Here is a 63,511-nt window from a genome sequence, read left to right as displayed (position 1 = left end):
AGCGATTCGGACCGAGAAAGCGACGGTTACCCAATTAATTTGAGCGAGGATGAAAGATTTGTGGATGAGGAAAGTGAAAGTCAAGGATTAGAGGGCAGTGGAAGCGATTCAGATAGGGAAGATGCTGTGAGAGGCGGGTGGGACCTGATATGCAGCTGGGAATGACTAAAACAGTAAATTAACACAAGACATATATATACTCTATTAGCCACAACACAACCAGGCTTATATTTAATCTGCCACAAATTAATCACGCATAACAAACACCTCCCCCCTCCCGTCCATATAACCTGCCAATACAACTCAAACACCCGCACAACACACTCAATCCCACAGCCCAAAGTACCGTTCACTTCCGCAAAGTTCATACAGCATATATATTTCCCCAAAGTTACGTACGTGACATGCACATAGCGGCACGCACGGACGGGCAAGCGATCAAATGTTTGGAAGAAAGCTGCGTACTCACGGTAGCGCGTCTGCTATCCAACTCAAAGTCCTCCTGGTTGTGTTGCTGTAGCCAGCCACTAATACACAGATCCCACCTACAGCTTTCTTCTTTGCTGTCTTCATTGTTCATTAAACAAATTGCAAAAGATTCACCAACACAGATGTCCAGAATACTGTGGAATTTTGCGATGAAACCAGAGCTGTTTGTATTGGGACACAATGGTGTCCCAATACTTCCGCTCAATCCGTGACGTCACGCGCAAACATCATCATACCGAGACGTTTTCAGCCGGATATTTCCCGGGAAATTTAAAATTGCACTTTATAAGTTAACCCGGCCGTATTGGCATGTGTTGCAATGTTAAGATTTCATCATTGATATATAAACTATCAGACTGCGTGGTCAGTAGTAGTGGGTTTCAGTAGGCCTTTAATTGACCAACAGACTAACAGACCGTGGATGTGATAAAAAAAAAAAGTAGTATGTGCTTTGTATTACCTGGCCGTCGAGTGAAGACTACAGAAAACGGCGAATGCTTTTGGACTGGCAAAGCAGACTGTATCAGTTATTGTTCGCCATGTATGTTGCGGACTCAACGCCTAGGTCCAGAGTATATTTTGTTCGGGAGGGAACATATAGAAGGTGATACCAATAATAACAGAATAAGATTTTTTTGTAAATATCTCCGCCATGCCTCCGTGGTTTGATTTCAAATTTTTGGGAGTTATGCAGATCCGAAATACACAAAAAAGGGAGAAAAGTTGGTTTTGTATAATAGGTCCCCTTTAAATTCACTAGAAAAATTCCTTAGACTAAGAGTAAGAACTCACGCACTCACAAACTGTCCTTCCCATGCTACTTCAAGGATGCTCGCAAGCTACTTTTTCGATTTTGTTTAGTCTCCAAAGCTCACGTTGATGATTATTGCAAAAGACGCAGGCTTCTTATGTCCAAAAACAAATGTTACAGATGAGAAGAACAGAATAAAATATTTAAGGCGTCAAAGACAGGAATGTTTTAGATTCACATCCTCATGCCCAAAGTAAACCTTGAAATTCACCAAGCAACTCGGCCTTTCCAGCTGCAACACTTATACCCCAGAAATGGTCCCAACCATGACTGAACTTTGAACATACTGGACTTGTCTGCCCATATCCTATAAAGATGGATCAAGACTTCTCCATCGGGGCCCACTCTTCCAGAGGCTTGTTCGGGATATTAATTGTTTGTGATATGGACTGACTTATAGATGCTTTTGCAAAGTTGAGACTAACTTCTACCCGTGACCAGTTTTGAATAATTATTGACCTTTGACTGTTCAACAAAAGAACCAGGATATACACTACAACCACTGGACATGGACCGTTGAATATAAAGTCAGGTAAGTCACCAAAGCAAGGTTGAACTGACGATTTCTACGGGAAGAACATGAAGGCCACGTTTGAGCGCAAGAAAGCCAAATAGATACTTGGAGCTGGCTGTAGAGTAGAGGGATACTGGCTGGAAGACTGATATTTACGCAGCCAGGTATGACCCTTGTGTTATTTGTTGTATGTGTAATAAAACATGCAACAGTACTATTTTTCTTTTCTCTTTGCAGTAGGTTCAAGGGCAAATATGTTTTTGAGTTTGTTAATAAAAAATAAAATAAAAAAACAAGTGAAGATGTCCTCATACAGTATACAAAAGTATATACTGGTATACAATAGCCATACAGTATATTTATATAGAGCTGCATGCAAGGTAAAATAAATCACAATTAGATAAATATATATTTTACACTATAGATAATGGATATATTTTACATGATATAGTTGAAAACAACTGGCATTACTGTATTAGCAGGAAAAATAGATTAAACTAGCAGCAGTCTAAAAATGTTGTAACACATCACAGTTGTTGCAGGAAAGGAAAAGAGAAAGACAAGAAAAATCAGATATTTATGATTCAGCTGTGTCTGGGATCTGTTCTTTTCATCTTTCTCCCTTCCCCCCTCCCCTCATTTCTTCCCCATCTGATACGACGATTGTTCCCAATCTTTGGTCTTGTGATCCGAATCATTAGTGTGTGTGTGCACTACATGCTTATGTTGTTAATGTAATATTACATAATTTTTCTGAAGTTATGAAGTTGTGACCACCGCGACCCGAGAGGGACAAGCGGTAGAAAATGGATGGATGAATGGATGATGTTGTGAGCCGAATCATTAGACACAAGCTGTTTGCACTTTTTGGTGCGGAAATGCGCCTGCACTTTGTAGCCTACAGGCCAAATATTAATTTCACTATTGATCATTTCAAGTTATCAAAATAATATTGCCAGTGTCTGTTTTCATTAATAATGTATATAAAGACACTAGTATATGTATATATATATATATATATATATATATATATATATATATATATATATATATATATATATATATATATATATATATATATATATATATATATATGTATGTATGTATGTATGTATGTATGTATGTATGTATGTATATATATATATATATATATATATATATATATATATATATATATATATATATATATATATATATATATATATATATATATATATATATATATATATATATATATATATATATATATATATATATGGGTTATACTTGTATAACGCTTTTCTATCTTCAAGGTACTCAAAGCGCTTTGACACTATTTCCACAGTCACCCATTGACAAGGTTGTCGCACTTTGGGTGTATTGTCTGGTTATTAGCAGGCGCATGAGCGCAATCCGTTACTGTATCTGTCACCTTTGCACGTGAAACGTGTTTGCCATCGCTGATTGTGTTGGACTTAACAATTTTGTTGAATGTTCTTTGGGGGAATTCAGTTAATACTTCTTCTATATGGAACATGCTTGTGCTGCGTATGTCATAACTGAATTTATTGGAAAAAATAAGAACAAAATCATGAAAATCGATTATTTTCTTTCTTTCTCCGCATTTTCACTGGATCCGTTCGCAGCCAAGCGTGAAGCGACTTGGATGAGAATCAGCACCTCCAAGTCAGAGTCCATGGTTCTCGTCCCGGAAATGGGTGGCGTGCCATCTGCGGGTTGGGGAGGAGACCCTGCCCCATGTGGAGTAGTTCAAGTACCTCTGAGTCTTGTTCACGAGTGAGGGAGGAGTGGATCGATCGGTGCGGCGTCTTCAGTAATGCGGACGCTGTATTGATCCCTTGTGGTGAAGAAGGAGCTGAGCCGGAAGGCAAAGCTCTCAATTTACCGGTCGATCTACGTTCCCATCCTCGTCTGTGGTCATGAGCTTTGGGTTATGACTGAAAGGACAAGATCACAGGTACAAGCGGCCGAAATGAGTTTCCTCCGCCGGGTGGCGGGGCTCTCCCTTAGAGATAGGGTGAGAAGCTCTGTCGTCCGGGAGGAGCTCAAAGTAAAGCCGCTGCTCCTCCACATCGAGAGGAGCCAGATGAGGTGCCTTGTTTCGGGCACGTCCGACCGGTAGGAGGCCACGGAGAAGACCCAGGAACGACTGTGTCTCCCGCCTCGCCTGGGATCGCCTTGGGGACCTCCGGGAGGAGCTGGACGAAGTGGCTGGGGAGAGGGAAGTCTGGGTTTCCCTGCTTAGGCTGCTGCCCCCGCGACCCGACCTTGGATAAGCGGAAGAAGATGGATGGATGGATGCATTATTTTCTTTGCATCCTTATCCATTGGTCAAGCCCCCTTAACAAGGGACAGAACCATTACTGTACCAGCTGCAGTGTGATGCAGAGGCTTTGTGGGTCTGTCAACCACACGGCTTTTGAGATATGCAGAGAAGCTGAAGCAATGGAACAACTGGCAGAGGAGGCAGAAAAAGGCAGCTTTTAGTTCGGGCTGGGGAGGAAGGACACAAACAAACCGGAATAGCAGCTATCAGTGACAAGGAGATGGATTCCAGGATTAATGGAGTGAAACGTTGAGGAATGGTGGTTTGGCTGATGACCCTGCAGCTGACCTACGGACACAAGTAGAGGAGGTGCAACTGTAATGCACACATTTCTTTGTTTGGATATCAAACTGACTCAAATGCTGCAAATAGTGTTAAAGCTACCTGAATGCTATATACAAATAATATTGGCATGAATTTACACTTCTCGCTCACACACACTGATCATTATTTAAAAAAGAAAGAAGAAATCAGAAGGAAGGTTGCTATGAAGGTGGAGCATTGCTTTCCAAAAAGTCACTTAACAGAAGAGACATCAGGGTCAAATGTTTTATTAAATATATGAAAAGAAAGCATATCAGGACATTTCTTCATGTGCTGCATTTTTGTTCTAATCCGCAATGACTCTTTATCTTTTCATTAGTGCTGTGAAACTATTGCAATGTTTTGTCACAGGGTTGCTGTGGATTAATCACAATTAAATGTCATTCATTTTAACCCATGTTAGGCCCTAGTGGTGTTTCATTTTACATGAAGAGGAATATATAAATGCTCTTAACATGTTTCTTAAACACCTTTAATATCATGTTCAAGTTCATGTTAACAAAAACAAACATTTATCTAACATTAGTGTGGACACGTTACTCATTTTTGTGCTATTTTAAGATGGGAGTGCCTTAGTGAAAAGAAAACTCCCTGCAGTGTGTAGAATACACTCTTGCTTTAACTGTACTAATATTTAGCATTGAGAGGCAACATGCTGTTGAGGGTCATCCATATTGACTTGTTTACTTTTGCAGTCTGTTTTTGATTGATTGATTGAGACTTTTATTAGTAGGTTGCACAGTGAAGTACATATTCCGTACAATTGACCACTAAATGGTAACACCCGAATAAGTTTTTCAACTTGTTTAAGTCGGGGTCCACTTAAATTGATTCATGATACAGATATATACTATCATATATACTATCATCATAATACAGTCATGACACAAGATAATCACATTGAATTATTTACATTATTTACAATCAGGGGTGTGGAGGGGGGGGTAGGATATGGACAGCAAGTAGTGGACATAGAGAGAGAGAGAGAGAGAGAGAGAGAGAGAGAGAGAGAGAGAGAGAGAGAGAGAGAGAGAGAGAGAGAGAGAGAGAGAGAGAGAGAGAGAGAGAGAGGGATCAGAAGGCATAAGAAAAAGTATCTGCATTTGATTGTTTACATTTGATTATTAGCAATCCGGGGAGGGTGTTAGTTTAGGGTTGTAGCTGCCTGGAGGTGAACTTTTAATGCGGTTTTGAAGGAGGATAGAGATGCCCTTTCTTTTATACCTGTTGGGAGCGCATTCCACATTGATGTGGCATAGAAAGAGAATGAGTTAAGACCTTTGTTAGTTCGGAATCTGGGTTTAATGTGGTTAGTGGAGCTCCCCCTGGTGTTGTGGTTATGGCGGTCATTTACGTTAAGGAAGTAGTTTGACATGTACTTCGGTATCAGGGAGGTGTAGTGGATTTTATAGGCTCAGTGCAAGTTGTTTAACTCTGTCCTCCACCTTGAGCCAGCCCTCTTTAGAGAAGTGGGTAGGAGTGAGGTGGGATCTGGTGTGGAGGTCTAGAAGTAACCTGACTAGCTTGTTCTGAGATGTTTGGAGTTTAGATTTGAAGGTTTTGGAGGTGTTAGGGAACCAGGAGGTGCATGCCTAATTGAAAAAGGGTTGAACGAGAGTTCCCGCCAGAATCCTCATGGTGCTTTTGTTGACCAGAGAGGAGATTCTGTAGAGAAATCTCGCTCGTTGGTTAACCTTTCTGATTACCTTGGTTGCCATTTTATCACAGGAAAGGTTATCCTCTAGAATGGAACCTAGGTAGGTGACCTCATCTTTCCTGGTGATAACAATGTCACCCACTTTTATGGTGAAGTCATTGACTTTCTTAAGGTTGATGTGAGACCCAAACAGGATGGATTCTGTTTTACCCAAGTGTATGGATAGCTTGTTGTCAGCGAGCCAGGTGCAAGTTCTACAGAGCTCGGCACTCCCGGATTAACTTCCTGTTTCCATGACGGTAACACAACTCGGGCTAACAGACATTGTAGGAATTTTGAGTCATTATGCTTCTCAGATTGGTTAATTGCCTTACATTTTTAATCTAACTAAAAATGGTGAATTCATCTGCATTCAAATGGCCAACCCTACTTTTAAGTAGATTCAAGTTATCCAAGTAATTTCACATACTGTATTTAACAATGTGCAGCAGGCTAGATCTTTGTGTCCTGCACAGGAATTTCATATTCTACACATTTTTTTGCAAATGTGGCGACTCGTCCAGGGTGTACCCTGCCTTTCGCCCCAGGGATAGGATCCAGCACACCTGTGACCCCGAAAGGGATAAGCGGTAGCAAAAGGATGGATGGATGGAGCACATATTGCTTAATTGCAAATATGAAAATATATTAGCTATTTCGTACACTGCGCTGCTTGTTAATTTTTTACCTTATACATCACCACCCTTCTGTGTCCCTCTGTCCAACAACACACTAAAAGGGCTGAATAATACCCAGGGGGATGTGTTTATAATACAATAAAGGCATTTTAATCAACTCCAAGACCTATGACTCTCTTTTTAAGGATATCCATAACAGTAAAAATCTGTATGTGATGTCATTGTCAAAGAGAACAATGATGCATGAATAAAAACATAGAAGAGAAGACATGTTTTATCAGAAAACACGAGTAAATACACAAAATGAAAAATACTGTTTTAATACTGCACATAAACTGCTAATCAGGAGCAATTTAGGAAGGGAAGAACTGGGGGAGCTTTTATCCTCCTGAGAACCACTGTCCTGTTCAGCGGACATTTCTTTTTGGTCAGTGACTCTCCAGAAAAAAAAATAGCTGTTATGCAAAACATATCAATCAATCAATGTTTATTTATATAGCCCTAAATCACAAGTGTCTCAAAGGGCTGTACAAGCCACAACGACATCCTCGGTACAGAGCCCACATACGGGCAAGAAAAAACTCACCCCAGTGGGACGTCGGTGAATGACTATGAGAAACCTTGGAGAGGACCGCATATGTGGGTAACCCCCCCCCCCCCCCCTCTAGGGGAGACCGAAAGCAATGGATGTCGAGTGGGTCTGACATAACATTGTGAAAGTCCAGTCCACAGTGGATCCAACACATCAGCGGGAGTCCAGTCCACAGCGGGGCCAACAGGAAACCATCCTGAGCAGAGACGGGTCAGCAGCGCAGAGATGTCCCCAACCGATGCACAGGCTAGTGGTCCACCCGGGGTCCCGACTCTGGACAGCCAGCACTTCATCCATGGCCACCGGACCTATGCAACTCCCCCTCGCAAGGGACAGGGGAGAAGAGGAGAGAAGAAAAGAAACGGCAGATCAACTGGTCTAAAAAAAAGGGGGGTCTATTTAAAGGCTAGATTATACAAATGAGTTTTAAGATGGGACTTAAATGCTTCTACTGAGGTAGCATCTCTAACTGTTACCGGGAGGGCATTCCAGAGTACTGGAGCCCGAATAGAAAACGCTCTATAGCCCGCAGACTTTTTTTTGGCTCTGGGAATCACTAATAAGCCGGAGTTCTTTGAACGCAGATTTCTTGTCGGGACATATGGTACAATACAATCGGCGAGATAGGCTGGAGCTAAACCGTGTAGTATTTTATACGTAAGTAGTAAAACCTTAAAGTCGCATCTTAAGTGCACAGGAAGCCAGTGCAGGTGAGCCAGTATAGGTGTAATATGATCAAACTATCTTGTTTTTGTCAAAAGCCTTGCAGCCGCATTTTGTACCAACTGTAATCTTTTAATGCTAGACATAGGGAGACCCGAAAATAATACGTTACAGTAATCGAGACGAGACGTAACGAACGCATGAATAATGATCTCAGCGTCGCTAGTGGACAAGATGGAACGAATTTTAGCGATATTACGGAGATGAAAGAAGGCCGTTTTAGTAACACTCTTAATGTGTGACTCAAACGAGAGAGTTGGGTCGAAGATAATACCCAGATTCTTTACCGAGTCGCCTTGTGTAATTGTTTGGTTGTCAAATGTTAAGGTGGTATTATTAAATAGATGTTGGTGTCTAGCAGGACCGATAATTAGCATTTCCGTTTTCTTAGCGTTGAGTTGCAAAAAGTTAGCGGACATCCATTGTTTAATTTCATTAAGACACGCCTCCAGCTGACTACAATCCGGCGTGTTGGTCAGCTTTAGGGGCATGTAGAGTTGAGTGTCATCAGCATAACAGTGAAAGCTAACACCGTACTTGCGTATGATGTCACCCAGCGGCAGCATGTAAATACTAAAGAGTGCAGGGCCAAGAACCGAACCCTGGGGAACTCCGCACGTTACCTTGACATAGTCCGAGGTCACATTGTTATGGGAGACGCACTGCATCCTGTCAGTAAGATAAGAGTTAAACCAAGACAAGGCTAAGTCTGACATACCAATACGTGTTTTGATACGCTCTAATAAAATATTATGATCGACGGTATCGAAAGCGGCGCTAAGATCAAGAAGCAGCAACATAGATGACGCATCAGAATCCATCGTTAGCAATAGATCATTAGTCATTTTTGCGAGGGCTGTCTCCGTAGAGTGATTTGCCCTGAAACCGGATTGAAAAGGTTCACAGAGATTGTTAGTCACTAAGTGTTCATTTAGCTGCTGTGCAACAATTTTTTCGAGAATTTTGGAAATAAACGGAAGGTGGGAGACCGGTCGGTAGTTTACCATGAGGTCAGGATCGAGGTTAGGTCTTTTGAGCAGAGGATGAATAACCGCTTTTTTGAATGCTAGGGGAACAGTGAAAAGTGATAAGTTTATAATATTTAACACTGATGGACCTAATAATACAAACAGTTCCTTGATAAGTTTCCCAGGAAGTGGGTCAAGTAAACATGTTGTTTGTTTTATCCCACTTACACGCTGTAATAATTCCTCTAATGTTATTTCATCAAAAATTGAGACTATTTTGGAGGGCAGTGTCCGTCGTATATACAGTCGTATTTGTGTTAATAGAACCCAGTTGTAGCTGGGATGCGTTGTCTTTAATCTCCTTTCTAATGAGTTCAATTTTCTTATTAAAGAAATTCATAAAATCATCTGCCGAGTGGGTGGAGCTACTGGGAGGAGTCCCTTGTTGGGTTAGCGATGCTACTGTACTAAACAGAAATTTAGGATCGTTTTTGTTGAGGCGGATGAGATTTGAGTAGTATTTAGCTTTAGCTAAGGTAAGCATGCGTTTATAAGTTATTAAACTATCACTCCATGCTTGATGGAAAACCTCAAGTTTAGTCGCGCGCCATTTGCGTTCCAGTTTTCTACATGATAATTTATGAGCTCTAATTTCTTCTGTAAACCATGGGGTGCGCCTTTTAGGGGCCCTTTTTTGCTTTAGCGGTGCTATACTATCAATAATTTCGCGCAAGGCATCGTCAAAGTTGTCAGTGAGGTTATCAATAGAGCCGACATAATTTGGGAATGGTGCCATTACCGAAGGCAGTAGGTCAGCAAGAGTCATCGTTGTGGCAGCATTAATGTTGCGGCCGCTATAGCAGTTATTATTATCATTAGCTTGTTGACAATGAGTCAAAACTTCAAATTTTATAAGGTAATGATCGGACATTACTTTAGTATATGGAAGTATCATAACTTTGGAGGTGGTGACACCCCTGACAAGCACTAGATCTATTGTATTACCGTTGCGATGCGTGGGTTCATGTATTATTTATGTAAGACCACAGCTTTCAATTATGGTTTGGAGCGCCACGCACTGAGGGTCCGATGGGGTATTCATATGGATATTAAAGTCCCCCATTATGATTATATTGTCGCCGTGCGTCACTAGATCGGCAACGAACTCTGAGAATTCACTGATAAAGTCCGAATAGGGCCCAGGGGGGCGGTAGATAACAGCCAGGTCGAGAGGTAGCGGTGTGACAGACCTCATAGTAAGCACCTCAAACGATTTATATTTATTATTTAGGTTAGGGGTAAGGTTGAAATTTTCATTGTATATTAGTGCGACACCCCCTCCCCTTTTAAGAGGACGGGCAACATGCGCATTCGTATAGTTAGGAGGAGATGCCTCATTGAGCGCAAAAAATTCGTCTGGTTTGAGCCAGGTTTCGCTAAGACCAATGACGTTAAGATTGTTGTCTCTAATGACCTCATTAACTAATAACGCCTTGGGAGACAATGATCTTATGTTTAAAAAGCCCATATTATAGGTATTGGGCTGTTTTGACGAGTTTTTGTTAAGATTATCCGTAGTGGCAATATTAACAATGTTGCGTTTATTATGCGTAGTGCACTTTAAATAGTTTCGACCATATCTAGGAATTGATATGACGGGAATTTTCCGATTGTTTGCTTGGTGCTGCAATAGACTGGACATATCATAATTTGCCACCTCAGTAGAATGCATGTCCACCTCTGACACAGACACAACAGAAAAAACATTATGTGAATTGTGTATTATTCTAAGAGAATTGCTATGCGTACATGGATTATCCAGCCTGGCGCTGGCTAGTTCTAGCTTAACTGACTCCTCACCCGGACTAACAGACATTGTAATTGCCTGTGACCAGGCTTGCTCTAGTGTAGTCAGTCAAGTGAGACATAAACATAAATATCCAGAGGATGCTGGTTCTAAGGAGGATAAACCGTGTAGCACAACAGACACAATACACCCAGCCTACCAGAACCTTTCAGAGGAAAACAATAAGGACATACGTGCTGGTGAAAAAACACCTCATGACAGACCTGGGTTAAAATGTTTTTATTTTTATTTTTTTTTAAAAAGGGGACAATCTGCTGAAATATTAATAAACTGTCAGCCTGCGTTTCCTCGTTTGACCTAAAAGAGCTTCCATTCACAAGCTGGGCCACATTTGTCTTTACTTTCAACGAGATACAATCACTGCACGAACCACACAGACATCAAAGTGAAGAATGTTGTCAAAAAGTAGCAATACAAAATGTTCTTTAAGATAGACACATTCTGACAGGTAGACATCCAGTATGTACAGCAATAATATACTGAATAGACTGTAATAAACGTGTGTTTGACAAGTATTTTGGAGAGGTCATTTTGTTGTTTAGTGCCCCCCCGCCCCCTCTTACATTAACATATGTATTTTCTGGGTTTCTTTTGCAATCTTCGCCTTGTTATTTAGTCTAATTTTAGAAGGCAAACTGCAAGTACAATCAATTTAACATGCATCTATAAATTCAAACTTTGTACAGCAATTAACTGCTTTGGTCTTTGCTTTGACGTCTCTTTTTAAATAGAAAAAATACCAGATCATTTTAAAAGGGCCTGTCTGTGACTTTAAAAAAACAATTAAAATCCTTACACTTTTCAGTTGTGTATCAAAAAACAAAGGCATTTTTTAGGGCTTTCTTGGTCTTTAAGTTATATGAAACATAAAAAAATATTATTAATGCAGCTGGGATAGGCTCCAGCCACCCCCGTGATGTATGGATGGAAGTAAATGTGTGTTCAAACAATTGAGTGCCAGTGTATACTAACTTGAGGAGAAAAAATAATAAGGCAAGTGGAAAGAAACACAATTATTTTCTTCTTAATAGTCACTAAAAGTATTTTTTCCCCATCTTGGCCATGTCGTACTTTTTATTTGACTAACACCTCTGTTAATACTACATTGTCTGAATTAACCTCCATTATGGCATCTTTGTACATACTTGCGTGGCAGTTCAGCGGATGGAGCTGCTTTGTTACTCTCAGGCTTATAAAAGCAGATAAAAAGGGGGTGGGAACTTTATAACAGGACTGTAATGATCAAGTCTATTGGTTAGAGAACCAAAACGATGTGCTGCAAATATGTTGTACATTAAGCTAAGGAAGAAAATCCCACCCAGCAATACAGTTTGCACTTACAAAGGACCAGTGCTTGCATATTATATTGATAACCATGATCATTTTGGTCACAATAATTGAATGCTTAGTTTCCCCTTTAAATCACAATTGGGGGTAGGGTTGCATGATAGTCGATATAAATTATATGAATTTGAGCGCTTTTAATACTATCTTTTATATCGTGATAAGGCATGTTGATGTCACAATCTAGCTGTGTCCCGCGTCCTCGCTCACAGCTAATGTCCCTCAAAAGTGAAGCTTCTAAATGACTAATACTTGCCTCTGTGGCGGCAAACTGCAATTATTTCAAGAGAATTATCACTGGAGGACAAGGAATAGCTAAACATCCTACACTACACACTGTAATGGGATACAAAAAAGCATAGCAACCCGCTAGAGCTCCTGAATGTAAATAGGGATGGATTAATCGATACAAATATCGACAGTAGCGATAAAGAGTGTCGTATCAGTATATGGTCGATGCTACAGTGATTAGAAACTTATTTGGTCATTTTTGTTATTGTTGACAAACTCAGGAAATAACAGCCAATAATGGTTACTTTGACTCCATAAAAAATGGTGTACGTAATGAATGAAATAATTAAAATATTAATTGATATTGTTACACATCCTGGGTTTTTGTCAGATTACAGATTGTGATCAGAATCATTTAATGATCCTGAAAATTTTAAGTATGGACATCGGTTTGGCCAATTCATCCCCTATAACTACTTGGCATTTAAACAACTCCATACTCAAATTTGTAGTATCACCCAAAACTAATTTAAAGTAGCCAAACAACAGAAGAATAAGTGCTGATTATATCTTAACATGAGTGTACATATAAAAATGTTACAACAGTAAGTAAACAGATATTAACAGTAAATTAGCGAGTAGATTAATGTGTTATTGAGATAATAATATGTTATCACATACGTCAGCAGCTAAATTAGGAGTCTATGTAACTTGTTTTAAAATTATTCTATTACCATTTATATGCCAAATTATATATATTGTTATCGCAAGAGGCTGCTATATTACTGTATACTATATAGATTTTAAGCAATATTGTCCATTCCTAGACGGGGGTGACACATGCTACGTTTCTACTCGAAGAGTATGTGCCCTGGCGTTTTTGGATCTGAAATTTTAAGTGGCCAAAAGCGACATCCGCCATTTATGTTGACGCCGGCTTAAGCGAGTATTTTGTAGTAACAAAAACATGGTGGACCAAGACTTGATGTGTTGACAAGTTCTCAGACTCAATCCCCATGAATCTGTAAGTACCTGTCACAACTTTTGGTGATGGGAGACATAAAAATATTGTGTGCTGCACTAAACCCCAACTGTATTGCTTGGTGGAGGTGAGAGGATGTGAGGGGAAGAAGACGTTAAGAGATTGAGTTAGATGCAGTTGGGCACAGGGTAGTCCTCTCCATCAGTGGTGTGCTGTACTGTGTGGTCCTGTAAGGAGCCAAGGTCACTGAAGCGCTCGCCACACCACACGCACTGAAACTGTCCTCTGGAGTGCGTGCTCTGGTGTTTGGTCATGTGTTCGCGCTGTTTGAAGCACTTGTTGCAATGCTCGCACTTGTACGGCTTCTCGCCCGTGTGCACACGTACGTGTCGGTTGAGGTCTGACGAGTATTTGAACCGCTTCTCGCAGTCGGGACACCTCAGCGGCTTTTCTTGCGACGGGTCGCAGCGATGCTGGACGAATTCGGACGAGGAGAGGAAGCGACGGTCACAAAGGGAACACTTGAGGGGCTTGTCTTGGCAATGAGAGTTTTGATGCCGCTGTAACGTGGAACTCTTCTTGTAGCCCTTGTTGCAGACGTCGCACTTGTACGGCTTGTCAGGCGCAGGGTTGGGCGACTCTCCGCACTTGTGCCTGAGCAGCTCTCCTGATTGGCTGAACTCCTTCTGACATGAGGGACACTTGAACAGGTTGTCCATGCCGTGGATGTGCTGGTGGTAGAGGAGGTGTGACGGTTGCATGAAGCCCATGTCGCAGAGATTGCATTTAAACGGCCTGTCGCCCGGGTCGTTGTGCGTACGGCGGTGCCTGATTAGGGCGTACTGCTGTTTAAAGCTCATCTGACACTCGTCACAGTGAAAAGGACGCTCCTCTGAGTGCGTGCGCTCGTGTTGGCGCAGGTCTGACGGTCGCTTGAAGCCCTTTCCGCAAGTGGCGCAGCGGAAGGGGCGGGAACCCTGCGGGTGGCAGGGATGATGGAGGAGCTCCGATGATTCTTTGAAGTGCAACTCGCATAAGTTGCATTTGAATAAGTGCTCGCCGGAGTGCACGTACATATGACGCACCAAATGGGAGCGGTGCTTAAAGCTTTTCTCGCAGACCGCACACTTGAAAGGGCGCTCGTTGCTGTGTGTCCGCTGGTGGTGCTGCAGGTGCGAAGACTGGCTGAAGGCCTTGTCGCACGTGTCACATTTAAAAGGCTTCTCGCCCGTGTGCACCCGTTCGTGTCGTGTCAGTTCTGAGAGGTGCTTGAAGCCCTTCTGACATATGGAACATTTGTAAGGGCGGTCACGGGCTGAAGGAAAGGGTAGAATGGACGAGTGACTGCTAGTGGACACCCTATCGCTGCTGGGCTGCTGGGCATTGTTCGAGGAGGAGCTGGAAGTCATGCTGCCAGAAGAACCGGGCCGGTAAGTCTTCTCGCATATGGAACACTTCATCGGATGCTTGCTGTTGTGTGACGAGTGGTGATGGGCGAGAGATGTGAGCAGAGAGAAGCCCATCTTGCACAACCCGCAAACAAAGGGTTTCTGTTCCACTTGAACACACTGGTGCTCCAGTAAGTCTGTCGCCTGGTGGAAGATCTTCAAGCACTGGGTGCACTGGAACGACCTCTCCTGACTCACCATGCACTGGTGCTCATGGGGGTTGGCGAGGTGGGAGATGTCATGCCCACATGCCTCGCACTTGCGTACTCCCTCATTCCCATCCTGCTGGTCCTGGGCAGAGTGCTGCTGAACGTGCTGCGTGTGTTGCTGGTCCTGCTGCCCAAGCTGGGTCTGCTGCTGCTGCTGTTGTTGGTGAAGGGGTGTGGACTCTTGCTGCAGGACAATTCCATACACAGTACAGTTCTCAGCCGCCGGAGGGATGGTGTGGACCACCTGTGTTTGGGAGACAGCATGCTGCTGCCAGGCCTCTGTCACGCGGGCACGGGCGTATGGGTTCAGTTTGGCAGCAGGAGTGGCCCAGCTGCAGAGAGTAACAGAACAAGTAAGCAAGATTATTCCGCAAATGGATGTAAAGCATCAGTATTATGAGGGAAAAAAACAACTCACTCCATGGCTGCCAAAGACACTGAAGATTGGTCAAGATGATTACTGTAAAGAGGACTAAGTCAAGTCAGCTGTTGACAACTGGAAATACAAATCCTCCACTTTCACTTTTGAGCGGGATCTGTGTAGACAAGACATAAAAAATGTATAAGGGGGCGTTAACAGTCCCGTAATCTGTCTAGTGTGGACCGACATTAAATATATATATATATAATCAATGTAAACACAACGACAGGTTAGCAGCATTAGCCTTTCGGGAAACGGCAGCTAACGGTGGATCAGAGCAGTTTGTCGCCGACAAATCCGACAAAGATGTGTGTTTACATACCAGAGGCGTGTAAATGGACACTCTCCCGAGCAGTAGTTACTCTTCACAACAACAGTTCGTCTGCAAATGAAAACGCTTCTTGTTGAAATGCTGCAGCTCCAGGGGCCGAATACATTGATTTTGTGGCTTTGTAAAAAAAATGCTGCTCCGTTCGACAAAAATGCCTATACAAGTCACAGTTGCACGTACGCGTTTATTTGGCGTTCAGATCATCCAGTCGCCAAGGGGAGGTAAATGTGTGCATATTGTTATCAGTAGCTAGCTAGCTTGCTGAAACCTAGCTTCCGTCTGCGCCCCCTGCGCACGGGAACATGAATACAGCAATTTAGTGCGGGCGCGTACACATAAAAGGGAAACGGCGATAGATATATACGCTGTGTGTGCGTGATAGTCGTCACACTCCTAGTTATAGCGATGGTCACACTCCCCCTAATAATAAAAACTAAACGTAATTTCCAATTTTCACAGGTTTATTGTGTTGTATAAGAAGACGCATCGTTTGTTATGTTTCTTAATGTCTTTGGAACGGGTTTCGTGCAAGTCATTGTGTCAGGCCGGACACAAATGACGAGAACAACGGGTTGTTTACACCGGAAGCGCGGATCTTCAGTGGGAGGTAGAAGAGTGGCAAGCGGGAAAGGGTACTCTGTTAACGACTATGTTTCTTTCAGATGTAGATTAGTTGCGTGGATGCTGAAATTGTGTTTACTCAATAATGTTGGTCGGCTACAGCAGCAGCTCGGACGATGAAACTGAAGCTGGTGGTGAAGATGCGGACATAACTGGCGACACGAAAAGTGGTAAATATAATGAAAAGTCTCGTCAGGACACGGATGACGACGACTGCCCGTCGACGAAAAAGCAGAAAAGTGAGGAAATGTATCCTACAACAAGGTATGTTTCTGTTGATCCTATTCGAATAGTCTACAAATGGTTTGGTTTAAAGTAAAGGGTGTCAAAAGTGCTGCCAGTGGGGCATTTGTATATAGCATCGTTCAAAGCCAAAACTATACGATAGAATAAATGCAACGAAAAAAATGCTGCAAGAAAGATTTACCCTACACCAGACTTTGTCACCTGGCTACCCGCGGGCCACATCTGGCCCGCCAAAGCTTTTCGTTTGGACCGCCGAACATCGCCCAAAGAGGCTTGATGGGTTCCCTCCGGGTACTCCGGCTTCCTCCCACCTCCAAAGACATGCACCTGGGGATAGGTTGATTGGCAACACTAAATTGGCCCGAGTGTGTGAGTGTGAATGTCGTCTGTCTATCTGTAATCTGATTTGACAAAATCTCATCGAGCTGGAAGCAATCTTACTTGGAGGGGAGGGAGCAGGTGGTAGAGGTGAACGGCACCGTGTCCCCCCTCTCTCAGTAAGCTGTGGAGTCCCCAAGGCAGTATATTGGGGCCTTTACTGTTCCTAATATACATAAACGACTTGTCATCAGCATGCGACTGTGAATTGTTCTTGTTTGCGGATGACTCGGCCCTGCTGGTAACAGACAAGGACAAGTCACAGGTGGAGTAAATCCTCAGTGCTGAACTCTGTAGAACTTGCACCTGGCTCGCTGACAACAAGCTAGCCATACACTTGGGTAAAACGGAATCCATCCTGTTTGGGGCCCACATCAACCTTAAGAAAGTCAACGACTTCACTAGAAAAGTGGGTGACATTGTTATCACCAAGAAAGATGAGGTCACCTACCTAGGTTCCATTCTAGAGGCTAATCTTTCCTGTGATAAAATGGCAACCAAGGTAATCAAAAAGGTCAACCAACGAACAAGATTTATCTATAGAATCTCCTCTCTGGTCAACAAAAGCACCATGAGGATTCTAGCGGGAACTCTAGTTCAACCTTTTTTCGATTAGGCATGCACCTCCTGGTACCCTAGCACCTCCAAAACCCTCACATCTAAACTCCAAACATCCCAGAACAAGCTAGTCAGATTACTTCTCGACCTCCACCCCAGATCACACCTCACTCCTACCCACTTTTTCAAAGTGGGCTGGCTCAGGGTGGAGGACAGAGTAAAACAACTTGCACTGAGCCTAGTCTATAAAATCCGCTACACCTCCCTGATACCGAAGTACATGTCAAACTACTTCCTTAACGTAAATGACCGCCATAACCACAACACCAGGGGGAGCTCCACTAACCACGTTAAACCCAGATTCCGATCTAACAAAGGTCTTAACTCATTCTCTTTCTATGCCACATCAATGTGGAATGCACTCCCAACAGGTGTAAAAGAAAGGGCATCTATATCCTCCTTAAAAGTACACCTCCAGGCAACTTCAACCCTAAACTAACACCCTCCCCGGATTGTTAATAATCAAATGTAGATACTTTTTCTTATGCTTTCTGATCTCTCTCTCTCTCTCTCTCTCTCTCTCTCTATGTCCACTACTTGCTGTACATATCCTACCAAGTCAGACCTACACTGTTTCAATGTCCATTTCTCTGTTCGCAATTGTTGATGACTGAAGTGATGATAACAACCAAACCTAACACCCCCCCCCCCCCACCCCCCGCCCCTCCACATCCCACACCTCGGATTGTAAATAATGTAAATAATTCAATGTATATACCCTGATGATTATCTTGTGTGATGACTATCCCGAGCAAGTGCTCGAGTCATTGTTTTCTGGCGGACCTTTTAAGCGACGGATACGATAATTCAGACAAGCAGCAACAATAGTAGAAATCTTAGCGTGTAAGCTTCACCACAAAACTGGGTCAAACATTTCTAAGTAGATATCATTTGTGCAGAAAGATATTTAGTTTGTTTTATATTGATATTGCTAACTTCGTGATGTCCTTTGTATTCATGGTCGTGTTGTTTTTTTGTCTGAGAGTAATGATCGATCCCCGTTTGTAGTGCTAAAACTTAGTGCTAAACCTGCTCATTGGCCTTTTGGTTAGAGTGTCCGCCCTGAGACTGGAAAGTCGAGAGTTGAAACCCCGGCCGAGGCATACCAAAGACTATAAAAATGGGACCCATTGCCTCCCTGCTTGGCACTCAGCATCAAGGGTTGGAATTGGGGGTTAAATCACCAAATGATTTCTGAGCGCGGCCACCGGTGCTGCTCACTGCTCCCCTCACCTCCCAGGGGGTGAACATGGAGATGGGTCAAATGCAGAGGATAATTTCACCACATCTAGTGTTTGTGTGTGACTATCGTTGGGACTTTAACTAACTTTAAATTTGACCAGGAGAGGGCGTGACACCGCGAATAGTGATACGTCACATACAATGTTTGGCGTGTAAATATTATGTAATTTCTGTATGTGTAAACATTTGTAGTTTATAGTGTGAACATATTAAAACTAACACTTCTATGGACATTATTTATGTAAAATACACAAAGGATGTTATAATTGTGTTATGTTTATTTTATGTTTATATTTACAGGTTTACAAACCTAAATGAAGGAAGAAGTGTAAAGAAAAAAAACAAAGGAAGGAAAATAATTAAAAAGGAGCATCAATCTTCAAAAATGTTTATTTTATTGACAGTGCAGTGTGAAACCCGATGTGTTTATTTTGCAATTAAGTAAACACAGTCTCGAAGAAATATAACCTGCGGAACCATTCACATTTCGATATCTGGCCCTCCGAGCCTTTGGGCTCTTGAAACTGTGTCCCTCTTCACTGAATAGCACTGCCATACACCATAATTATACAAGTGAATAAAAAAAGACGAAATCAGCACAAAAGGCAAACTGTAACAGGAAATAAGTTGAAATGCGGATACTATTGAATATCATAAATAATATATACAATAAGCGGCTTCGTCATCTTTTACACAAAGCTATTTTTCCTTTCAAATCAGTTCACCAATTTAATTATAACACAACAAACCAGCTACACAATTCAAAGAAATAAACCTCTCCAATACAATATTTTCATGTGCCAAAAAATTGTAAAAAAAAAAAAAAAATACAAAGAAACATGGTGTGTCTGAAAAGGGGCAGGAAGAAGTAAAAGCTTATATTGTCCTGCCCTGTCACTCAGATATTCTGATTCAATATCATCAATGCAATACATTATCACCTGCTACTTGACAGTATTAAGTATGTTAATACATATCATATTCAATTTAATTTGCATATGCTCACAATAATAATCCCAAATGTAGTGTGTATAAATACATTACACCCGTAAGATATTTTGTTTCCTCCTCTTTGTTGTATCCATGAAAAATGTTTGTTTGGTGTATTTTTAAATTGAATGATGTTGTTGCTTTGTTGGTTTTCCTCTTCTAATTGAGTCACACCACAAACCAATATGAACATACTTTTAACAGTCGTGGTAACACAAAGCTGCTTTAAATTAAATGTACCCGTCAAATTATAATTTTCATCTCTATCAATGAAAATCTTTTGGATATTAGGTGGTAGCAAGCTATTTATTTTGCAGTTGTAAATTTCAACAGATCCATAGATGTAATTGTTGGGGACTTTAAAAAGAGTGCATTAGTGTGTTCCTTAATCCCTATATTTAATTAAATCTTGAAATGTATAGTATCTTATCTTTTAAGTTGGATTGGTTTTAGCCAACACAGACAGACAGACAACATTCACACACTAAGATCAATTTAGTGTTGCTAATCACCGCCTTCTGCCCGAATGCAGCTGAGATAGGCTTCACTGGTTTTAGCCAGTGTACAAATTCAAAAATATCAAAAGGTCTCCCTGTATCCTTTGATTGCACCCAAGTTAGTGGCTGGCGGGTGGTAAAGTAATACTGTGTGCATGACAATACTTTTGTTTTGTCATCGGAGTATGACTGAACTGTTCTGAATTGTCAATATTAAAGAAATTGTTCAATTAACATGTTCAACTGGGTTGTGTGTTGTTGAACAGATTGCCTATCCCTGGTTGTTTACTCGCCATGTTTCCAGACGATGTGGACCCACAGGACGAGGACAGCTTGCTGCATGGTGGCCGTGTTCGCTCTTTTAAACACGAGAGAGGAAACTGGGCCACCTATGTTTATTTTCGATGTAAGACCTGTACACAATAGAGTTGAGTGTTATGACTGATACTCAGTATTGCTACATTTTTTTATTACAGTATAAAGTAATGCACCAAATCATGTAGATGTTTTTGATCACAGCATGGTTTAGTTAATGCATACTGCTGTACACTAATAAATAAAACATTTGTAAAAATCCCAGCAATTGTAAAATTGGCAACAGTTTATTTTAAATAATTGCTGGACTTTTAATATAGTTACGTGAAGATAAAAGTCTTGCACAAATTAGTCTTTGTGTTTATTATATAGGAGTGACACACACTGAACCTGTGATGAGTTGGTATCACAATTTAAAAATGCCATTCTCGTGCCTTATAAGACCAACCTGAAGAGAAGTTTGAGGAGATGATGGAAGAGCTTCTTTCGACAGCAGCTGCCTTTGGTGTGATTTTGACCCCACAAGAGGAACTCCATCTCAGCCTCTCTCAGACAGTGGTGCTAAAACACCACTGGATCCTGCCCTTCACACAGAGTCTCAAGGCAGGCCTGGCCCGCTGCAAAAGGTTAGCTGCACTCTACACAATTTGTCCCATAAATCCGGGACTTCCCATTAAGAACGGCAGAAAGACCACTGTTTAAGTTTCCTTAAAGAAGAACAACCTTCTTCCTCTCTTACTTCCTATCTATTCCCTCTGTCTACCCCTTCTAAAACCATGGTTTGGTACCATTTCTGAAATAAAACAACCCAATCTCAAAACGGTGGGTATTTCAGAATCACTTGTCTGTATATGCACAATAAGGCACAATTAAATTAATGCGCAAATGTGTGTTTTATAGGTTTGTGTGCTCAGCAAGCAGACTGAAGATCTATTGTAATGCTGAGAAGACAAGGTACTGTCTATATTCTCTTTATTAATGATAGCTCTTGTTATTTAAATGTAAGATATATAACATATCATGTTTTGTGATTTGACTGCCTCCGAGTTTCTGACAGTTTTTCCCCCTGCAGGACATTCCTAGGGATGGAAGTGTTAAATGGACACGCTCACTTACTGGATCTGATCCGAGTGGTTGATGAAACAATGACAGAATTTCACCTGGATACTTTTTATCAGGTTGATTAGCACAAATGCTTTTGGTTTTGTCATCGTAGCCTTGTATCAACGTCATATTGCCACCGCCGTGTCTTGTAGGATCCATCTTTCCACGTGAGCCTGGCCTGGTGTGTTGGAGACTTCACTGTGCAATTGAGGAAGCGCCTTCAAGAGCTTCAGGTGCTGTGGAATCCAATTGAAGTGGAGTTACATACCTGTATATTACGGGTGATGATCTTTAAATGTTCTTTCATTGCTCAGAATGTGGTTGACAATCATGAAGAGGGGCCGTATTATCTGTGCTTAGACTGTACAGAACTGCGCTGCCGCACAGGAAACAAGACTTTCAGATTTTCTCTGGATACGAAGCAGTACCAAGGACCACCAAACAAATAGGGATGAGGGAGTTTTGTGATGGTATTTTTACACCTTGCAGTAACACCTAATCTACCACCAGAAATAACCAATAAAGTATAATCTTTTTAAGAGAAATGTATTCCGTGTGTGTTACTTTTATCTAAGTTATGTTTGAGCAATTCAAACGGAGCGTTTAAACAAGATGCTTTTTGCTGACGTTTATTCAAGGGCAGGTTGTGACGTTGATTTGACCATTGAAATTTGGTCATTTCCCAACCAACAACGTGTGTCTCAATTTACAAAAACAACTATTTTGCAACGTTGATTCAAAGTCAACTTTAAAGAACACATATGTATGATCAATGTTGTGTCAATGTCTTGCCTGCTGGGATGGCAGTAGACACAAAGTTAAGTCTTGATACCAATGTCGTTGAACCAGCCACACACAAAGAAGTTGTAGACCTTTCCCAAGTTTGCATCTGTATAATGATGTTGGAGCACACGATAGTTCGATATGTTTGGAAACCCCACCGACGAATGATCCTTTATCACTCGACAAATCCTTTTTTTTGGATAAAGTAAAGTTGAAGTTAACGTTAAAGTATCACTGATAGTCACAAACACACTAGGTGTGGTGAAATTACCCTCTGCATTTGACCCATCTCCTTGTTCCACCCCCTGGGAGGTGAGGGGAGAAGTAAGCTGCAGCGGTGGCTGCGCTCGGGAATCATTTTGGTGATTTAACCCCCAATTTCAATCCTTGATGCTGAGTGCCAAGCAGGGAGGTAATGGGTCCCGTTTTTATAGTCTTTGGTATGACTCGGCCGGCGTTTGAACTCACGACCTACCAATCTCAGGGCGGACACTCTAACCGCAAGGCCACGGAGCAGGTCTATAGGGATCTATTCCATTGCATTGTTGGATGTTTTCTCATATCAGTTTTTTGCAGGAATCAATAGGCTCATTGTGTACTCAGATAGTGTGCACGACCACCACTGCACAGAATAAACAATACAAGGAAAGTTGGCGCTCTCTGTTTAGTTGCTGAGGTTTAATTGTCTATTGATCAAAGATGCACATCCCAATAAAACATTTTTTTTTAAAAGTTGGCGCCCTCTCTATATTTGTGTAAATATTGCAAACAGCTCCTTTTAATTCATGGCATTTTCCAATAATGCCCAAGCAGTGGACCAATAATGACCTTTTGGCTGCATTTCGGACACCCTGGTGTAGGGGTAGAAGTCCCGGCTTCAAATACCAGACAAACACTTGGAGGAAAAACACTTTTAACTATCACTAAAGTTGTGAGTTTATTGTTCAACCGAAAAATGGAATATGTGATATATGTCTCCATGCCATATGAAAGTAAAAAAAACAAAAACTTTAACGTTATAAAATGTTATAGAATTTTATACAAGGGGTGACCTGAGTTTAACATGTATTTATAAAAAAATACGTTTTTGTCAACATCAAGAATAAATATGCCAATAATAACATGAGCCTGATTGCTTTCAAATGACTTTTCTACCAATAAACAGCATTTTACATACATCCCCCTGCTGGTGTTTTTACCTCCATGCGCCACTTGTAATTTTCAACTTTTATTTTGGAAAAACAAACCGGAAGTGGCTGAGAAAATCTTGTACAATTATCTTCCTTTCAGTGTCGTCTTCAATAGTACCGAATCCCTCATTAATTTACAAAACGTTGTTATATGATTTAGATTTTGTTACACATCTGGAGGGCCGGTATGTATGTGCTCTTATTTTCTTTTTTTAACTCGTAGTTTTTAGTTAGCGTCGTTCGCGTTAGCTCGCTATGCTAGCTTCTTAAACCACTGAAGGCAAATGTTACTGTTATTAGCTGTGACTAGTTGTTATTGTACATGGTATCGATGCAGTTTTGTATCATGCAAAAACATATGTATTGCATTCTGGTTACTATTTAAGTAGGATTGTTGTTGCCCAAACTACAGGAGATTACCGCTATCTGAACGAGCTTTGGCGTGACACTTTTTGTTGCTAGGCAACAGAACTCCAATCTCGTAATTAAATTAGTGCTGCAAAATCATGCATTGTCACTTGCTAACATGCTGTGCTATGAGATTGTAATGTATTTGGTTTGTTATCAAAGTCATATTTTTTGCGTCATTTGTTTAGGAAGGAGCATATATGCATCATGTTGGTCCCTATATTTACGCTTAATCTGAGCCATAAAATAAACCCACGCATGGTGACTATAGGGAAATTTGATGGGGTCCATCCATGCCTCACTGCAGCCACACAAGCAGGAAAGGTGACCACTTAACACATTTCCCCTGTTTCTTGAGAGTATTTTGTTATTAAACATTATATTTTCATTCAATCTAAACCGGTTTTTGTGATGTTTTGTACAAGGTTTTTATCCACAACCCTCACACCCGCGCTCAAAGACCAACATCTCACCGACTGAGCCAAAGCACGCATGATTCGGACATCTCTTTGCTCAACATCAACCAGGCAGTCACATGTCTGACTGCAGGTACTCTGGGCCCAAACTCCACCGGTGACAAACTGCTGGTGGGATCGCAGACCAACCTGCTGGCCTATGATGTCCATGACAATGCAGACATATTCTACAAAGAGGTGAGTAATTAAATCTTAAAGAAATAGTCCTATGGTTGTCATTTTTCACAACTTGTTGATTTTTCTAATCATTCACATTGTCCTTTTGCGTGTGTAGGTGTCCGATGGGGCGAATGCAATAGTGCTGGGGAAGCTTGGGGACATACCCAATCCTCTTTCCATCATCGGAGGCAACTGCGCCATACAAGGCTTTGACTCTCAGGGCAATGACCTCTTCTGGACTGTAAGAACCGATTTAAAACATTTTAGATATATCTCTATTTTTTAAATTGACTTTGTTAAACAATTGACATATTCTTTTATCGACATTCAAAAAATTAATTTAAAATTTATTCTGGAATGTATGCTACGTTTTCCCAAGGTCACTGGAGATAATGTGAGATCGCTTGTGCTTTGTGACTTTACTGGAGATGGCAAAAATGAGGTAAGATAAGATCTTTTCAGTTTCACAAAGTGAGCTTGTCTCGCTTTGCCCGATTTTCATCAACATGCAAGCCTCCAACACGTTTGTAGTGGCTCTCTTTTAACAAGACAGTCCAGTTCTGTTTTATTCACATACTACATTTAAAAACAACTGCAGTTGACCAAAACAAATAAAAAATAGTGAAAAACAAAATAAAATGTACATTTTAACACAGCGGGATGAATACAATACTATAATAGCAATTGTATCTTAAAAGAAGCACACAAAATAATACTAAATAAAATATAAATAATACATTACAATAAATAAATACAATATCTAAAATAATAAATGACTAAAATATCCTTCCTAACTGAATTTGAACGCAAGGGGGAAAGTATGTTTTTAGTCAGGATTTAAACTGGCACGGAGACTGGAAAGATCTAATAGGACAAGGCCAAATGACACCATACCGGTCCCCGAGTTCAACTTCAAAACTTGTGAGGCAAACATTTTTTCCTCAAATTTCTAAAAACACTAGAGTGCTCCTGTCGCATAGACAATAAACATACAAATTGGCAGATCCTTGCATTGACATTTTAACCTTGCCAGGAAACATAGAACACTGGTGTCCAAACTTGTGATTTACATTACTGAGGCGTTCCTCTTTAAGTCCTCTCCTTTTTGGCAGTTACATTTTTTCCTGTAATGTGATTTATGTAACTAATGTGTTGCTGTAGCTTGTTTACTTCAGATGCAATAAGTAGTCGTTTGTTTATACTAGTAGTTTTCCTCAAGGGTCCATTTTGAGCCTCCCTTGTTCATCATTCAGGCTATTCAACGGATGGCCTGCGAGTTTAGTTAAAAAAAACTTGTAAAAAAACATAAAATTTTTTATAGCAGATTCTTAAAAACACTAGATTGCTGTCATATGGCTAGATGATCTTTAACTAAATATTTTGCAAAAGGTCTTTAAAAACAGCAGCGCTGTCCTGTAACTCTGACAATACAAATGGACCAAAATCGAAAGTCTACTATAGAGGACGCCGGTTCTACAGAATAAATGAAAAAAGACTAAAAATAAAGAGAGAAATCCAGCCCACCTGGTCCTTAGATTTCTGAAAATGTGGCTTTCTAAAACAATTTAGTTGAATATCTCTGGTTTAGGATCTGCTAATGCTCTATCACCTCTGGTTTTGAGCTTGGCTTTGGGCACAACTAGGAGGAGCTGGTCTGAAGACCTCAAGGTTTCTGAGAAGGTCATTGGCTGCAAGCTCCCATTCCTCCAAGACCTGTTCTCCTCCAGGACCAGGAGGCATGTGGGTCAGATCACAGCTGACTCTTCTCACCCTGGACACAAACTATTCTCCCCTCAGGCAGACCCACACCTCCCACCTGAACAGTTTTTTCCCCTCGGCCATCAGGCACATGAATAATAACAAGATCTGATAGCTCAGTTACAGCTAATTTTATTACCCGGTACTTATTCTGTGTTGTATGTGTTTTATGTTGCACAATTGCACCAAGAAAAAATCCTAGTTTGTGAACCTGTTCTCAAACAATGGCAATAAAAACTATTCTGATTCTGACAAAAAAAAAAAAAGGTGCTGCGGTAGCTCAGTCAGATACGGAAAGCACTTAAGAACTCTAACAACAATTTTAGATTAGATTCTAAAAGTAACTGGGAGCCAGTGAGGGGAGGGGAAATCGGTAATGTGATTACGTCGCTTAGTTTTTGTTCAAAGATGGGCTACAGTCGTTGGACAGAGCCCTGATCTAGGCTTACATACAAAGAATTATAGTGGAACCCTGATTTACAAACTTAATTAATTGTTGAACAAAGTTCATCAATCAAAAAATATGTATAGTGAAGCAAATTTCTCCTTAAGAAACAATGTAAATATGAATAATGGGTTCCAGCCTTGACAAGAGTCCATATTTCAGGTAAGGTTTGTAAACGTTCAACACAATATTATGTGATATACAGTACTAGTGATGTACTGGTATTTTTTGGTACTAATTCCTAATTGGGGTCCAGCTGACCATCGTAACTATGACACGCGCAACTGCAATGCAAAGCATAAAAAGCATGGCGGAACAGCCAATCGGAGTTGACCCCGACTTAAACAAGTTGAAAAACTTATTCGGGTGTTACCATTTAGTGGTCAATTGTACGGAATATGTACTGCACTGTGCAATCTACTAATAAAAGTTTCAATCAATCAATCAAAAAACCTTTTACCGCCCCACTTCCGTTTACAAGGTACGCGGAGGCCAACAGAATAAAATATTTTTGCATCTTTGGAATCACGGACGGAATCAATGTTCGCAAAAACAGAATCTAAATGCGAAAGTCGCGGAAATAGGCATAATGTGACTGAGATGTTGTCATTGAGAGGAAAAGGGGAACTCATGTTTATGGGGACCGTGTACTTGACAATCACTCACCTGCACCACTCAAGTACCCAGTTTCCAGCACTCTGGGAGCAATGCATCCTTCCCGGGCCAGCTTTGTGCCTGCTTCATTAACACGCGGCCACCTCAAACTATGAAACTAACTCCAAAATACAGAGCCGGGCAGTTCCCAAATGACTTCTACATGTCAGATGAAATGTTTTTTTGCAAATTTGATGACTACTTGTCGTCTAAAAGCTGTGTGTAAAACACTGTGTTTCTCCTGCCAATGCTAGGAAGTTACGGATGTAACCGCTGATCTTCATTGGCAAGTTAATGATAACTTTACAGCTTCTAATACTATAGATGGACCACCAGTGTTGAAATAATAACTGATGCATCCTTGTGTGTGCTTTTTTTACTTAAAACATGTAAACTCAAATTCATTGGAACATTATTTTATTGTGCTTTCTTAAATTCAGTTTTCTTTTCATTTACTTACAACATTAATGCAATGTTGAACTAATTCCTAGTTGATGTGTTTTTTAGTACAGATGCTTTAAAACTGGCCTGTTAAAAACAATGTAAGACATTTTGATGTTAATTGAGATCGGATGATACTTTTTTTTTTCCACATCGTCCAGCCCTAGGATCTGGTAATCATCTTAAAATAATCACAAATAAGCAAGGAGTCGTGTATGTGTCCGCTTAAAAGAGGCACCGCTGAATGAGAGGTAGCTCTGAAATAAATCCGCTTTAGCATCTTTTTCCAGAAAATTCTGTCCAAATCAAAATGTAAAACTTGCTGGGGTAGGAAGTGGGCTTCCTCAGTCTCTTCATTATGAGCAAACACAAAATGGCTGGCAGTGGGACATAAAATGAATGAATGAATTGTTTGTGCACTAAGACATGGTTTGCACACGGAGGCACTTTTGTTTAATTCTAAAAGTTCATAAACCAAAAAGTTTGCATATAGAGGGGTTGGTAAATCAAGGTTCCACTGTAGGTGTGAGATTTACAAATGCACGAATAGCTCTTTGGAATTCAACCTGTGGAAGGTACTTACATTTTTTTGCAAGGAGTCGTAGCTGAAAGAAGCTAGATTTAACAACAAAGCTAATTTCTATGTCAATCTTAAGTAAGCCGTCAAAAATGACTCCAAGGCTCCTTGCAGATGCATAGCATGAAAAGAACAGAAGATCAATAGCACTGACATGTCCGTGCATAGGGTTTGTTTGACCAGATATCATCAATTTAATTTTGTTTAATATAGCAGGTCTGTCGACACACACACACGGTGCCCGAGCAATAAATATAATTTTAAAGGGATTTTGATATTTTTAAGCAAAATTATGTTTTTTTTGTAGCTTCTGGTTGGATCAGAAGATTTTGACATCAGGGTTTTCAAAGAGGATGAACTTGTGTCTGAGATGACTGAAAACGAGGTAAGTGCACTCTATTTGACAATCACAATAATGTATTGTATCAATACAAAACTGAGAAAGCTACAACGCTAATGTTGAAATGGCATTAATTTAATCATATGTTTATTATCATAGCTGTTGGGGTTTGCAGGTGGAGTAATTGTATTCTTTCTGGTTCTTTTCCCCCATAGACCGTAACATCACTGTGTCATATGCACAGTAGCAGGTTTGGTTACGCTTTGGCTAACGGCACGGTGGGAGTGTACGATCGCAATGCTCGCTACTGGAGGATCAAGGTATTTTACCAAACTATCGGATCATCATGTAGCTTTGTACAGGCAAAACTAATTATACAGTATGTGGACAATACAGTGCTTTTCTTTGTTGTCACCAGTATTCTAATTATACTAAACCATTTTTATAGTACTTCTCAAATGAATGTTTTCTTTGCCAACATAGTCTAAAAATCATGCTATGAGCATCCATGCCTTTGACTTGAACGCTGACGGGGTTGTGGAGCTGATCACCGGCTGGTCCAATGGAAAGGTCAACATGCAGCACAGACCTCTTCACAAATTTTTAGGTCTCAACAATGCATCCTTTGTTAAGTAACCCCAGCCTGTTGTTTTAATGCAGATTGATGCTCGAAGTGAACGTACGGGCGAAGTTATTTTCAGAGACAACTTCTCCTCGTCTGTGGCTGGAGTGGTGGAGGGAGACTACAGGTTGGATGGACAGAAACAACTTATCTGCGCGTCGGTCGAAGGAGAAGGTGTGCTGTATGTTTGTCAATGCCCTCTGGAGGGACACTGAGACTGAGTGAGCAATCCCTTTTAAACTTGAAGTGTATCAGTAATGCAGCTGTGGCATGCACTGTATATTGTAGTTCGTGGCTACCTGCCTGCCGGTAAAGACCTGAAAGGGAATCTCATGGACTCTGGTGCTGAACAGGACCTCGTTCGGGAGCTCAGCCGTCGCAAACAGAACCTGCTGCTGGAGCTACGCAACTATGAAGAGAATACTGAGGTAAACAGTCTCTATTTAATACGACTGTTACTGTATATCACTGATATTTTACTGAATAGTTTTGGGGGCCACATTCCTAGACCGCTAAGAACCACATCTCCCTTTACTATTAGTCCTTTTTTGTGTATTTCGGAGAACCAGCATCCTTGACAGTGGACATTGATTTTGGTTTATTTATTTTGTCAGAGTTACAGGAGCGCTTTGCTGTTTTTAAGGACTTTCCACAAAAAAGCTAGCTATGTCAGTACTTTGACAGCACTTTAATGTCTTTAAGAGTTTTTTTAACTGAGCTTGTTGAAAAGTCCAAATGATGAAAAACAAGAGGACCTAAGATATAACCTACTATTAGTAAAATAGAACCTACTACCATGACTAATATAACTAAAGAAGTTAAACAAATTAGTTCTGGCTGCATCTGAGGTAAACAAGCTACAGCAACACCTTGGTAACATAAATTACATTACGACAAATTGTAACTGCCAAACAGGAGACGATTTAAAGAGGTTCTTTGAAGAACACCTCAGTTACATAAATCACATGTTTGGAGCCCAGTGTTCTATGTTTGCTAGCAAGGTTAAAATGTCAATGCAAGGATCTGCCAATGTGTTTACAGTGGTCCAAGTTCCTCAGTACAACAGGAGCACTCGAGTGTTTTTAGGAATTTGCTAAAAAAGTGTTTGTCTCACATGTTTAGAAATGAACTCAGGGGCTTGCATGGTGCCAGATTTGCCTCCTGGGCTGCCAGTTAAATAGCCCTGCTGTATATAATGTGATGTTAAAATGAAAATCCTGCACGATGTTCAAAATTATCAATTTGTCTCTTACAGTTTTGTGTAATCAAGGTTTTCTTTTAATCTCAACAATGACATTAGAACATGGTAGTTGTCCATCATGAAAGAGGTCAAAATAACATACATACATCCATTTAGAATACATACATCTATACACAATGCAGAATGAAGGAATTTCAGTTCTCATCCATCACTTGTAGGTCCAAACTTCCATCCTACTGATTTGTCAGTTGCATGGTAATTTGTAACACAGTGTGTATTCTTTGAGATGAAGACACCCAGCTCTTAATTGTCAAGGGAATGATGCACACAAGCTGTCTTGTTTTTTTCAGGGTGGGTCAGACGGCGCAGACGGTATTCCTGCCAATACTCAGCTCCAAACAGCACTTTCAGTGAGAGCGGAAACCGAGTTCCAGAAAGCCCACGTGGAGCTGAGCATCACAACTCCAAATGGTATCATCTTGTAGCACTTCACTGTAGTAGACCTAAGAAAGAGTGTATATTTTCAGACTGGCTGCTGTTTGACTAAACATACTAATATCATATGTTTGAATCCTTCACATATCTTTTCCAGAAACCATCATCCGAGCAGTGCTTATTTTTGCAGAGAGCATTTTTAAGGGCGAGAGCCATGTTGTTCACCCCAGTGTCCAGAACCTGTCAGGTTGTGTTAAAATACCCATTATCCCTCCAAAAGATATACCAGTAGATCTGCACATCAAGGCCTTTGTCGGGGGCAGAACAAGGTAACATGCCTTATTACACGCAATCATAACATCCACTTCCATTGTACTACAGTAAATACTAGTGTGGAGGACAATTTTTTGTTAAATAGTTATTATTATATAGCTGTGTATAAATGTAAATACAATACATAATACTGCATAGAGCCAGCATTCTCTGCAGTGGACATTTGTTTTTACACAACAATTTGTCTCTCCGACCAAAGAAATCATCCATTCGTCCATTTTCTACCGCTTGTTCCTTTCGGGGTAGTAGGGGGCTGAAGCCTATCCCAGTAGCACTCCAAATAAAAACAAACTCAGAGGATATATACCAGGGTTGTCGGTCCGATATCAACAAAAAAACAAATATCGAATGATATCGACTTGCATGTAGAATCTCTGACACAAGCAGTCCTGCAGTGTGTTTACTTGTACAAAGCTGAACATCCAGTTAACAGTTTACAGAAGGAGCGAGCAGCTACATAACAGCAATACACACAATAGCACACAAGCTAGACATATGTAATAAGTGTCCTAACTGAACAATATTGCAGTCTAAAACACCACATTTGTCAAAATAAACAGGTATCAAATAATTATAGTTGCATATTTCTTACACGTACAAAGTCTCCAAAGCAGAAGTGTATTAGAAAGTGTCCATTAACTAATATGTACAGTATGCGTCATTCAATGTTATACATTATTGTGAGCACTAGGTGTCACTAAAAAACAAATTAAAACTCCACTTCAAAATCATAAATCTGCCATTGATCTCTGACTAATTTCACTTGAGCAAACCTTTTTTAACATTCCACACTACAAAATGATTTAAGTATACACAGTACTACGATTCCTGCTGATATTGTGTCGGATTAATTTTGGTATTAGCTACTACTCGAGGCGCTAATATTGGTATCGGAAGTGAAAAAGTTGAATCGGAACACCCTTGATATACTGTATACTGTACTATACAACATTCCATTGCATAACATCCTTATATGGCGTTATTAATTATAAAGACAATGTAAGTGAAGTGGGAGTTGTTTTTAATATCTTCCTTCTTACACAGCACCCAGTTCCACGTGTTTGAAATCACTCGACAGCTGCCTCGTTTCTCCATGTATGACATCATGACTGACCCCTCAGGTCCTCCTCCTACTGGAAGAGTGACTTTCTCCATCAACGACCGACCGCAGCGGGTATGTGGGACGAGTCTTTGAGAGCAGCGTTGAAGCAACTGTGTTGTCTCAACTCACTTGGGCATATTTTACTTCCGTGTGTGTGTGTAGGTTGCAATGTGGTTGAACCAAAACTTTCTGCTTTCGGAGGGCGTAGATAGTCCTGATGTTACTTTCAGTTCCCTGAGGACAGGCGGACTGCTATCTATCAGCATGGCCAGTAATGGACAGGTAGACACCAGACACCAACAATGACATTGATGTGACACGTTTGTTTAAACTTTGAATAGCCGAAGAAGATAATCAATACCGCTAAACATTATAAAGCAGAGTCTATGAATGTTCTCATTAATCCAAGTTATTGTAATCTCTGGTCATTCAATCAATTACAACTGGACTGTTTGGTTAGTCTTGGAAGACATATCGCCTTTCATCCGAGTAGACTTCATCTGTTCGTGCTCATAGACTTAGATTGGTCGGATCTAGTCTAAAAACCAGGAGGGTGTGCCCGGGCAAGGATGGTTTCGCCCTTTTGTAGTGAGAAATTTTTGGAGTATAAACATTGAGGGTTTGGGAGTTTGGCACCAGCCACAATATTAGATCTGACCAATCTAAGTCTATGAGCACGAACTGATAAAGTCTACTCGGATGAAAGGCGATACGTCTTCCAAGACTAACCAAACAGTCCAGTTGCGATTGATTGAATGCCCTCAGGTTATAAAGCAGAATAATAACCACTTTGAACCATGTGTTGTCCATTGTTAAACAAACACAAGTAATGATTTATCCAATCAGATTACTCTGGGAACAGATGATATTGACCTAGCAGGGGATCTGGTCCAATCACTGGCGTCTTTCCTGGCGATAGAAGAACTGTCAGCCGAGGCAGACTTCCCGACTTACTTTGAGGAGCTTCAGACTACACTCACTGAGGTTTGGACTTTGAGTTTGCTCAACAGTAAATGTGGCCTTTAGTTACCTTTTTCGACATTTATCCTTTAGGTGGATGAGTTCCACACTGTCCATCAAAAATTAACTGCAGAAATGGCCGACCACTCCAACTACATCAAAAATATGCTGGTGCAAGCGGAGGACGCTCGCTTGATGGGTGACATGTGAGTTTTAAACATTCTTACATTAAGGGCTGCAACTAACGATTATTAATAGTCAACTAGTCTGCGATAATTTTTTTCATTAGTTAACTACTCTATCAATTATTTCTTACAACTACATAAGAGCAACATGGGGCATCCTAAATAGCATTATTAAAAATGGTGCTAAGAAGGATTACCCTAAATACTTCTCAGATGGAAATGTGGAAAATGACAAAATGAACGAAGTAGTTGAAAGCTTTAATACGTACTTTGTAAACATTTGACAAAATCTGGAGGAAAAGATTTCAGATCCTGAGTCAGTTGAGGACTTAAATGACACTATAGACAGAAATCCCAACTCAATGTTCCTCGAAGGTGTGAAAAAAGAGGACATAATCAAAATTGTGAAAAAATGTAAATCCAAGACCTCAACTGACTGTAACGGAAATATCTGATGCATTACATTGTAATTGTATTGTATGCATGTTCGAAATAAACTGAACTATGTGATCATTTGTACTTCCATCCATCCATCCATTTTCTACCGCAACAATCGGGCGGAAGGCGGGGTACACCCTGGACAAGTCGCCACAGCATTGCAGGGCCAACACAGATAGACAGACAACATTCACACTCACATTCACACACTTGTTTAACTCATTTTCAAAATCTAATATAGTAAATAGTAACCAAAGAAACATTAAGTACTTAGGGGCTTATGTTTTTTAATGTACTCCAAAAAGTACCGATATATTACCACAGTGAAATATAATTTAAAGGTTTAAAGTGCAAGAATGCCATTAAACAAAATAAATTTAAAGTATAGGATAGACATTTATTCATTCCACAATGGGGAAATTCTACAGTTGCAGTACAGATTTACTTACAAAAAATTAGTACAAACTATTAAATTAAATTAAATACACTTACTGAAGTAAAATAGTTTTTATCCAGTACTGTCAGTTAGGAATATTAAGCTACATGCCATTTTTTACATAAAGATTATCAACAATACTGATCATAATCAAAACATTGATATCCTGCTTCATCTGCTATTATTTACCACAAAGAATAAAAGTGTAAACATGAACATATATTATTAGATTTTAAAAAACTGAGCGATACTACAAATACTACCATACCAAATAGTTATAGGGGTAGTATTGGTGATACCATTGCTAATACTGATACTTTTTGCTTTGAAATATACAACATCGTTGAATCATTTTATGATTTTTTCTTGCAATATTTTTCCCTACAATTATGGGGTGGTAAAACAGGACAACCGTCTAACAATGTCAATTAAATATTTCAATTATTTCCTGTTTCCATTTTAAAAAATAAACAAGTGTTTGAGCAAACAAGGAGTCAATAGTATGTATTAAATAAAATGCTATTAGGCGAGGCATTGACAATAACAAATCTCCGTCAACACATTTTTATTGTATTATGATTATCAATATTGACAACATTGACTAATCATTACAGCCATATTACCCCCTTTTATACAAAAATATATAGTAGCAAGGTCTTTCACATGTAGATTTTTGATGCTTCTGTAATGAAAAAAAATTAACCTGTTAATAAACATTATCAAGTAGGTTGTTTTATAATGCAGTGCTGTTCATAAAATGTGTAGTAATAACTGAATGAAATACTTATGTTGTGGGACACCATGGACGTATCTTTCTCCTAATTCCCACTCTGACTTTGGGCCTCTGTTTTTTGCAGGACATCTATGAAGAAGCGCTACCGAGAGCTGTACAATCTAAACAGAGATCTTGTCAACGAGTATAAGATTCGCTCTAATAACCACAATGCCTTGCTGGCCTGTCTCAAGTCTGTCAACCAGGCTATCCAGCGAGCGGGTCGACTCCGAGGTAGGTCGCTTGTACGGTTATTGGAGTACCTGTTTGTTAGATTTACTCACTCATGTGTCTGTTTCCATTTATGTTTCTTCCCAGTGGGTAAAGCCAAGAACCAAGTGATCTCAGCATGTCGGGACGCGATCAAGAGCAATAACGTCAACACACTCTTAAGGGTCATGAGAGCAGGTGTGGCTTCCTCCTGAAGTTGGAGCAGAGGACGGCAGAGATAGATGATCACCTTTTTCATTCTACTTCCTCAGAAGGATGAAAATACAAACTATTTTGGGATTGCCTGCAAAAGCAACATTGGGCGCATATTCCGACTAATACTGTACATTCACAGTTCTTGAAAAAGGTTAGATTGCTGAGGTCCATCTATGACAGATGAGTAGAGTTCTTGTGCTTGTAGTGTAAATATTTACTTGAACCAAGAATAGTTTGTGTAAGAGAGTTTAGCCGTTATAACGCAGCCGTGTTTCGAAAAGATGCTGTCACTAAAAGTTTATATTTATGTTTTCTGCATTGCAAAAAAGGAAGAAGGGAGCTTTTATTCATATTATACTTAACATTAAACATATTTACATAAAGGATATGATCTCACCCTTGTATTTCCAAGATCACACTTAAAAAGTGTATCATTACGTTGCTCAAAAACACCCTTACACTGCTTACAGCCTTTGGTGGCCATATTTGCACAGTGTTTATTATATTTCAGTAGTTCATAGCATTCGTTAACAATATGAACCAGCAGTCACGTGCAATTTTTTTTTTTTTGTCACGTCATACACATTGTGTTTTTGCAATGATAATTAATTATGATGGAATATACATGTCTGATGAACTCAGCAGTTACAATTGATTTTTTTGTGCCAGGTCACAGAAATGCCGACACATGCTACAAAGTCCATGAGCGTGCAGTAAAAAGCAGCTTTGACTGCTGCTGACTCAGTAACATTTTGAGGAGAGCAAGAAGCAGGGCAGCCCCCATTCTTACACTGGACCGTGTGGTTTAGTTATGTATGACTGTCAGACAGTGTGTCTGTAGTGTGTGTGTTTGTTAGCACTTTAGCACAATGTGTGTGAGTAGCCAAAGAAAACAACATACATGACTCACATATGACCAATGTATTTTCTATTTTTATAGATATGTTTTTATTGTCTTGTATGGTGGCAGAATCTATGATTAAATGTAACCAATGTTTTAAGTTTGTTCTTTGACTTTGGTTGTTTGTTTTTCCCAAAGATCTGGCTCACTCAGCTGTGTCTGGGTTTGTGAAATAGGATTAAGCAAAGCGGGAGGGTCACGGTCTCCTTCCTGACTAGATCCCCCTTCGGTTTATGAAACATCTGGGCATCACATGTGGCACAGCTGCAGTGAGCAGCCCGGCTTCCTAAAATCTACACACTGTCCCAATGACACTTATTGAGAAACTACATTCATATCAAATAATGTGTAGAACGCATCAGCACGCCATACAGACATGCATCAGACATTTCCATTCTGTTGATGTTTAATAAACACATCAGAAGGCCATACAGACATGCATCAGAGACATTTCCATTCTGTTGATGTTTAATTTAAAACATCTGTGCACCCGCTAGGCTGGATCGTATAGGTGCCACATGTGCTTCAGTCCCGCCTAAAGATGCACAGCACTTAAATGTTCCCTCAAGGAAATGAGAAGCATAAATGAACGAGGCCCATTGCGAGTGCATTCTTTGTGTCAGATCTTAAACATGGAGGTCATGAACAAAATAAGAATAAGATGATTGTAAATAATTCAATATATATACTCTGATGATTATCTTGTGTGATGACTGTATTATGATGATAGTATATATCTGTATCATGAATCAATTTAAGTGGACCCCGACTTAAACAAGTTGAAAAACTTATTCGGGTGTTACCATTTAGTGGTCAATTGTACGGAATAGGTACTTCACTGTGCAATCTACTAATAAAAGTTTCAATTTAAAAAAAAGACTAGCAAAGTTGGGTCTTTAGAACAATTCCAACAATACCTCAAAATGTGCATTTATTTTTGTCATTTTCCCCCAGACTCCATCTTTATTTTCTTCCTAAACATTCTAACCCCCAGTATCAGTCTCGTTCAAGGCTGTATCGATCCAAAGATTGCCAGTGCCGATAGTAGTGGTATCAGTATTGTATGATACTGCCGTGGTATCATCCATCCATCCATTTCCTACCGCTTGTCCCTTTTACATACATTTTTTACATCTGCAGATTTTGGTTGTGCTGTTCACGTCGTTGATATTGTTACATTTTAAAACAGTTTACAAACTCATACTAATAATAATTTTGTCTGTTTATTTATTTGTGCACAATTTATACAGCACCATTCTGTTAATATTGTTGCACTTTCATAGGTTATTGATATATTTACATACAACAACATGTTTGCTTTGAACCTTTGTCCTGTGTTCTGATTATACTCATGATAAAACTGGTATCAGGTCGATACCAAACTTAGAAGTATCGCCCACCTATCGAGGGCTGATCCTTCAAAATTTGGCCACGTGGTTGAGTATGACGCTGCCTTCAAGTACTTCACGTTAATTCTCCCGTGACCATTGATTCGAGCACCATTACAAATGTGATTGTTTACGTACAGTGTGAAGTGAAACTATCTGGGATGTAACTGATCTGTACAACGCACAATGAAAAAACAAGCTCATTTTATTCCATGAGGATTCTAAAATAGAAAAGTACAAGCTTTGCTGCAACTCATTAACAATTATTTGTTTATTATTTCATTGACACATGCCAGAGAGCATGAAGATTAAGAAAAAAAACATGCCAGCTCAATCTTTCTCAGCTCGTCTCGTATGGATTCCCATATTTCCCACAACACCTAAAGGCACCACGGGCACTGGTGTTCAGACAGATGTTTCCAGTTTGTCTACTTTCCTCCTCTACTTTGGTAAGTTAAAATGACCAAGATTGCGTATTGCACTTTTAAACAAAAATGTATTGTGATTTATCATATTTAAATTTGCAGTAGTTGTTTACGTTGTACTGCTATTGTTGTTTTTAAAAAATGCTAAAAAAAAAAAAAAAAAGTGCGAGTTTTCTGCTCCGTTACGACGACACATGAAACTTAATATGTTTATGTTATTTATTAAGTGTGGATGTGTTTTAACCCATTATGTACACAGTTGGGCATATATTGCTGCAGTTTACAGTAAGTCAAACTTACATATTCACTTTACTAACAGGCACGCCCCCTCTATTGAACATCTAATTATTGATATTGCTAATGCTAGGTCAACAGGAGTTTCTACATCGCAAGAAGTAAAATAATAATTTCCCTTTGTCTGTGAAACTGTCTAAATATATTTTTAATTTAATTGGGGGGGGGGTAAACATGAAAATAAATCGAAACTTTGCACAGGCACAATGACTAAGCCTGAGACATTCAGTTCATTTTTTATTTATTTTATTATAGTCCACATAACCTTTTATGCTATTCCAATTCAAGAACAAGTCTACTGTATTTGTTGTTATACATGACTTATTTCTGATGTACATATTGGACAAAACCCAAAACCAGTGAAGTTGGCACGTTGTGTAAATCGTAAATAAAAACAGAATACATTGATTTGAAAATAATTTTCAACCTATATTCAATTGAATAGACTGCTTAACGTTCAAACTGGTAAACTTAAGTTATTATTTGCTAATATTAACTAATATGAAATTTGATGCCTGCAACATGTTTAAAAAAAGCTGGCACAAGTGGCAAAAAAGACTGAGAAAGTTGAGGAATGCTCATCAAACACTTATTTGGAACATTCCACGGGTGAACTGGCTAATTGGGAACATGCGGGTGCCATGATTGGGTATAAAAGCAGCTTTCATGAAATGCTCAGTCATTCACAAACAAGGATGGGGTGAGAGTCACCACTTTTGTGAATAAATGCGTGAGCAAATTGTCGAATAGTTTAAGAACAACATTTCTCAACGAGCTATTGCAAGGAATTTAGGGATTTCACCATCTACGGTCCGTAATATCATCAAAAGGTTCAGAGAATCTGGAGATATCACTGCACGTAAGGGGCAATGCTCGTGACCTTCGATCCCTCTGTGATACTGCATCAAAAAACGACATCGGTGTGTAAAGGATATCACCACAAGGGCTCGGGAACACTTCAGAAAACCACTGTCAGTAACTACAGTTTGTCCCTACATCTGTAAGTGCAAGTTAAAACTACTATGTAAAGCGAAAGCCATTTATCAACAACACCCAAAAACGCAGCCGGCTTTACTGGGCCTGAGCTCATCTCAGATGGACTGATACAAAGTGGAAAAGTGTTCTGTGGTCTGACGAGTCCACATTTCAAATTGTTTTTGGAAACTGTGGACGCCGTGTCCTCCCGACCAAAGTGGAAAAGAACCATCCGGATTGTTCTAGGCGCAAAGTTCAAAAGCCAGCATCTGTGATGGTATGGGGGTGTATTAGTGCCCAAGGCATGGGTAACTTACACATCTGTGAAGGCACCATTCATGCTGAAAGGTACATACAGGTTTTGGAGCAACATATGTTGCCATCCAAGCAACGTCTTTTTCATGGACACCCCTGCTTATTTCAGCAAGACAATGCCAAGCCACGTGTTACAACAGCGTGGTTTCGTAGTAAAAGAGTGCGGGTACTAGACTGGCCTGCCTGTAGTCCAGACCTGTCTCCCATTGAAAATGTGTGGCACATTATGAAGCCTAAAATACCACAACAGAAACCCCGGACTGTTGAACATCTTAAGCTGTACATCAAGCAAGAATGGGAAAGAATTCCACCTGAAAAGCTTCAAATATTGGTCTCCTCAGTTCCCAAACGTTTACTGAGTGTTGTTAAAAGGAAAGGCCATGTAACACAGTGGTAAAAATGCCCCTGTGCCAACTTTTTTTGCAATGTGTTGCTGCCATTCAATTCTAAGTTAGTGATTATATTTATATAAGTTGAAAAGGATTTGCAAATCATTGTATTCTGTTTTATTTACGATTTACATAACGTGCCATCTTCACTAGTTTTGGGTTTTGTAAATAAAGTTGATATTTAATTCCATTCACTGTTTGCTCTGACCCATTTCTTGTGGTTGTGTTTGTTTCAGGATGCCTCTACTGGCTACAGATGATGGTTACTTTCTAGCCTCGCTGCAAATAAAGCTAAGATGAGTTTGACAGCAAAACCGGCAAAGTCTTCCAAGCGGAGATGCTCAAGAGATTTCTTACCACCGTAATATTGTTCAATACTGCACTGAAGCCAAAAGATGGTAATGATGATGCTGACGAGGAGGAGGAGGTCTTGCCAGGTGAAAGGGGATGTGATGTGCACGATCCTGCTGCTAGTGCTCTTCTGCCTGTTGTTCTATGTGCGACAGGTAGACGCAAATTTCTCAACCACATCACGCTAACCTACCATTCTTAGTAGTCCTAACAACAGCCGTTGTGTGCCAGGTCCTTCTGTCCTCTAACTCGGACAAACCTGCATGGAAGTTGGAGATCATTCGTCCCACCAGCTCAAGTCGGAACCTGCTGGGAACCAACACCGCCAAAGTGGCCAAGAAGTCTCCAAGGGTAAGACTAGAATTTATTTAAGTGATTAAGAAGAAGTAGAGACTTGCAACACCAAACCTATCTGATGAACTTCAGAGTGTAAACATAAGTTTACCACTGTTGATATTAAGGCATCCAAAAAACACAACAAATTTCATTTTGATAATGACAAGCATCAATTGTGTAACATTATATATAATTGTAATCCGAGTTTGTCGTACCAAGTTCCCACCCAGAGCCGGATGAGGGACAGGGATTAAACTGCCTCATATTCTAGTCACACATTCAGTGCATAATCAAAAACAGTGCAATCCAGTTTTTGACTAGCGATAGTGCCAAGAAGAAACCAGAGCTTGAAAACCCTCTTCTGTCGTTAGTCTACTGTTTAGGAACACTTGCCTTCTCTGTGAAATACGCAAGGGGACAGAGACATGTGGATAAGGCCAGAACAGTATTCAGTAGAGATGGAGAACGAGGCTACAAGTTGGAACTATTAATGTTGCACTTCAGGCAATAATTCAAGGCAATAAGGAACTTCACTCAAAATAATGTATTGCAGACTGTTTAAACTGTACTTATCTGCATTGTTGCAGCTGCTCCTTCTTTGGGTACCACACCTGGCAAAAATGTTGGAATCCCCAGACTTGGAGGGTGTTCATTCAGCTGCTTAATTTTGTAGAAAAAAAGAAGATACCAGATATGACACAAAAAACATATAGTTATTTGAAATGGCAACATTCTGGCTTTAAGAAACAGTAAAAAAAATAAAAAATAATCAAGAATATAAATTGTGGTCGTAACAGTCAGTCAGTTTCATTTTTAGATCAAGCAAAGTGAAAGAAAAAACTGGAATAACTCATTTCTGAGATAAAATTATCGAATCACCCTGTACATTTTATCACCTTCATCAGATTAATCAATCATGTCAATCCATGAATTGACATGAATCGTGGCCCTAACAACGGAGATGTCAATTGAAACAAATGAGAGGATTATCAAACTTTTTCAAGAAGGTAAATCATTACGCAATGTTGGAAAAAAATGTTGATTGCTCACAGTCAGCAGTGTCTAAAATCTGAACCAAGTCCAAACAACATGGGGAAATTGTAAAAGGCAAGCAAGCATACTGGTAGACCAAGGAAAACATCAAAGCATCAAGACAGAACACTTAAAGCAATATGTCTCGAAAATGGAATATGCTGAGCAAAACAAATGAACAAATATGCGGAAATAGGAGTCATCGTTTGGAAATGGGATTTAAATACAGAAAAGCTAAAGGAAAGACATAATTAATAGCTAAACAGTAAAAACAAGGTTACAATGGGCTAAGGAAAAGCAATCTTAAATTATGAATGAATGGATGAAAGTCAAATTTAGTGATTAATCGAAAATCAGTCCATAACCTTTTGAGTTATGTTGCCAACAAACAGACAAACTAATCCTGTCGAAAACATAACCTCTTTGGCGGAGGTAATAGAGTCTGTGTACTGCAAAGCAAAGCGGGCAACCTCCGTCTCCAGCGTTTCCAAGCCCACACAGGGGGAATGCAGACACTTTACACCGCAGGGAATACGAGTAATATAAGAAGCTACTTCATAAGTCATCACCCGGAAAATATATTTGAAGCCAGCGAGGCTAAGCATCAATTTTTTACCCCAGGTATTTACATTATTAAAAGTTGGATTCTCAGTTAACTCTTCATTTTACACACTAACATTTTTTTTAGCTTGTTTTTTTTTGACACATACCACAATAATATCGTACCGTGGCCTTAATACTATAATAATATCGTACTGTGAGATTTTGATATTGTTACATCCCTAGTCATTGATGATATGAGTCTGCATGCAAGGGAATGGCACTGCGGAGATGGCTGTCATTACATCTTCAATAACTGGACAAGTTTACGTTGACATTGTGGACACTTTTCCTATTCCATCATTTGAAAGGACGTTTGGGGATGATGGCATCATTTTTAAAGATGAAAATGCATTTTCCCAAAGAGCAAAACATGTAAAAACTTTCTTAAGGAAAGACATGTACGATGAATGTCATGGACTGCAAATAGTCTGGATCTCAATCAAATTTAAAATCTGTGGTGCAATTTGAAGTTAATGGTCCATGACAAGACTTCAACTTGCAAAGATGATCGAACATCAGCAATCAGAGAACATTGGAGCATGATTGATGAAGAGTACTGTTTGTCACTCATTAAGTTCAAGCTGTTATAAAAAACAGAGTTGGTGTGTGGTAGTGTCTTTATGATTCCATAATGTTTTCCTCAGAATTGAGTGATTCCATATTTTTTTTCCTCTGCTTGATCTAAAAATTAAACTGTTACTGACCGCCACAATTCATTTAAAACAATATTTTTGTGTTTCTTAAAGCCAGAATGTGGCCATTTGAAACGACTATAGTTTTGTGTCATGTCTGTTGTCTTCTACACATTTAAAGAGCTGAAGGAACATCCTCCAAGTCTGCTGATTCCATCATTTTTTGCCAGGGGTTGTATTAGTCTTACAAAAAACATGGAACGCAATGACATCTGATTACTGCCTTGTCTGGAATAGTTTTCACTTTCATTGATCATCACTGACTCGTCACTTTCCGTCTTGCAAGGTTTTTCCTTTAAGTTTGTCATTCTTGTTTGACCTTTATTTCCCCATATTAGCCCCTTTTCAAATTCCCAATTATAGGTTGAATTTCAATTGCAGAAGTATTCCGCTTCCGAGATTCCACTTAATTTGAATATGAAAATGATAAAAGCTACCGTTCTATGACAACATCCCGTACCTCTACATGTGTAGTCTGTTAAATCCAATTTTGCTTGAGTCTTTCTTACCTCCTGGAGTGCACAAACGACAGTCAACGCTACATTTAAAAATAATAGTGTGTGTATGTTAGTGTGAATGTTGTCTATCTGTGTTGGCTCTGCGATGAGGTGGCGACTTTTCAGGGGTGTACCCCACCTTCCACCCGAATTCAGCTGGGATAGGCTCCCGCCACCCCCGTGACCCTGAGAGGGACAAGCGGTAGAACATGGATGGATGGTTAATTTTACTAGCAGCTATAGTGACCCAGAGTTATGATAGATCTTAAAGGGGAACTGCACTTTTTAAAAATTCTGACCATCATCATTATGAGAGACATTATTTTTTTGCAATCTAAATATTAACTACATGCGATCAAACGTTTGCTACAATAGAGCCTACAATAGAGCCCTTAAAAAAACATTGAAACACCTCCATTGAGGTTGTATATACATGGTGTAAGTATATATGTAATGTAGTAACAGGCACATTTATAATAACATTTAATATTTAAGTATTTTGATCATTTTATGCATACGCAGCGCATTAACTTGAAAAACGCAGAGCAACGCTTGCTTTTTTTCTTCATCAATGATTATTACTCACTGCAGACTTCATGAGAGCCAACAAACATAATAAAACACCACTTACTGTACGAAGTCTGCTGTTGTTAGGATGCCGACTGCTGGGATGTTCATATATTCCCATTTAGGTGAAGAATGTCTCATAATCCTCACAAATTAACGGTGTGGTTTCGGGGCCTAAATGGCTGTCAAAGTGTACCAAATTGTCAGAATACCTACTCAGACTTCTTTTGTCCAGGTGAGATGCATGTTTTATGATCTACAATAAACTTACAGGGAGCAGGGAAGCGAGGAAGCAGCAGACCACTCAATGATATAAACATAGGCACACAGAAGTAATCACGGCGCCGCTATGAATAGTTTGTGTTAGCGCTTATAATAACAATATCACTCATACTTGGTTAATATTCAAGTCACGAAATGTAAAGGAGTATTGTTGGCGGTTTTTGAATGGTTATTTATCGGATTTTATGGGCAAAATAGAGGAGGTCCCATTGGCTCCGCTGTAAGCGTACTTTCATTTATCTTTATTTACAAGTTAGAATGCATCAAAAAATCCATCCGTTGTCGTGTCTTTCATAATGATTGTGAACGATAGGCAAAATAAAATAAAAAAGTGCAGTTCCCCTTTAAGTCATTATGAATGAAAAATTTAATGTAGCAATCTTGCATTTTACCACTCTTTAGTAGCCCAAGAGATAATCAGAGACACTTCAGCAGAAAGTTTCTCTTTGTGTTGCCCAATATGTGTTTGTTGTGCTGTAATTTGTGTGTCTGCACCGTTATTGTACACTAAAAAGTAGTCGACAGAATTTTGTTATAAAAATAACAATGGTATTGTTTTTTTCAATTTACAGTAATGCACTGTAAAAAGGACCATAGATGTTACTGTAAAAAACTGGCACAATTTTGCAATAAAAATAACAGTGGTACAGTTTTTCTATTGACAGTAATTGAGTGTAGAAACCACCATACATTTTACAATGAAATTATGGTGACGGAGCTGCCATTTTCTTTAACTGTAAACATTTAAAGATTAATTTTACAGTGTAGTTAGTGTCTAGTGGTATTCAAGACTGCCATAATATATTTAACTATTAGCCACTCAGGCTATGCGGGCCCTAAATACACTAAACAATGAAGTTTGACAGAAGGCCGCAAAATATGGGCCTGCGGGACACATGTTTGATGACCTTGTATTACAAGGTGGTGCTCAGTGATTTCTCATCATCCTCACGACTTGCTTTTTAAATCTGAAGAACTTTGCTCTTGGTGACCATTTTATGCAACTGTCAACAATAAAGTGAACATACCAACATGCTATTCATGTATTATTTTACTCATTTTTATTACAAAAAGGATCAATTACAAGACTATGTATGATTTCTTGTACATGTTGTGTCACATCTTCTGTCCAAATAAGCAGTCCCCAGTCAGCCACTCTGAGCCTCAAATCCTGCTCTCAGAGCGCAAGTCCAAAAAACCCCAGGCCAAGTCCAAAGCCGAGTCCAAATCCCCCAAAAAATCCAAGTCGCGACAGAAGAAAGCAAAGCCGACCAAGCAGACCAAAGTCCCTCTGCCCACGATGCCACCGTTTGACTTTGAGGGCTACCTGAGAGCGAAGGACAACCGCAACTTCAAGCTGCTGATCAATCAACCTGAGAAATGTCAGATGGGAGGATGGGAACAAGCTGGAGGGAGTCACATGAGCGACCTCTACATGCTCATCGCCGTGAAATCCATTGCTGCAGATTTTGATAAACGGCAGGTAAAATGACATGAAAGCTGCTGTTTTCTTATTCATTTTGTACAAAACCCTCCATGTGCAGATGAAGCTGTTCATAGCCAAATACCACGAGTCAAATAATTTTAAAGTTAAAGTACCACTGATAGACACACATGCACACACTAGGTGTGGTGAAATTACCATCAGCATTTGACCCATCCCCTTGTTTCACCTCCTGGGAGGTGAGGGGAGCAGTGAGCAGGGAATCATGTTGGTGATTTAACCCCCAATTCCAAACCTTGATGCTGAGTGCCAAGCAGGGAGGTAATGGATCCCATTTTTATAGTCTTTGGTATGACTCGGCCAGGGTTTGAACTCTCGACCTACCGATCTCAGGGCGGACACTCTAACCACAAGGCCACTGAGAAGGCTTTTTGCTTATTTACCCAAGTTCTGTGGGGCGGCTGTCTGTCTCGATTTGGTGGGTTGAGATAGTGAGACAAGAGTATAGGGACAGAGAACAAAAACAGGATAGAGGGGTGTAGCAAAGAGAACAATGAGCACAACAGCCTGGCAGAGAAGATTAGCGATCAAGAGTCAACTGAATCTGCCAAAGATGAAATATTCATAGACGACATGTTTGTGTTATAGCTGAGAAAAATGTTTGTATTTTGTCCAGATGATCTGTAATTGTTGAGAATAGGCCAATCGAAAAATAAGCTGCCAAACCAGACTTTGTATACGCCTGCTCTAAATTGTAAATGACAGCAATATTATTATTATATGATTATTATTTACAGCTGCTTTCAACACTGCAAGTACTCAGAATACCAGATGGCTTCATTGGTGCAATATTGATCGCTTCTGTTCTTTCCACTTGAAACGACCCCAGGTGGTGCGTAGGACGTGGGGTAAAGAGGATAGCTTGATCCGTACCGTCTTTTTGCTGGGGGTCCCCAGGAACCGGAGCGCCTTGCCTCTGTGGGATCAGCTGCTGACCTATGAGAGTCAAACCTTCAAAGATATCCTCCTGTGGGACTTTGAGGACACCTTCTTCAACCTGACACTGAAGGAAACTCACTTTCTAGAATGGGTCAATAGCACCTGTCCACATGTCAGGTCAGTATTGGTTCCACCAAACATCCACCAAGAAGTCTGTTTTATCTCTTCTCGTTTCTTTCCTGCAGGTTCATCTTCAAGGGTGATGCGGACGTGTACGTGAACATAGAAAACATCATGGAGCTGCTCCAAAGCCAAAAGTTTGACCAGGATCTTTTTATCGGGGATATTATCATCAATGCAAAACCCATTCGTCGCCGCACTTCAAAGTACTTTGTCCCAGAGTTTGTCTATGGAGCTGCTTTGTACCCGTCTTACGCCGGGGGAGGAGGCTTTGTCATGTCGGGCTACACCGCACGCCGTCTCAGCTCCGCCTGCCAGCGAGTACGTCTTACTTAACACAACCAGCTTCCTTTTCTCTTTCATGTCATTGTTTTTACTTGCAGGTGGAGCTATTCCCCATCGACGACGTGTTTCTGGGAATGTGCCTCCAGCTGATCGGCATCAAGCCGTCACGCCACCAAGGTTTTCGAACCTTTGGGATTCCCCGTCCGTCCGCCGCACCGCACCTCCAGACATTCGACCCGTGTTTCTACAGGGAGCTCATGGTGGTCCACAGCCTCAGCGTGCCCCAGATATGGCTGATGTGGAACCTTCTGCACGACCCCAAACTAAGCTGCCACAACAGAACCAGACCGACATCCGGACCCTTCAGGTGGAGGGTAAAAGAAAGAGAGAGTGATTATGGCGAGGAGCGGATGTTTGTCTCGCATGATTAACTCACTGTCCGCTTAGAAGAGGAGGAGAAAAAAGGCTGCTTTTGCAAAGCACAGGTGGGTCACATGACACCTTGGCCAAGTTAGCGGATTATGTGAAGTGAAAAAATTGTTTTTTTCCATTAAGGAGGAACATTTTCTGCCAGGGCCAACGTGTTTATGAGATGTTGCCTCATAGTCATGTGGCTGACATAAAACACTGAATGCTCTCAATGTGCTGTTTAACAATTGACAAGACATTCCAAAAAGTAGGACTGACTTTTCAATGCAGCTTTGGGATGAGCTGACAATTGATTGACAATTGATGGCTGATTAATGCCGTCTTGGAGTGATTAAGGCAAAATACTGCTTGGCTTCACCAACAGAGGTTTCTCCTCCAACAGCGTTGTTTTGCACAATATGACACGAAAAGGTCAGAACATTCTTCCACCCTTGGAGTTCAACCTGGCACTTGTAGAAAATGAAGAGTAAATGAGTTAGAAAACGGCTAAGGCGATGTTATGCTGGGTGTGTAGTAATAACCAACACGAACGCGTTACTTTCCAGTCAGCATCTTTATTCCCGTACCTGTATTTACCTACATTACATTTTTCTTCTCCTCACCTCTCCGCATCTCTTCCATCTCACTCACTACGCCATCTAGAGGCTGTACAATGTAACTGAAATAACTATGGTTAACTCAATGCAGTAGTGAACACAACATCTCCTCCTTTCAATAAAGGTGAATTCCTTCATAACAAAACTTACAATTGCTTTTGTAATTGGATTCAAGTAACACCATGCCTATAATATTTTGGAAGTAATAAAATGACAACCAATCAACCATTACAGCAGCATTTAACCGTATGTAAATTGCATACCAAACATTTTCATGCATAAATTCTTTTCTTTTCCTTAACAACTAGCAAAAGGCATGTTTATGCAACTTCTTTAGTACATGACATAGTCCTTAGTCCAGTTAGGTGGTTGCCTACACCTCTCAGGTCTACTGTCCATATTTGTCTCTCGTTCAGATTCGGTCTGTACAGTGTCATTGTCCATAGTGGTCACTTGTGGTAGTACAGAAAGGTGTGATGCATTCCAGACTCTACCATCATCCAACAGGTAGGTGTATGGGCTTTTCTTCCGCACCACAGTTCTTGGCTTTGTGAAATTTTGTTGTCCTTTCTTTACCTTCCATGGCTTCCGAATCCTGACCTGATCACCAGGGTTGAAGGATGTCTTCTTTGCACTCCTCTTCCTGTCTGTGTACTGTTTTGCGTATTCCTGTATCTTTTTAACTCGTTCACGCACCACATTCTCGTTTACGTGGACAGGAGTCATATCCATGATTTGGAGTTTTGTTCTCATTTGTCTTCCATGAAGCAGCTGTGAGGGGCTCACTCCAGTGGTTGAGTGTGGAGTAGCTCTGTAATCCATAAGAAAGGACCTTGTGAATGGCTTCCAGGGTGTCCCTTGTATAGAAGCAGTCTGGAGGCAGTCTTTGAGCACTCTGTTGAACCTCTCAACTTCTCCATTTGCACGGGGATAATATAGAGATGATTTCAGGTGCACGATTCCTCTTTGTTTTAGGAAATTTGCGAATTCAGATGATGTGAACGGAGTACCATTGCAACTCACTAACTCTTTTGGATTACCTTCCCGTGAAAAGGTTGCTATGAGGAACTGGATGATTGTTGCAGTATCAATCTGTGCCACAAAAGCTACTTCTGGCCATTTGCTGAAGTAGTCCACAAGCGTTACAGCATATCTGCAGTCTCTTGGTGCAGATTCAAAAGGACCAACGATGTCAATTGACACTTTTTCCCATGCGGCATTGGGCAAAGGCACAGGTTGGAGTGGGGCATTATAGGTAGTAACTGACTTGTCATTTTGTCTGCATGTATTACAGTCTTTGATGAGTGATTCAACTTGTGCGTCCATTTTAGGCCACCAGTATAGTTCTCTGAGGTGTTGTTTTGTTCTGACAATGCCCGGATGAGTCTCATGTGCAATGGTCTATGAGCCTTTTCTGTAGTGACCCTGGAACCACGAGACGGTGAGTGCCTCTGACCACGCAGTCATCTAAAATTGCCAGTTCGTCACGTATCAGGTAGTATGGCTGTAGGTCATGGTCAAGCACTTTTTTTTGTTTTGGCCAAGACTTTTGTAGCTGTGCGCGAAGTTTGGTCAGCACAGGGCACAAGTTACTCTCCGCTTTGAAGTCCGCCTGAGTGACTGCTTGAATGTCGTCCAGTATTGTTGCGACTGACTCCACGGTCTCAGTATAATCATTGTTGGTCGCAGGAAGTGGTAGTCTGGATGTGTAGTAATAACCAACACGAACGCGTTACTTTCCAGTCAGCATTTTTATTCCCGTACCTGTATTTACCTACATTACATTCTTCTTCTCCTCACCTCTCTGCATCTCTTCCGTCTCACTCACTACGCCACCTAGAGGCTGTACAATGTAACTGAAATAACTGTATGGTTAAAGGCCTACTGAAATTAATTTTTTTTTTATTTAAATGGGGATAGCAGATCCATTCTATGTGTCATACTTGATCATTTTGCGATATTGCCATATTTTTGCTGAAAGGATTTAGTATAGAACAACGACGATAAAGTTCGCAACTTTTGGTCTCTGATAAAAAAAAAGCCTTGCCCCTACCGGAAGTAGCGTGACGTCACAGAAGGAAGGGCTGCTCACATTTTCCTATTGTTTTCAATGCAGCGAGAGAGATTCGGGCCGAGAGAGATTCGGACCGAGAAAGCGACGATTACCCCATTAATTTGAGCGAGGATGAAAGATTTGTGGATGAGGAACGTGAAAGTGACGGACTAGCGTGCAGTGCAGGACATATCTTTTTTCGCTCTGGCCGTAACTTAGGTACAAGGGTTCATTGGATTCCACACTCTCCTTTTTCTATTGTGGATCACGGATTTGTATTTTAAACCACCTCACCACCTCGGATACTATATCCTCTTGAAAATGAGAGTCGAGAATGTGAAATGGACATTCACAGTGACTTTTATCTCCACGACAATACATCGGTGAAGCTCTTTAGCTACGGAGCTAACGTGATAGCATCGTGCTTAAATGCAGATAGAAACAAAATAAATAAACCTCTGACTGGAAGGATAGACAGAAAATCAACAATACTATTAAACCATGGACATGTAAATACACGGTTAATGCTTTCCAGGCTGGCGAAGCTTAACAATGCTGTTGCTAACGACGCCATTGAAGCTAACTTAGCAACGGGACCTCACAGAGCTATGCTAAAACAATTAGCGCTCCACCTACGCCAGCCAGCCCTCATCTGCTCATCAACACCCGTGCTCACCTGCGTTCCAGCGATCGACGGAGCGACGAAAGACTTCACCCGATCATAGATGCGGTTGGCGGCCCGGAGACAGAGGAAGTCAAGGTGAGGTCGGCGGCTAGCGCGTCTGCTATCCATCTCAAAGTCCTCCTGGTTGTGTTGCTGCAGCCAGCCGCTAATACACCGATCCCACCTACAACTTTTTTCTTTGCAGTCTCCATTGTTCATCAAACAAATTGCAAAATATTCACCAACACAGATGTCCAGAATACTGTGGAATTTTGAGATGAAAACAGAGCTTTTTGTATTGGATTCAATGGGGCCGAATACTTCCGTTTCAACGATTGACGTCACGCACATACATCATCATACAAAGACGTTTTCAACCGGAAGTTTAGCGGGAAATTTAAAATTGCACTTTATAAGTTAACCGGGCCGTATTGGCATGTGTTGCAATGTTAAGATTTCATCATTGATATATAAACTATCAGACTGCGTGGTCGGTAGTAGTGGGTTTTGTTACAATATGATTGTTACGTTGATACTCCAGCATATTAACATATGTTGCAGGGGGGAACGTTTAGAGTGAGACACACTGTACAGGAAGTAAGCGGGCTAGTGTGAGTGAGTCACCTGGAATTGTACCTGCACGGAAGTTGCCAATAAAGTACAAGTGAGCAACAATACTGCTCTAACCGTCCACTCTTTATGGTTGGGAATATAACGGACTAGAGTGAAACATGGTGGCAGCGGTAGTTAAACTTTGAGACCGCCACGAACGTGAAGAGGCGTCGCTAACGGCTAACGGCTAACAGCTAGCGGGACCGGAGCTGACAGAAACCGCGGCATTGAGTGACGTGAGTGAAACGGAAATGGAGCAACTGAGACCTCCGCCGATACTTCGTTTGGACTCTGCTAACGTGGCGAAGTCGTGGAAATGTTGGAAAGAGGAGTTCACTCTTTACATGGAACTGACGATGCCGGAAGCAGAGGAGGTTATGAAGGTGAAACTTTTCTACTACCTAATCGGCGAAAGTGGAAGGGAGCTGCTGAACACGCTAGAGGGCAGCAGTGGATCGGCGAGGAGGACTGTGAGCTCGATGATATTGCTGTTTGATGGACATTGTTACCCTAAACTGAACGAGACAGTAGAAAGGTACATATTTTTTGTGCGCAATCAAGGATTGGAAGAAAATATTGACAAGTATGTCACAGATTTGAAAGTTTTGGCAAATACGTGCAATTTTGGAGGTATAAAGGACTCCCTAATAAGAGACAGAATTGTTTGTGGCTCACACAGCTCTGCAATGAGAGAGAGGCTGTTGAGGGAGGAAAACTTAACCCTGGAAAAGTGCCTGCAAATATGCAGAGCGGCAGAGCTGTCAAAGGAAAACAGCAGAACTCTGCAAGGACAGACGGTGGAAGAAGTACATGCCGTACAGAAAGTGCCGCAACATAAAGATATGATCAGTTGCAATTTTTGTGGTAAAACACATGCAAGGAACAAGAAGTTGTGTCCACCTTTTGGTAAGACATGCAAGAAATGTGGCAAAGACAACCATTTTGCTGCCAAATGTAGGTCACACGCTGAACAAAATAGAAGACAGAGAGCCGTGCATGCTGTAATAGAGGAGACTGATGCATATGAGGACGTCGCCACAATAACAGAAACATGTAAAAACCAGGAAATGGTGAACCATTTGCAGGAGAACAAAGCTCAAAGTCAGCAACTTTTCGCAGGTATGTTGCTGAACCAAAAAATGGTTGACCAAATAGACTGTGATGCCACCTGTAATGTTATACCTATTCAACTGCTGAGCCCAAACACACAGTTGGAGCCAACAGAAAAGGTGTTGTTGATGTACAACAAGAGCAAACTGTGGCCACTGGGCAAGTGTAAGGTAAAAATCAGAAATCCTCGCAATAATAAATTGTACAGATTGGAGTTTCAAGTGGTGGACCAGAAGGATAAGCTTCCTTTGATTGGCAGGAAGGCCTGTGAAGCCATGAAGCTGATTAAAGTACAATATGATAACATTATGGCAATGGACAGTATTGTTAAAGGACATTGTGCTGTCGAGGACAACGTCAAGAGAGGCATGACACTGGACAACATCAAAGTGGAATATGAGGATGTTTTTTCAGTGGTGTGGGATGCCTGGAGGGGGAGTACCACATAGAACTGGACAGAAGTGTACCCCCAGTGAAACTGCCTAAACGCAGAGTGCCAGTAGCTCTGCTGACACCACTGAAAAAGGAACTAGCAGAACTACAAAATAAAGAAATTATTGCACCAGTAGAATGTAGCACTGACTGGATAAGCAGCATGGTGACGGTGACGAAACCAAATGGAAGACCTAGGATTTGCATTGATCCGAAACCGCTGAACAGGGCGCTGAAAAGAAGCCATTTTCCACTTCCTACCATTGATGACATACTTCCGGAGCTTTCGAAAGCAAAGGTGTTCACAGTGTGCGATGTCAAGCATGGCTTTTGGCACGTGGAGCTGAGCGAAGAATCCAGCTACATCACAACCTTTGCTACCCCATTTGGCCGGTTCCGTTGGCTCAGAATGCCGATGGGAATCAGTCCGGCTCCTGAAGTTTTTCAAAGAAAACTCATACAGGCGCTTGAGGGTCTGCATGGTATATATGTTATTGCTGATGATGTGCTTATTACGGGGGAAGGTGAGACAAAGGAAGAAGCAGAAAGAGATCATGATGCAAACTTGAGGTGTTTCCTGGCTAGATGCAGGGAGAAAAACATTAGACTAAATGCTGACAAGTTTAAACTGAGGCAACAGTCTGTGCCCTACATTGGTCATCTGCTGACTGCAGATGGTCTTAAGATTGACCTTGATAAAGTGCGAGCAATTAGCGAGCTGCCCCGTCCAACTGATGTTAAAGGGGTACAGAGGCTTGTAGGTATGGTAAACTACTTGTCCAAATTGTTTGATCATCTATCTGATGACTGTGAGGTTTTGAGACAACTTACACACAGAGACATTATGTGGGAATGGACAGATGTGCAAGAGTCAGCGTTCCAGAGACTTAAAGACAAAATATCTAAGGCACCGGTGTTAAAGTATTATGACCAGGATATGGAACTGACACTACAGTGTGATGCGTCAGACACTGGCCTAGGGGCTGCTTTAACTCAGGAAGGCAATCCTGTGGCGTTTGGTAGTAGAGCTCTCACTCCTACCGAAAGAGGATACGCGCAGATAGAGAAGGAATGTTTGGCTATTGTTTTGGTATGGAAAAATTCCATCAGTATACCTATGGCAGGAAAGTGACTCCTTAGTGCACCTAAAAGATTGCAGCGGATGCTACTTAGGCTGCAAAAGTATGACATAAATGTTGTGTATTTGCCTGGGCGAGAAATGCCATTAGCGGATACTTTGAGCAGGGCATATTTGCCAGACGGCACGAAAGGAGATGTTGAGACTGAGGTCGAGACAGTGAACATGGTGGAATACTTGCCTATATCGCTTGAGAGATTAGCTGCCATTAGAGATGCCACTAGGGAGGATGCCAAACTGCAGAAAGTGGTAGGCTTTATTCTATCAGGTTGGCCAAGGACTAAACAGGAGCTGCAACATGACATTCAGCACTATTTTTCATTTCTGGATGAACTTAGTGTACAGGATGGTATTGTATTTAGGGGTGAAAGGGCAGTTATACCTGATAAACTGAGAACTGATCTTACACGCCGCATTCATTCATCACATTTAGGAGTTGAGGGATGTCTCAGGAGAGCACGTGAATGTGTATATTGGCAAGGTATGAATGACCAGGTAAAGACTTTTGTTTCAAAGTGTGACATTTGTAGATCAGTAGACCCCAAGCAGCCAAGAGAGACACTTAAACCACATGAGATGGTGTTTAGACCATGGGCCAAAGTTGGAACGGATTTGTTCAAATGGAAAAACAGGGATTATTTGATTACAGTAGATTATTACTCCAATTTCTGGGAGGTAGATTACCTGCCGGACACAAAAAGCAGCACTGTAATTCATAAGCTGAAGGCTCACTTTGCAAGACATGGCATACCGGATGTGGTTGTGTCAGACAATGGGCCACAATATTCGTCCGAAAAGTTCCAGAGATTCAGCCTAAGGGTTTGTGCACAGAACTTCATCACCGGGATACCCACAGAGCAATGGTATGGCCGAGTCTGCTGTAAAGACAGCCAAGCGACTTATGCTAAAAGCTGAAGCTGCCGGGCAAGATCCGTACTTGGCTGTGCTGGATCATCGAAACACACCCAGTCAAGGCCTGGAGACAAGCCCTGCACAGAGACTGTTTAGTAGGAGGACTCGGACCCTACTGCCAACAAAAGATACCCTCTTGACACCAAGGGTCATGGACTGTGAGCAGGGACTGAAAGGCAACAGACTGAGGCAGGAAAGATATTACAACAAAGACTTGGATGGTCTCAAGAGTGGAGACAGTGTGAGAGTTCAGCCCTTTGAGCCGTGTAAAGTCTGGAAAGTCGCAAAGGTGGTGAAGGAGGTGCACCCCAGGTATTACGAGGTGAAGTTGGAGTCAGGTGCTGTTCTGCGGAGGAACCGTCGACACCTCAGGCGCAGCCATGAAACACCTGCCCCGCCTCTACAATCAGGAACATTCAATGACACGACTACGATGGATATTCAACAACGTAGAGATGACCAGTCGGTTGCTGTGACCAGAGCAGGTCGTAGAGTTTTTCGTCCACATTTTCTGAAAGACTATACACAATGACTTTTGAAGCTGAAAAAAAAAGTGGTAACAAGTTGCTGGGTTACATGTTATTTTAGTTGTGTTTGAAAAAAAAAAAAAAAGGGAAGATGCAAATATCTTGCTATTTGATGTGAAATTTCTCTGTTAAGACGAAAAGAAAACCATACTGTAAAAGTAAAGAATGACAGGTGATACTGTTATTTTTTGTTTTCATCCTGGGTTGGTTTGTAAGTAAGATGATACTTTCATGTTCTACTGTAACTGTTTTATAGAATGTCTACAATCTAAGTTTTATTGTATTTTGGCAATACAATGTTTTTCTACATAATTAGGCAGGATAGGGTTAAGGTAAAGTAATCTCTATTGAAAAAAGAGAAAGGATGTTACAATATGATTGTTACGTTGATACTTCAGCATATTAATATATGTTGCAGGGGGGAACGTTTAGAGTGAGACACACTGTACAGGAAGTAAGCGGGCTAGTGTGAGTGAGTCACCTGGAATTGTACCTGCACGGAAGTTGCCAATAAAGTACAAGTGAGCAACAATACTGCTCTAACCTTCCACTCTTTATGGTTGGGAATATAACGGACTAGAGTGAAACAGGTTTCAGTGGGCCTTTAACTCAATGCAGTAGTGAACAAAACAGGCGACAAAACAATGCCAAAAACCGCAGACATCATTTGCGCCCACTCCCTTTGCGCTCGCGTGGACTCCATTTGCGCTTGTTCCTCCCTTTCAGCACTTTGGCGTATGCATGGAGTATGCAAGCTGACCACTCCCTTCCTTTTGGATTGGTCACTTAAAACACCGACCGTCTCCTGGTCTACCATCTCCTTGTCAGAGCCAAGCCGAGAGGACTGTTACCATCGAACTGTCTTGGTCTTTAGACCAGGGGTGTCAAACTCATTTTAGATCCGGGGCCACATGGAGAAAAATCAACTCCCAAGTGGGCCGGACTGGTAAAATTATGGCATGATAACTTAAAAAATAAAGACAACTTCAGATTGTTTTCTTTGTTTAAAAGTAGAACAAGCACATTCTGAAAATGTACGAATCATAATGTTGTTGTTTTGTTTTTTTACACTTACATGTTGTGGTTAATAGTATTCTATCTTTATTTGTTGCTATTTATACTTTCTGAATAAATTGTGTGATAAACGTTCAACTCTTTGGTGTTAATTTTCAATCTATCAAGATCAAAAAATAATATCAAAATCAATTAGGATGTTATTTATGTAGTTTGCTCATTTTCCTCGACTGGTGCACTAACATTGAGTGGTTTATTTTTGTTTTACATATGTAGCATAATCTACAAAGATACAAAGAATTGCTATTGCGACATCCAGTGGACACATTTAGAACAGCAGTTTCTTTCATTCAAAAATGTTGGCTCATTATTTCACTTAGCAAACTCATCCCGCGGGCCGGATAAAACCTGTTGGCGGGCCTGATCCGGCCCTCGGGCCATATGTTTGACACCCCTGCTTTAGACATTATAACCCAATATTAGTGTATTTTGTCTTTCAATAATTCATACACGTTTTATACTACAACCTATTAAATGATGACATTACCATTTATAAGGATGTCTTATAAGGATCCACAAGGGAAATTGTTCCACACAGTAGCTCAGTTACAAAGGTTGGAAAGGGTAAGGATGGAAAGGATCGTGCACACAAGGGCACAAAAAGATGTTAAGTAGACTAAAAATGTACCATTATTAATTAGTGGATTTTAGGAACGTGGTAAAAATCGCTATCTTTTAATAACAACCTTTACCAAGATTATATTAGATAGTTAATAAAGATAGTTTTTTGGACTTGTCACCATGTTTTTTCTGGACATATACTTTCCAGGTGGCAGCACGGCGGTAGAGGGGTTAGTGCGGGGGTCGGCAACCCGCGGCTCTTTAGCGCCGCCCTAGTGGCTCTCTGGAGCTTTTTCAAAAATGTATGAAAAATGGAAAAAGATGAGGGGGGAAAAAAATATTTTTGGTTTTAATATGGTTTCTGTAGGAGGACAAACATGACACTAACCTCCCTACTTGTTATAAATCACACTGTTTATATTAAACATGCTTCACTGATTCCAGTATTTGGCGAGCGCCGTTTTGTCCTACTAATATTGGCGGTCCTTGAACTCACCCTAGTTTGTTTACATATATAACTTTCTCCGACTTTCTAGGACATGTTTTATGCCACTTCTTTTTCTGTCTCATTTTGTCCACCAAACTTTTAACGTTGTGCGTGAATACACAAAGGTGAGTTTTGTTGATGTTATTGACTTGTGTGGAGTGCTAATCAGACATATTTGGTCAATGCATGACTGCAAGCTAATCGATGCTAACATGCTATTTAGGCTAGCTATATGTACATATTGCATCATTATGCCTCATTTGTAGCTATATTTGAGGTCATTTAGTTTCCTTTAAGTCCTCTTAATTCAATGTATATCTCATGACATACTATCTGTATATAATATGGCTTTTAATTTTTTGCGGCTCCAGACAGATTTGTTTTTTGTATTTTTGGTCCAATATGGCTCTTTCAACATTTTGGGTTGCCGACCCCTGGGTTAGTGCATCTGCCACACAATATGAAGGTCCTGGGCTCGATCCTGCGCTCGGGATCTTTCTGTGTGGAGTTTGCATGTTCTCCCCGTGACTTTGTGGGTTCCCTCCGGGTACTCCGGCTTCCTCCCACCTCCAAAGACATGCACCTGGGGATAGGTTGATTGGCAACACTAAATTGGCCCTAGTGTGTGAATGTGAGTGTGAATGTTGTCTGTCTATCTGTGTTAGCCCTGTGGTGAGGTGGCAACTTGTCCAGGGTGTACCGAATGCAGCTGAGATAGGCTCCAGCAAACCCCCGCGACCCTGCTTTTAGCTGTTGACCTATGACGTACACGTGCAGTCAGTAAGCGCAGAAATGGTCCAAAAAACGTATTGAAAAAAAATTGATTCTTGAAATTTTTTGAATAGATTAAATAGGCTCCAGCACCCCCGCGACCCCATAAGGGACAAGCGGTACAAAAAAGGATGGATTCAGAATCGTCATAAAAAAGAATTACAATTCGGGTGTGAATCTATTTTTTACAAACCATAAAAAGCAAAAGTAAATTTAGCGTCATTTAATTTTTTTATTAATTTTTTTTAAACAAAACTGAGCCACTTGTGAGTGCTTTTTAGATGGGAAAGAGGCCCCAACTGTTCGTTAAGAGGAGCAACACATGCTTTTGTGTCGGCGTCTTTCAAAGTCTCTGCACTAGATTTGATGACAGTCTATTTTTTGGACAAACATTGACTGAAGTGGTCTGATTACTTTGCCTAACGATAGCGAGAAAGTCACTTGCATTAGCAGCACTGATCCTACCTGATAAGTCTTCTTATTCTCTGGCAGACCAGTTGCTACAATGCTATATGAGAGCGAGCAAATCTATTTGTGGTAGGCCGCCAGTGATATAAAAAACCCAAAACCAGTGAAGTTGGCACGTTGTGTAATTCGTATATAAAAACAGAATACGATGATTTGCAAATCATTTTCAACTTATATTCAATTGAATAGACTGCGAAGACAAGATATTTAATGTTCAAAGTAAGAAACTTCTTTTTTTTTTTGTTGCAAATAATCATTAACTTAGAATGTAATGGCAGCAACACATTCCAAAAAAGTTGGCACAGGGGCATGTTCACCACTGTGTTACATGGCCTTTCCTTTTAACAACACTCAGTAAACGTTTGGGAACTGAGGAGACACATTTTTGGAGCTTTTCAGGAGGAATTCTTTCCCATTCTTTCTTGATGTACAGCTTAAGTTGTTCAACAGTCCGGGGGTCTCCGTCGTGGTATTTTAGGCTTCATAATGCGCCACACATTTTCAATGGGAGACAGGTCTGGACTACAGGCAGGCCAGTCTAGTACCCGCACTCTTTTACTATGAAGCCACACTGTTGTAACACATGGCTTGGCATTGTCTTGCGCAAATAAGCAGGGGCGTCCGTGATAATGTTGCTTGGTTGGCAACATATGTTGCTCCAAAACCTGTATGTACCTTTCAGCATGAATGGTGCCTTCACAAATGTGTAAGTTACCCATGCCTTGGGCACTAACACACCCCCATACCATCACAGATGCTGGCTTTTCAACTTTGCGCCTATAACAATCCGGATGGTTCTTTTCCTCTTTGTTCCGGAGGACATGACGTCCAGAGTTTCCAAAAACAATTTGAAATGTGGACTCGTCAGACCACAGAACATTTTTCCACTTTGCATCAGTCCATCTTAGATGAGCTCGGACCAAGCGAAGCCGGCGGAGTTTCTGGGTGTTGTTGATACATAGCTTCCACTTTGCATAGTAGAGTTTTAACTTGCACTTACAGATGTAGCGACGAACGGTAGTTACTGACAGTGGTTTTCTGAAGTGTTCCTGAGCCCATGTGGTGATATCCTTTACACACCGATGTCGCTTTTTGATGCAGTACAGCCTGAGGGATCGAAGGTCCATAATATCATCGCTTACGTGCAGTGATTTCTCCAGATTCTCTGGCCGTAGATGGTGAAATCCCTAAATTCCTTGCAATAGCTCATTGAGAAATGTTGTTCTTAAACTGTTTGACAATTTGCTCACGCATTTGTTCACAAAGTGGTGACCCTCGCCCCATCCTTGTTTGTGAATGACTGAGCATCTCATGGAAGCTGCTTTTATACCCAATCATGGCACCCACCTGTTCACCTGTGGGATGTTCCAAATAAGTGTTTGATGAGCATACCTCAACTTTCAATTGAATATAAGTTGAAAAGGATTTGCAAATCATTGTATTCTGTTTTTATTTACGACTTACACAACGTGCCAACTTCACTGGTTTTGTACATAAATATACATGGGAAACATTCTATGCTAAGCCAGCTAAACTAAACCACATCTTAGCTTTGTTTTGTTTTAGGTGACAAATAATGCATCTCTTTCATAATGTATTCATTTCAATCAATATGTCAAGGGGCAATAAAAAGACGAGCTGTCTAGTTTTCGTGTGCATTTACAACGCAAAACAACTGAAAGGGAAACTAACAAAGGTGACTCCATCTAACGACTGTTGTTGTGCTGGCAGAGGTCTCCTTTCATTGTATCGTAACGGTCGTCTTGCACCATAACAGAGCAGAACCCCTCTTATGGACCACATGCACCATCCTCTCAGACTAGATCGGTCCTATTTCAATCTGCGGGCATGACGTGATGAAGTCTGCTCAAATGAAAGGCAAAGAGTCCTTTGAGACAATCTGGTGGTTGACCAACTAAAGAGTAAATATAATGTGGGGACAACACTCCAGGATTCTGTGGACATCGCCTAATTATGAGTTCTTCACTTGTCTACACTCATCTTGTTTTCTTTTTAACCAATAGTGGTGATGTATATGTTGCCGTCCCAATACTTTTGGACCTATGTGGAATAACCCCACAGATGTGTTTCATAAATGACTAGATTTCGTCGCCGTTGGTCACATCCATTGTTTTATTTTCTTCCAACATCCTGCTCTCACAACCTTGGATGTCAATGAGCATTGTACACTCTTCCAAGTCAAAAAGTAGTTATTGTTTCTGCCAAAGTTGATGTCAACAAGCAAACATTTTCCAGATGCAGCGCGTTCAGTGCACTATCTGCACGGCATCATCTCATTATTGCCTTTTTTTCAGTCCAAATGCTGAGTGGTGGCTTTCTTACACAAGCACAGCAACAAGCATCTAAGATCTCTTTACAATCATCTTCACCTTTTAATTCATCCCCTTGAATTCCCCAGGAATGGATAATGAAGAAATGCTGGTCGAGTCCAACAATAATCACCAAGAAGGGAACACAAGAAAATACACAAGTGTTTCCACGAGTACTATTACAACCACGATGAGGCGGTGCATTATAAATTAAAACTTTATGATTATAATACTTATTCACCTTCCCATGAAATGGAAAAAAAACCATTGAAATCACTTCTCAGTATCTCACACGGATCTAAAGCTAGAACAAAGTTGTGATATGTCACACATTTGAACTGTACAGATCCGAAACTGGTATTTTTGAAGAGTGCTTGTGATTCGTCGTGAATCACAAGAAATAATAACAACAAAAAAAGAAGTACAAAAACATGTAGAAAATGTAATACAATGAAAAATGCAGTAATCGTATTAACAGTATTATAGCAACATGTATGATGCTGCTATGACGCACCACACACACACTTACAGTATGCATCTCAATACATTGAAATATTGTGCAAAAAAACATTCCAGGACAAGAGTTCAATTCAAATAAAGGAACCCAAAATGTTTATGCAGGACTTGTTTGAATTAGCATACAAACCAATAGTCTAAAACAGGGGTCCCCAAACCGGGCTGTGTGTGTGTATGTATATATATATATATATATATATATATATATATATATATATATATATATATATATATATATATATATATATATATATATATATATATATATATATATATATATATATATATATATATATATATATATATATATAGTTTAAATGAAAGATAATTATATTTTACTTATATACATATAGTTATGAACATTTCAACACTTTAGTATGGGGAACATATTCTAAGTAACAAAGACTTCATTTAGGGTTATTGTCATAACGTGGACTATGGGTTGTTTGTTTTCCCGAGATGCAAGAAAATCTGGACTGGACATGGCATGAAGGTAGATACATATTTATTTTAACACTAACAAACTACAAAAAGGGGTACAAACTAAAGGCGCGCTCACAGGCGGAGATAAACTTGGCTAAGAAAACAAAAACTAGCACAAAGGCAAAACTATGGACGTGAAACTAATAAACACTTACTGTGACAAGAGCAGAACAAAAACGTACGTGGCATGGCATGAAGCAAACACTATGGAATAAGCAGGGCATGATAAGGACAGAGGTAAACAGAGTTAATGTCGCCAGGCTGACTTCCTGACAACTGCAAGCCTAAATACTGGTGACATGGTTAGTGAAAACAGGTGCGTGACTCAAAATGTGAAACAGGTGAAACTAATGGTTGCTATGGTGACAAAACAAGGGAGTGAAAAAG

At 40.6% G+C, this 63,511-nt stretch overlaps 4 protein-coding genes across 9 annotated transcripts; 3 read left to right on the top strand and 1 right to left on the bottom strand.

The window, feature by feature from the left end:
• Positions 1 to 12,545: 12,545 nt before the first annotated feature.
• znf319b (zinc finger protein 319b) lies at positions 12,546 to 17,092 on the bottom strand. Of its 2 annotated transcripts, none has more exons than XM_062036002.1 (3): positions 16,963 to 17,092; positions 15,581 to 15,698; positions 12,546 to 15,494 (listed from the first exon to the last, which is right to left on the bottom strand). In XM_062036002.1, the coding sequence occupies exons 2-3, from the start codon at positions 15,583 to 15,585 to the stop codon at positions 13,673 to 13,675; spliced, it is 1,827 nt and encodes a 608-aa protein (XP_061891986.1). In that variant the 5' UTR covers positions 15,586 to 15,698; positions 16,963 to 17,092; the 3' UTR covers positions 12,546 to 13,672. The 2 variants fall into 2 exon arrangements, with proteins under 2 accessions (XP_061891986.1, XP_061891985.1); XM_062036001.1 differs by lacking the exon at positions 16,963 to 17,092 and adding an exon at positions 15,906 to 16,444.
• usb1 (U6 snRNA biogenesis 1) lies at positions 15,564 to 22,470 on the top strand. 4 transcript variants are annotated; one of them, XM_062036005.1, is made up of 8 exons: positions 15,564 to 16,546; positions 16,638 to 16,799; positions 20,773 to 20,912; positions 21,318 to 21,447; positions 21,722 to 21,775; positions 21,894 to 21,999; positions 22,078 to 22,158; positions 22,240 to 22,470. In XM_062036005.1, exons 1-8 carry the CDS (start codon positions 16,410 to 16,412, stop codon positions 22,372 to 22,374), a joined length of 945 nt encoding a protein of 314 aa, XP_061891989.1. In that variant the 5' UTR covers positions 15,564 to 16,409; the 3' UTR covers positions 22,375 to 22,470. The 4 variants fall into 4 exon arrangements, with proteins under 4 accessions (XP_061891989.1, XP_061891991.1, XP_061891987.1 ...); XM_062036007.1 differs by having other exon boundaries at positions 16,258 to 16,521; positions 21,264 to 21,447; XM_062036003.1 differs by having other exon boundaries at positions 16,258 to 16,546; positions 21,264 to 21,447.
• A 1,482-nt stretch (positions 22,471 to 23,952) lies between these two features.
• Positions 23,953 to 37,613, top strand: bbs2 (Bardet-Biedl syndrome 2). Its single transcript, XM_062035448.1, has 18 exons — positions 23,953 to 24,083; positions 24,495 to 24,630; positions 24,732 to 24,959; positions 25,057 to 25,182; positions 25,321 to 25,383; positions 29,124 to 29,201; positions 29,372 to 29,476; positions 29,640 to 29,726; positions 29,817 to 29,952; positions 30,067 to 30,206; positions 31,330 to 31,450; positions 31,572 to 31,743; positions 32,792 to 32,921; positions 33,012 to 33,131; positions 33,696 to 33,833; positions 33,903 to 34,015; positions 35,726 to 35,874; positions 35,959 to 37,613. Exons 2-18 carry the CDS (start codon positions 24,514 to 24,516, stop codon positions 36,063 to 36,065), a joined length of 2,130 nt encoding a protein of 709 aa, XP_061891432.1. The 5' UTR covers positions 23,953 to 24,083; positions 24,495 to 24,513; the 3' UTR covers positions 36,066 to 37,613.
• A 1,132-nt stretch (positions 37,614 to 38,745) lies between these two features.
• Positions 38,746 to 50,314, top strand: b3gnt9 (UDP-GlcNAc:betaGal beta-1,3-N-acetylglucosaminyltransferase 9). Of its 2 annotated transcripts, none has more exons than XM_062036099.1 (7): positions 38,746 to 38,804; positions 40,990 to 41,259; positions 41,336 to 41,455; positions 46,255 to 46,596; positions 47,447 to 47,673; positions 47,742 to 47,997; positions 48,060 to 50,314. In XM_062036099.1, the coding sequence occupies exons 2-7, from the start codon at positions 41,149 to 41,151 to the stop codon at positions 48,390 to 48,392; spliced, it is 1,389 nt and encodes a 462-aa protein (XP_061892083.1). In that variant the 5' UTR covers positions 38,746 to 38,804; positions 40,990 to 41,148; the 3' UTR covers positions 48,393 to 50,314. The 2 variants fall into 2 exon arrangements, with proteins under 2 accessions (XP_061892083.1, XP_061892082.1); XM_062036098.1 differs by having other exon boundaries at positions 46,252 to 46,596.
• The last annotated feature ends 13,197 nt before the right edge of the window (positions 50,315 to 63,511 follow it).

The sequence above is a fragment of the Entelurus aequoreus genome, linkage group LG24, assembly GCF_033978785.1.
Source record: "Entelurus aequoreus isolate RoL-2023_Sb linkage group LG24, RoL_Eaeq_v1.1, whole genome shotgun sequence".
Taxonomy (NCBI): Eukaryota; Metazoa; Chordata; class Actinopteri; order Syngnathiformes; family Syngnathidae; genus Entelurus; species Entelurus aequoreus.
Note: the sequence above shows the minus strand (reverse complement) of the source record. Positions and strands in the feature narration are given on the sequence as shown.

Excerpts from the sequence above, each read along its gene's own strand:
- b3gnt9 (XM_062036098.1), top strand. The coding sequence starts at position 41,149 with ATGGTAATGATGATGCTGACGAGGAGGAGGAGGTCTTGCCAGGTGAAA. Across the intron at positions 46,597-47,446 it reads CAGATTTTGATAAACGGCAG|GTGGTGCGTAGGACGTGGGG; the intron begins GTAAAATGACAT and ends AAACGACCCCAG. Across the intron at positions 47,674-47,741 it reads AGCACCTGTCCACATGTCAG|GTTCATCTTCAAGGGTGATG; the intron begins GTCAGTATTGGT and ends TCTTTCCTGCAG.
- bbs2 (XM_062035448.1), top strand. The coding sequence starts at position 24,514 with ATGTTGGTCCCTATATTTACGCTTAATCTGAGCCATAAAATAAACCCA. Across the intron at positions 29,953-30,066 it reads CGCGTCGGTCGAAGGAGAAG|TTCGTGGCTACCTGCCTGCC; the intron begins GTGTGCTGTATG and ends TGTATATTGTAG. Across the intron at positions 33,132-33,695 it reads GCATGGCCAGTAATGGACAG|ATTACTCTGGGAACAGATGA; the intron begins GTAGACACCAGA and ends TTATCCAATCAG.
- usb1 (XM_062036003.1), top strand. The coding sequence starts at position 16,410 with ATGTTTCTTAATGTCTTTGGAACGGGTTTCGTGCAAGTCATTGTGTCA. Across the intron at positions 21,448-21,721 it reads GGCCTGGCCCGCTGCAAAAG|GTTTGTGTGCTCAGCAAGCA; the intron begins GTTAGCTGCACT and ends TGTGTTTTATAG. Across the intron at positions 21,776-21,893 it reads TGTAATGCTGAGAAGACAAG|GACATTCCTAGGGATGGAAG; the intron begins GTACTGTCTATA and ends TTCCCCCTGCAG.